Below are 60513 nucleotides of genomic sequence, written 5' to 3' on the forward strand. Positions count from 1 at the left end.
AACTTAAGGGGGCTGAATAATTTTGCACGCCCAATTTTTCAGTTTTTGATTTGTTAAAAAAGTTTGAAATATCCAATAAATGTCGTTCCACTTCATGATTGTGTCCCACTTGTTGATTCTTCACAAAAAAATACAGTTTTATATCTTTATGTTTGAAGCCTGAAATGTGGCAAAAGGTCGCAAAGTTCAAGGGGGCCGAATACTTTCGCAAGGCACTGTGTGTATATATATATATAAAACAAGAATCACATTGTCTGCACGGGGCAATTAAAGTCACAGTTGAATCAAATTCAGAATAATAGGCACTTAAATGATAGTGTTGCTGTGTAAATATCTGAGAAGGCAAGAGAATACATCTCAATTGGATTTATTTGTTTGCACCCATAAATCAGTTGGCCAGAGATAAACAGTGTACTGCTCAAAACAATAATGTCTAGAGCCAGCCAGGTTGAACTGCGTGCACGCATCCTCCTCCAACAGACTGACCTGGTTTCCAGCTCTCTTGTAAACAGCCCACTGTTCTCTTATGCAACTGACTGTGAGAAACTGAGTGTGAGAGAGCAGCCCATTAAGCATGACACAGTGAGCTCCTCTCATCAACACCATGGCAGTTACGTGTAACAATCGGAGTTCTTCAGCCGTGGCCAGTTGTGTCTCGGACAGAATACAGAGAGAACGGAGAAAACTACACTATAAGCTTTTAAAATCAGTCAATCCCCTCAACATATAATGGTAGTGATCTGGGCCTAGTTTTTCCAAAGTTATCAGATCGGACTAAATGCAAATAAAATAGAATGAATAGAACAGACAAATCATTGAGTTGAATATAAATGCAACATGTAAAGTGCTAGTCCCATGTTTCATGAACTGAAATAAAAGATCCCAGAAATGTTCCATATGCACAAAAAACCTCTCAAATGTTGTGCACAAATTTATTTATATCCCTGTTAGTGAACATTTTATCCATTGTCAAGATAATCCATCCACCTGACAGGTGTGGCATATCAAGAAGCTGATTAAACAGCATGAACATTACACAGGTGCACCTTGTCCCTGGGACAAGGCCACTTTAAAATGTGCAGTTTTGACACAACACTATGCCACAGATGTCTCAAGTTGAGGGAGCATGCAATTGGCATGCTGACTGCTGGAATGTCCACCGGAGCTTTTGCCAGATCATTTAATATTAATTTCTCTACCATAAGCCAACTCCAACATTGTTTTAGAGAATTTGGCAGTATGTCCAACCTGGCCTCACAACCACAGACTGTGTGTAACCACGCCAGCCCAGGACCTCCACATCCGGCATCGTCAGAAGGGGGAGGTGTATTTCAGTCTGTAATAAAACCCTTTTGTGGGAAAAAACTCATTCTGATTGGCTGGGCCTGGATCCCCAGAGGGTCAGCCTGGCCTCCAAATGGACGGGCCTATGCCCTCCTAGGCCCACCCATGGCTGCACCCCTGCCCAGTCATGTGAAATCCATAGATTAGGGACTAATTAATGCATTTCAATTGACTGATTTCCTTGTAAGAACTGTAACTCAGCAAAATCTTTGAAATTGTTGCATGCTGCGTTTATATTTTTGTTCAGTAGATTTCTTTGCATTTAATCCTATAGCTGAAATCCAGATAACTTGGAAAAACTGGGCCCTGGAGACTGAAACTGAATGGTTAAATGAATAAAGTAAATTATTGGTTTCAACACGCAGTATCAAATTGGTTTTAAGTTGCATGAAATGGCCATGCTACATTATCAAACTCACAGTTGTTTTGGTGAGATTAGACTGGTCTCCTCAGTGAATAGGAGGTCTCTTCCCTGGATGCACCGTACCATAATACACAGTGTAAACAGATCGGCCAAGGCACAGACATGCAGAGGACATGCCTTAAATCGAGAGGCAATGCATTTCAGGCGCCATTTCAACTGAAATAAAACAAGTATTTTTTAATTTAGCAGTTTGTTCAATTATGACATGCCAGATATGAGCCACAGGAAAATCTTTAAAAGTCTTGACCTTGTGGTAATTGAGAGCTGAGCTGAACCTCCCTATGAGCACAAGGTATCAGAAAGACATTTTTAGTTGAAAAAAAACTTAACCAATTTTGCTCACTGGGCTTGTCTAATGTACAGTACTGTGGTTGTAAGCACGGTAAATCATTTTACCCTTCTAATCAACAATAACCCATAACATTAAATTGTGTAGCACAGAGAGAGATTTAATTGTATCGAGTGGAAAGCTGATACTGTATACAGAGGAGAGAAGGAATATACAGCTGAAGTCAAAAGTTTACATACACCTTAGCAAATACATTTAAACTCAGTTTCTCACAATTCCTGAAATTTAGTCAGAGTACAAATTCCCTGTCTTAGGTCAGTTAGGATCACCACTTTATTTTAAGAATGTGAAATGTCAGAATAATAGTAGAGAATGATTTATTTCAGCTTTTATTTCTTTCATCACATTCCCAGTGGGTCAGAAGTTTACATGCTACCAAATACGAATTGAGTGTATTGCCTTTAAAATTGTTTAACTTGGGTCAAACATTTCGGGTAGCCTTCCACAAGCTTCTCACAAAAATTGGGTGAATTTTGGCCCATTCCTCCTGACAGAGCTGGAGTAACTGAGTCAGGTCTGTAGGCCTCCTTGCTCGCACACACTTTTTCAGTGCTGCCCACAAATGCTCTATAGGATTGAGGTCAGGGCTTTGTGATGGTCACTCCAATAGCTTGACTTTGTTGTCCATAAGCCATTTTGCCACAACTTTGGAAGTATGCTTGGGGTCATTGTCCATTTGGAAGACCCATTTGCGACCAAGCTTTAACTTGAGATGGTCTTGAGATGTTGCTTCAATATATCCACATAATTTTCCTTCCTCATGATGCCATCTATTTTGTGAAGTGCACCAGCCCCTCCTGCATCAAAGCACCCCTACAACATGATGCTGCCACCTCCATGCTTCACGGTTGGGATGGTGTTCTTCGGCTTGCAAGCCTCCCCCTTTTTCCTGCAAACACAACAATGGTCATTATGGCCAAACGGTTCTATTTTTGTTTCATTAGACCAGAGGACATTTCTCCAAAAAGTAAGATATTTGTCCCCATGTGCACTTGCAAACCGTAGTCTGGCTTTCTATGGCGGTTTTGGAGCAGTGGCTTCTTCCTTGCTGAGCGGCCTTTAAGGTTATGTCGATATAGGACTCGTTTTACTGTGGATATAGATACTTTTGTACCCGTTTCCTCCAGCATCTTCACAAGGTGCTTTTCTGTTGTTCTGGGATGGACTTGCACTTTTCGCACCAAAGTACGTTCATCTCTAGGAGACCGAACGTGTCTCCTCCCTGAGCGGTATGATGGCTGCATGGTCCTATGGTGTGTATACTTGTGTACTATTGTTTGAACAGATAAGACTTTAACAACAACAAAAGTTTATTAGCTATCACGCTTACATGCCCACTTCCCTGAGCTCACATATCAACGTTTTGCCAAAGTACGGTGGCCCTTCAGGATAACAATATGATGAGTCAAAGACCCACACAACAAACTCACAGGAGCTAAATAACAAACATAACATTTGGAAATATCTCCCAAGGATGAACCAGACTTGTGGAGGTCTACAATTTCTTTTCTGAGGTCTTGGCTGATTTCTTTTGATTTTCCCATGATGTCAAGCAAAGAGGCACTGGGTTTGAAGATAGGCTAGTTGACATAATTTGAGTCAATTGGAGGTGTACCTGTGGATGTATTTCAAGGCCTATCAGAAGCTTCTTAAGCCACAACATAATTTTCTGGAATATTCCAAGCTGTTTAAAAGGCACAGTCAACTGTGTATATGTAAACTTCTGACCAACTGGAATTGTGATACAGTGATTTGTAAGTGAAATAATCTGTCTAAAAAAATTGTTGGAAAAATGATTGTGTCATGTACAAAAGTAGAGGTCCTAACCGACTTGCAAAAACTAGTATAAGAAATTTGTGTAGTGGGACCAAACGACCACCCCTCATCACTGTCAAACGCTCCCTGAAACACTTCTGCGAGCAGGCCTTTCTAATCGACCTGGCCGGGGTATCCTGGAATGACATTGACCTCATCCCGTCAGTAGATGATGCCTGGCTATTCTTTAAAAGTGCCTTCCTCACCATCTTAAATAAGCATGCCCCTCTCAAAAAATGTTGAACTAGGAATAGATAAAGTCCTTGGTTCACTTCAGACCTGTCTGCCCTTGACCAGCACAAAAACATCCTGTGGCGTTCTGCATTAGCATCGAATAGCCCCTGTGATATGCAACTTTTCAGGGAAGTTAGGAACAAATATACACAGGCAGTTAGAAAAGCTAAGGCAAGCTTTTTCAAACAGAAATTTGCATCCTGTAGTACTAACTCAAAAAAGTTCTGGGACACTGTAAAGTCCATGGAGAATAAGAGCACCTCCTCCCAACTGCCCACTGCTCTGAGGCTAGGAAACACTCACCACCGATAAATCCACTATAATTGAGAATTTCAATAAGCATTTCTCTACGACTGGCCATGCTTTCCATATGGCTACCCCTACCCTGGTCATCTGCCCGGCATCCTCCACAGCAACCCGCCAAAGCCCCCACCATTTCTCCTTTACCCAAATCCAGATAGCTGATGTTCTAAAAGAGCTGCAAAATCTGGACACCTACAAATCAGGAAGGGCTAGACAATCTGGACCCTCTCTTTCTAAAATTTTCTGCCGAAATTTTTGCAACCCCTATTACTAGCCTGTTCAACCTCTTTCGTATCGTCTGAGATTCCCAAAGATTGGAAAGCTGCCGCGGTCATCCCCCTCTTCAAAGGGGGTGACACTGACAATTTCGAATCCCACCATACCTTCTCCGCTATGCAATCTGGTTTCAGAGCTGGTCATGGGTGCACCTCAGCCACGCTCAAGGTTCTAAACGACAGCATAACCGCCATCGATAAGAGACATTACTGTGCAGCCGTGTTCATCGACCTGGCCAAGGCTTTCGACTCTGTCAATCACAACATTCTTATTGGCAGACTCGACAGCCTTGGTTTCTCAAATGATTGCCTTGCCTGGTTCACCAACTGCTTCTCAGATAGAGTTCAGTGTGTCAAATCGGAGGGCCTGTTGTCCGGACCTCTGACAGGCTCTATGGGTGTGCCACTGGGTTCAATTCTCGGGCCGACTCTTTTCTGTATACATCAATGATGTTGCTCTTGCTGCTGGTGATTCTCTGATCTACCTCTATGCAACAAAGCATCCTTCACTCATGCTGCCAAACATACCCTCGTAAAACTGACCATCCTACCGATCCTCGACTTCAGTGATGTCATCTATAAAATAGCCTCCAACACTCTACTCAACAAACTGGATGCAGTCTATCACAGTGCCATCTGTTTTGTCACCAAAGCCCCATACACTACCCACCATTGCGACCTGCTGGTGATTCTCTGATCTACCTCTATGCAACAAAGCATCCTTCACTCATGCTGCCAAACATACCCTCGTAAAACTGACCATCCTACCGATCCTCGACTTCAGTGATGTCATCTATAAAATAGCCTCCAACACTCTACTCAACAAACTGGATGCAGTCTATCACAGTGCCATCTGTTTTGTCACCAAAGCCCCATACACTACCCACCATTGCGACCTGTACGCTCTCGTTGGTTGGCCCTCGCTTCATACTCGTCGTCAAACCCACTGGCTACAGGTTATCTACAAGTCTCTGCTAGGTAAAGCCCCGCCTTATCTCAGCTCAATGGTCACCATAGCAGCACCCACTCGTAGCACGCGCTCCAGCAGGTATATCTCACTGGTCACCCCCAAAGCCAATTCCTCCTTTGGTCGTCTTTCCTTCCAGTTCTCTGCTGCCCATGACTGGAACGAATTGCAAACATTTCTGAAGCTGGAGACTCACATCTCCCTCACTAGCTTTAAGCACCAGCTGTCAGAGCAGCTTACAGATCACTGCACCTGTACATAGCCCATCTGTAAACAGCCCATGTATTTACCTACCTCATCCCCATACTGGTATCTATTTATTTAGCTCCTTTGCACCCCAGTAGCCCTACCTGCACATTGATCTTCTGCCGATCTACCATTCCAGTGTTTAATTGCTATATTGTAATTACTTCGCACCATGGCCTATTTATTTCCTTAACTTACCTCATTTGCACTCACTGTATGTAGACTTTTTGTTTTCTTTAGTTCTACTGTATGTTTTGTTTAGTCCATATGTATGTAGACTTTTTGTTTTCTTTAGTTCTACTGTATGTTTTGTTTAGTCCATGTGTAACTCTGTTGTTGTATGATGTCGAATTGCTACGCTTTTATCTTGGCCAGATCGCAGTTGCAAATGAGAACTTGTTCTCAACTAGCCTACCTAGTTAAATAAAGGTGAACAAAAAATGTAATCTACTTTGGCATGTGTAAGCACTGGCAGACTTACCATTAGGCAGAACTGGAAATTATCTCAGGCCTTCCATCATCAAGGGACTTCATGAGCTGGGTCTCTATCTGCCACTATCGGCCTTCTGCACCTGCAGTGGAAGATGTCTGAGCTACAGCGGTTTTTGTCAGACCAGGAGGCATCCCGAAAATCGTTATTCTCACGAAAATGTTTGTAGCGTCAGAGTACACTAATATGACCCCTCTATGGAAATGAGACTCACGAACACAAGCGTCACAATACTCTTCTGAAGGTAACCCGGTACCGGCACCGGCTGAATGGGGCATTTCCATGTAAAAGATATACGGGGAATTCCACGCAATAAAAGAAAACCAGCCACACTAAAAACAGACACACTAAAAACAGACACTTCAAAACGTACTTCATTTTGATGACATTTTCTACTATCCGTTTTTCCATGTATGAATCATATGTTATTCAATGCATTTCTATGGGCTAATAGCAGTAAGGCCAAATATAATGTTTTATTTTTGTAACACAAGTGAAGAAATCCAAGGGGGGTGTAGACTATCTATAGGCACTGTATCTGATTCGGTCTGGCAAAAAATATTATGGCATGTCCTACGCTTTTTGTCCAGACAGCATCAGCTGCATATAGTAAGACAGAGGGGCACTGTTTCATTCGTTCGGCTGCTTTCCCAGGTGAGATAGTTTAAGACACTTGTGAATTGAAGGAAAGTTGGCGGGTACACTGTTCCGATGCTGGAATTATTTTTTGGATGAATGTGCGAAGGTATTCTGACATTGCTCATCCAAATATATTTATATTCTTCTTAATTCCATTTTTAGATTTGTGCATCTTTAGATATTACTGCAGTGTTGGAGCTAGGAACACAAGCATTTAGCTACGCCCGCAATAACGTCTGCTAAACATGTGTATGCGACTAATAACATTTGATTTGTGGTAACCTACTTCTTGAAGTGATTTGTTTGACAATCAGATGAAGACCATGAACCAGTCATGAGGTTATGTTCATGGCACATTAAAATAAAATGTTTAGCGAAATTACATATTTACTAGAAATCCCATTTACTTCTTAGCAGGGGGGGCTCAAACTGGCCTCTGCCTGACGCCTCCAAATCACTATGTCCGTTCCTGTGTAGAAGACTTACTGACTGATTTGGGTTAGACTATGAGTGAGGCTGTGCTTGGCCACTCGCTGGCAATGAGGATGTAGTGACAGACAGAACTTAATGTCAGCTCTAATAAGGATGGCACTGCATTTAGAGTGGTTAAAAAACATCATTAGCATCTGTCACTAGTAGCATTATTTAGTCACTGAATAAAGTCTTGCACGGTCTTCTGGTGCTCCAGATGTTCAGGATTGGCTTTAGCACAAGTACTGCATGGTACGGCTGGCTGCTGTTGTTGGAAATGCACCAAACTTAAAATCTCTGAAGTGTCTGTTTTCTGGGGACTGTGAAAGTTGAGGCTACCTACTGTATCCAACTTCATGGAGTGCCTTTTCGCCATCTAGTGGCCAAAAGCTGACAGAACTTCCACTGTAAATACACTTCCATGTAGCTAACAAAGGTCAGCTATCGCTTTTCCCATAAACCAAATTACAATGAACTCCGCTACATACACTGAGTGTACAAAACAACGCCTTCCTAATAGTGAGTTGCACCCCCTTTGCCCTCAGAACAGCATCAATTCATTGGGGCATGGACTCCACAAGGTGTCAAAAGTGTTGCACAGGAATGCTGGCCCATGTTGACTCCAATGCTTCCCACAGTTGTCTGGATGTCCTTTGAGTGGTGGACCATTCTTGATACACACGGGAAACTGAAAAACCAAGCAGCGTTGCACAAACCGGTGTGCCTGGCATCTACTACCATACCCCGTTCAAAGGCACTTAAAATCTTTGTCTTGCCAATTCACCCTCAATGGCACACATACACAATCAATGTCTCAATTGTCTCAAGGGTTAAAAATCCTTCTTTAACCTGTCTCCTCCCCTTCATCTACATTGAAGTGGATTTAACAAGTGACATCAATAAGGGATCATAGTTTTCACATGGTCAGTCTGAGTCATGGAAAGAGCAGGTGTTCATAATGTACATCTCATAAGACAAAAATATTTACAACTAAAAAAACATCAATAAATTATGAAAAAATGTCTGACCATGGCACAAAAGAAATCAGTCTTTGCTAAGAAATTTTAAACTGAACAGTGATACTTCCATTTAGATTTAATTTTAATAAAAATGAATTTCATACAATAAAATATCCAGTGGTAACATTTAAGAGACAATTTTTTAAAAGATAATTCAAATAAAATAAAAAAAAATCAGAACTAAGAATTATTATTAAATATATATATTTTTCTGAAAATACGTATTTATTTTCAATAAGAGTGAGGTGAATTAAGACTGGCACAATGTGTGATTATGATGTTTGGACTGTATGGACCGTATTGCCAGCAGAGAGGGTTCAAGTTCACAACTGACATCTGCGTGTAACCCAGACCAAAAACACCCGCTAGCCTCTACCACCTAGGCTTGTGTGTAGATCTAAAGGAAAATGTGTAGGTATTAGCAGTGCAGTGAAAATTCCTTTCAGATTTTGATTAAGTTCCTAGGAGGTAAGGGATAGGGGCTGTTTCTGGACTGTGCCAATGTGTGTACAGTATGTGTGTCAGGAGTGAGGGTGTAAGTACATGATAGCCCCCGAATCCTCTAGTTTTTTTAAGGCTTCTGCTTCATGGGTAAGGTCGTGGTAGGAATCCTGAAACAGAACGAAAGCAAAGCCTAAACATATCACTTATTTTGCCTGAATTTTTTTTTTAAACATACACACAAGTGCACAAAAAAATATACTACCATGGCGTAGAACACTTGAGAGTGTTCATCCCTGACATGGGAGTTGAGTAAAATCCCATGTACACTCACCTTCATGGATTTCATTGTGTCATATCCATAGTAGTGTATAGGATACTTCTGGTTTTTGGATGCTGGATATCCAAACCCAGCTATGTGCACCACGTCACAGTAGTTGAGTGCCACAAACACGGCTAGGATCCCTGTGGTGGGGTGTACTGGTTTCTGTAGGAGTGAGAACCAAAACCAATGACAACTATGGTATGGTAACAGACATGTAGTATCGTGTTTGACACTAGGGGGTAGCAGGGACCTGTAAAAACTCATGAGTCCTCTAGTTCTGCACTTCTACTACATTAGTTGGCATCACTGGTATATTACAGAGCAGTGTGCCCTTTCCTTAATGTGTACTGGGACAAAGGGAGATGGTATTATTACTTTTGTCTCCAGAACAATGTGAGGGGTGTCCCTGGTTTGATTCAGCTCTTGCTGACTTAAATGATTACTAATCTATTGTGTTATTAACTGTAAGTTTGTTTATTCCATGTGTAACTCTGTGTTTGTGTCGCACTGCTTTGCTTTATCTTGGCCAGGTCGCAGTTGTAAATGAGAACTTGTTCTCAACTGGCGTACCTGGTTAAATAAAAGGTGAAACATATATTTTTTAATTAAATTATTACTAATGTTCACAGGGGAATTGTTTCCACATGACAGCTGTGAGGGAGTATAAATTCCCCATTTCCAAATGGTGCACTCTGTTCACTTTCCAATAGCATTTCCTTATCTGTCCTTGGGGAGAGTGGGATAAATTGAGCCATTGTTTACACTCAGCATCACTCCCAACAAGGGAAACAGTACTCTTTCTAACAAAGATATTTACATATATTTCATATGTTGTGTATCCCTGGAACTAATCAGAATTCATGTAAACATTTGTTTTGAAAAAAGTGGGACAGGGTAAGTCACCTACACATTTCTGTACTGAATGTAATATTACCACTACCTTTTTAAACCATGTCCATCTTTATTTCCCAAACACAATTCAACACAATTGCTTTTTGTCTTTTAACACAGGCTTAACACCGAATAAAAACCTTGTACTTAAAAAAAACACTTTCAACATAGGCCAGACCCTTTTGTTACCTCATATCCCAACAATAATGCCTTGCATTACGCCTGGGAAGGAAACACTTCAATTTGCTCAACTTGCCATTAGAGCAACCATTTGCTAAACTTAACCAAAGGCAAATATTTTGACTATATTAGCCCACAAAGCTACAATAACACACTTTCATGCTAGGTTACGGAGCTCATATTGAAGCGTAGAGACCAACTCATGTATAAAACAGTCTTAAAAGTATCTAAAAGTGGTAAGTAGTTGGACCTAACTTTTACCATGTGGTTTCTTCCTTCAGACCTCTTCCTAAGTATTTGGTCAAATTATAAATTGTTTCCTAGAAACAAGGGTGGCTCAACCCCACTCTCCCATGTAATCATTACCCTTGGTTTACTCAACTACCCACCATTTCCAAGAAAGCTTCTTGTTCAGGTACATTACTCCACCCTACTGCTTTCCCAATTCCTTCCAATAGACCCCTACTGAGGGTCTGCAGTATAAAAGCCAAATAAAATGAAAATAAAACAAGACAAAACCTTCAAAATGGCAGACCGAGCCAATACTGGGTGCAGGACCCTTTCCAAAGTAAATGTCTGTGTAAGAGGCACTTTTTAAACATCAATATTGTGACACAGGAATAAAACTTCCATTCTGCTCCTCCTATCAGTAACATGCATTCGATCTCTTTCCCCTGTTCGAGGCGAGACACGTCAGTTTCCTGCGTGGAAAAAGGATGTATCTGTCAGAGCGAGGCTTTACGAGCATCCGGTCTGGGGTGGACATCCAACCCCAAGCCCTGAGGAGAGAGAAATTGGACAGGACCAGTCAAGTTCTCAAACCCCTACTTCTCTTCATCACACCGTTGGGGACATTCCTCCAAACCAAGTTCCTAATGAGCCTGGCTGGTCTGGGTGCATTAGCCTAATGTGGTCGGTCAACGAGCACTCCAACTTCTGTAGTGCGTCGCATAGTTTGGACGTGGGCCCATGGAGCCTTGGTGAGAGGGGGTGAATATTGTCACTGCTGTTCCCCAGCCAGACCAGAGTGGTGGGAGTGGGATCTTTGTTTTGGAAAGGGGTGGGAGAGGCGTTGGGGACTGTGACTGGCAGGGGCATTAGCTAGCCCTCTAGCCCTCAGCTCAGTCAGCCTCTATTGTAACCAGGGGGACTGCCTGCTGCTGCCTTCTCACAGGGCATGTGGATGACTGCCAACATGGCACCCACGGGGCGGGGTGAGAGAGGCATGGGGGCTGTGGGTCTGCGGTCAGGCCCTCTTAGCCTCCTGCTGGCTGACGGGGCACACACAGGCTCCTCTGACCCAGGAAAGAGACAAGACAGAGGAGAGAGTGGGGAAAGGGGTCAGGGCCGAGTGCTCGGAGTGGCCAATAGGGCCACGCAGATGGAAGGCTACTGTCGGACTGATCGCCTGCAGTACCCCTTCTTTACCACTGTTACCTTGGCTCAATGTTGTTTCAGCAGTCCAAAGGGTGCACAGCTTAGGGGCTCGCTGGGAGAACAAACTAAACCTGGCTTTGTTCCATCTCAAAGACATCTCCACCATGCACTGAACAGGCTCTCTTGGCAGATGGACCTCTTGGCCAATGAAAACATAATTCCACATTAGTTATAGTTCAAATCAATGTATCATGTATTTCAAAACCCAGAATTCCTCAGCCAAGCGGAGAATTGTGGTCCAATTTGTGAACAGAAAACAGCTCAATGGCTTACTATTAAAATGTAATCTGTCACAATATTCTATTCCACAATCATTTTTCTTGATTCCATTAGTTCTGTTGTTCCATTCTGCATATGTTCCACTGATATTTTCTGTTTTTCTTGCTCTTCCATTTCTGGGTAATCAGTAGAGCGTTTGAAACTGACCTTCTCCTTTCCAAACTGTAGCTGGTAGAAATGCTTACAGACAGCACAGAACACTGGCCCCTGTTCAACAACCAATTATTTTTAAGGATGTACTGAAAGGCCTAAAAAAACATCAACGCCTTATCTTTTAATGACGTTGATGAAATGTCAAGAGGAGCAAAATGTTCATTTGTGCACTTATGTGGTACAAACACCACTCTTGACCTCAAGTCAAAAAGCCTGTTAGCTAAATAATATTAACTTTTAAGTGCTGTATCTAATCAAATATTTCACCTTTGAGTACTGCAATCTTTCAAGATTTTTGATAGAGTTTAAGTCCACTTCACAGATTTATTTTCTGCCCATATCCTGGTTCCCAAAGTAGATAGGAATAAACGGAGCTGGTCCCTTACCTGTTTTCTCTTTGGGTGAAGGGGGATTTGTAGCAGACTGCTGGCCGTTCCATGCAGGAAGTGAGGGTCCAGCACCCGGATGCGACTGGTACTGCCAAGCCAGATCTGTGGAGGGGGCTTCCAGAAACCCTTCCTCACCTGGCACACACACACACGTTGATTAGCGAGTGCACACACACAGAGCCTATGTCTACACAATTGAGGCCCTGTTTTAGTCTCATTCTACTCAGTTTCTCAGGGCAACCTAGTCGATGTGTAAATGAGGGGATAATGACCCTATTCCTAATCATGCTAAGAGTGACCATAGCAGCCTGAGCTAAACCAGAGAGTGGGGGTGTTGGGGTTGCTGAGACCACAGTTGAAATGTTTCAAGTAGGTTTGGCAAGGCTGCCATCGATTCTGCATATTTTGTCACTGCATGGCTGGATGGCAAGTACCAGGGAAGCAGATAAAACAGAGGTGTGTGCACGCACACATCCAGTACCCTCTTCTCGTCGTACAGGATCTCCTTGAGCCAGCGGAGGTCCTGCTGTTTGAAAGGCACTAGGACCATGAGGGTGTCGGGGTCATTGTGCATGCTGGGGTTGTAGGAGGCCGACTCAGGGTAGAAGAGACGCATAGTGGTCTTGTTCCCCACGTCGTCCTCATAACCTCTGACGGGGGCGTCATTTAGCCTGCACAGGAATACAGAAAGAGAAACCTTAGCCATTCCTTTCTATAAAAATAGTCATTAAACAGAGTAGTAGTTTAAATAGCATTGCGTGTACTACATTTGAATAAAAAAAGCAATACGAAAAACACAAGGTTGCCATGTAACAGTGCAACTCTGGACAAAAATAAATTTACATAATAACTTTAAGTTTAGAGCTGTTCTACCCTCCCTCCAATGTAACAGAATTAACTCCACATTTCACCACCATGTATCAAAACAAGAATGGAGGTAGGAGAACGCTTTGTAGGAGAGCAGAACAACAAATGTCAATGAACTCGATTTCCTCGGCCTGTGAGATTAGCGTCTGAGGATGGGAGATGTGAGAACTGAGCAGAACAGAACAGAGCAGAGTGCATTGTGCCTGGATATGACCTAACGCTGGATATGACTTAACCCTAACCCTCAATATGACCCAGCAAAATTGTCTGGGCTGTTGGCAAGAAGCGTATACAAAACTCAAAATGCCTGTATTCAGTCAAAGGCTATAAATAAGATTTGGAGAGGGCACTGGGGTATTTTTCTGCCGGGTAGACCAAATCCCTCTTTTAAGAGACAGAGTTAACCCAACAGTATAGTGGTTACACAGAAAAGGGCATTAAAGCAAGGTCCCCAGTCTGAGCTGGCCATTATGATACAGCCACATTGACTGAATTACGCTTTTGCGGGCAATACGAATTAGATTATCCCTTGAGGACTACGCATCATAGAAAATCGGTTAGTTTTTTACTGGAATACGGGAATTGCTATGGAAAAGGCCATTGGGGAAATGGCTAAATACTATTGCAGCTACAGACTGTACTCGGAGCCATATTTCAATATCAAATTATATGGCTTGACTGTACGGCATTATATTGCACTCTATATAATGATATTGATTAGGAATAACACTAATTGGGCCGGAACATCAATGGGTCAATGAGGAAATAGTCCATCAAACGTAGTGCATCAGATAGATCTGATAAATTAAACAGAAGTGGTGAGTTGTAGCAACAGTTCAATAGAAGAGAGAGGGAGGATGGACTTAATGACAATCGTGTGGTAGAAAAAAGGATGGAACCATTAGGCTTTATACTTACCGGATCACCATGTCGTACTCGTTGATGATGCCGCCCAAGGAGCTGTTTTTAATGGCAAACCCATTTCCTATGACTGCACACGTTCTGCAGTCTAGACTGCGGACATAAAACAAAATACAATTATTACAATCCATTTACTTTAGTGTTGCCTTTTCCATCATTTTAAAGTTCAAGGACACTTTGAGGGGTGACTAACTGCACACTACAGTAGAACTACTGGACATTTTCCAGCACTGCCATTGTAATAGTGACTGGTCACTGCTTGGGTTGACATTTGGCATTCTTGCTTGAAATGAAGTCAATGAACTAAGGCAGCTTCCCTGTGGCACATTTGTCCACCCATTATAAACAAACACACACACACCACAGGGATGATTTGAGTCATTATGTTAGCACAGCATTTACACTACATTTAGGAGACACACCAACATATATTGCTCTCAGACACATATCAGCTATCGGTGGTTCTTTGTGACCGTAACAATTATTGTAAGAAATAAAGTGGTTGATACGGCACACCAGAGGTTAACAACCTTGTTAATATGGCTAAGAATCACTCATCACATTACCTATCAATGCTGGCCGGCATTTTGTAATTGGCAATAATGGCTAAAACCTTCAGCAGCAGCAACTCTGGAAAAGAGAGAGGGATTAAACAAGGTGTGATCACTTGGACTGACTGTAGATGCTGATAAATGTGTCATAAACTCAACGCACGTCACACACACGTTTTCTGGAAAGGGAGCATAAACCTAGTGGACATTGACTCCATAATGCTTCTCACAATCAAATTACTCTTAGTAAGCTAATAGCGTGTAGAGCAGGGGTGTCAAAGTCAAATGGACGGAGGGCCAAATAAAAAAATCAGCTACAAGACGAGGGCCGGACTGTTCGAATGTTCATTGAAAAATTTTTAAATGACGCATATAGTCTAGTGAACCTAATTGAACCTACTGAAAACCTAACAAATATATTACAATATGATCAGATAAATAAAGCAATATTTTCTTATGGCTCTGTCAGTAATCTTTAATTTTCAACAGACACAAAAGACAAATTTCCTTTATATAAATATCCCCATAACATGAACATTAAATGAAAGAAACCGGTATTCAAGGCACCATCAGTAGACTATATTTTCTATTTTAGCAAAAGTGGGCTAAATTTACTTCAAAGAAAAAACAATAATAGCAATTTTCTATCATCCACTCAACTGAAATATTTTTAAAATATAATTGGATTGAAATACAAAAAAATAAAGTGCAAAAATCTATTAATCAAAAACAACACTTTGTTTAAGGAGAAGTAACATGCAGTGAAAACAAATATTAAATTTTAACTTTTAAACTTGAACTGAGTAAAAACTCTAAATATGTGATTGCACAGTAATGTTCACTTGTTTGAGGTTGAGGGTAATACTTGGTGGTGTCCCATCTTTTCCACAAGTTCATCAATGTTCGGGGTAAGGCTCTGAGCTGAAGAAATCCTCAGAATTGAGTGGAGGTGTTCAGCAGTAAGTCGACTTCTGTGTGATGTTTTGTTCAGGTTCATCAAAGAAAACAGTTGTTCACACAGGTATGTGCTGCCAAACATAGACAACGTTTGAGCAGCCTGGATGCGCAGCTGGGGCATTGTGCCGGGGAGGAAACGGGCGAACTCCGCAGCACCCACTGCCGCATATTTTGCCCTCAGTGCATCATTGCATTGGAGGTCAATCAACTCCATTTGGAGGTTTGGTGGTGAGCTTTCCACGTCAACAGCAAATGGGTTACCGAGCAGTTCCAACCTGCTTTTTTGTGCTTCAAAGTCAGCAAATCGGCGTCGAAAGTCAGCGGCAAGCATACCTATTTTATCAGCCAACTGTGTGCTCGGGAACGCACTGGTAGAGAGCTTCTCTTTCATGGTCTGGCAGCTGGGAAAGTGGCTCAAATTTTCTTTCCGCATCTGCGTCTCCCACAGAGTCAGTTTGGTTTTAAATGCCTTCACTGTACTGTACATATCAGAGATGACACGATCCCGACCCTGCAGCTGCAAGTTTATTGCATTCAGATGACTCGTAATGTCACACAGAAAAGCCATTTCACACAGAAACATTTCGTCTCGGAGTTGTGTTGTGTCTTTCCCTTTGCTGTCCAAGAACAGACAAATCTCCTCACGAAGCTCGAAACATCTTTGAAGCACCTTTCCCTGGCTTAGCCATCGCACCTCTGTGTGATAAGGCAAATCACCATGCTCCGTTTCTAACTCCGTCAGAAATGCCTTGAACTGGCGGTGATTCAAACCTTTGGCTCTGATAAAGTTAACTGTGCGCGTGATGATGCTCATTACATGCTCCATTTTCAAGGCTTTACCGCACAACGCTTCCTGGTGTATGATACAATGATAAGCTGTCAGCTCACCTGTCGCGTTTTCCTCTTGCATCTTTTCCCGTATCTTCGCCACCAGTCCGCTCCTGTGTCCACACATCGCAGGTGCTCCGTCGGTTGTCAAACCCACGAGTTTTTCCCAAGGCAGCTCCATCTCATTTACACATCTTGACACCTCTTCATACAAATCATGCCCCGTAGTTGTGCCATGCATAGGACGTAAAGCCAAAAACTCCTCTGTCACGCTTAGGTTGGAGTCCACTCCGCGGATGAAAATTGACAACTGGGCAATGTCAGAAATGTCGGTGCTCTCATCCACAGCCAAGGAATATGCAATAAAATCTTTTCCCTTTTTCACAAGCTGCTCTTTTAGATTGATGGACAACTGGTCTACTCTCTCGGCAATGGTGTTTCTGCTCAGACTCACATTTAAAAAGAGTTGCCTTTTTTCTGGGCAAACTTCGTCACAAACTTTAATCATGCAGTTTTTGATGAAATCCCCCTCCGTAAATGGCCGGGCTGATTTAGCGATCTCTTCTGCCAAAATAAAACTGGCCTTGACAGCAGCCTGGCCTTGTGATTTGGCTTTTTTGAACAGAGCCTGTCGAGATTTGAGGCCTCGTTTTAATTCCTCTGCCTTTTGTAGCCTTTGTTCCATGTCCATATTCTTGTTTTTGTCCGCGTGTTTCGTTTCATAATGTCGTCTCAGATTATACTCTTTCAGTACCGCCACACTTTCTCCACACAGAAGACACACAGGTTTTCCAGCTACCTTCGTGAACATATACTCCGACTCCCACCTTGTTTGAAACCCCCGGTTCTCAGTATCCACCTTCCGTTTTGCCATTTTTGATGGGTATCTGAAAGTTAATTTTACTGTGATGCTGACGACTGCTGTGCCAATAAATATTGAAATGAAGCAGCCTACTGCTCGGTGCGTCACCTTTGCATTGTGGGAAATGTAGTATTGGTGCGTGTAAAAGATCTGCGGGCTGCCGGCTTGCTGCGGGCCGGTTCTAATAATAAATCAAGATCATCCCAGGGGCCGTAAAAAACCTTCTTGCGGGCCGGATGTGGCCCGCGGGCCTTGACTCTGACATATGTGGTGTAGAGCATTCATATTTTTTGCTTTTTATTTCGTTTTGCATGTAGAAAACAAAAATAAATGCATACAAAGAGGACCCCCCCTAGTCCCCATCCAACCTCTCGCATCCCTCCCACCCAGCAACTGAGGTTGCTTATCAGTCCCCCTCCCTCCTATCCATCCTCTGATTCCCCCTGTACCAACCCTTCCCCATGGGCCTGAAAGCATAGAAAGTAACAAAAGTCTAAATAAATACAGTATATAAATTGGTTTGAATGTGTGGGGATTTAGCAGAGCTTGTTCTTTACAGAGTCAAAGACTCAATTGTTCCTTGACTAGCACCATTCAGCCTATCTGTCAATAATTATAAAAGTAATAACTTCTAATAGTATAGAGAGTGAGGTGGTTGCCATCTTAGAGCCAACATTTTTTTTCACAGCAGTGCTGCCTGCCAGTAGTCATCTTCTCTGACTGATCAAGAGATTCATGGAGCTATCACTGTCACGTAACATAGATGCAAAGCATTGAATATTTAAATTCATGCACTTCGAAATAAATTGTGTAACTTCATCCCAGAAGCATTTAACTGCAGGGCACTCCCACATCATATGAAGGAATGGTTGTAGTTGGGAGTTGGGGGCAATTTCACCGTAAAACATTTCCTTGGTGTTAAATACATTCTGTGAACAAACTTAAACATTTATAAATTGATGGATTGGATTACGGGATGCCAAAGTCATATTTTTCTATATTCGGTTCCAGTGGTTCAAATTCAATTAGATCTGTGGACCATAGTTTAATGGCTAGCTCAGAATTAGATTTTCAAAAAATGTTTATATATTATACTGATCTGGGCTTCTGAAAGAACTGATAATTTAGGCCTCTCATCATTGGATGTTTCGATAGTTGGATTTCCCAAGGGACTACATTGAGCAGCTATAATGGCCTAAATTGTAAATTTAGAAAAAAGGAGTTACCTAGTAATGTGATCTTTCAAATCTTGGAATGTTCTCAAATCATTAGTGTCCATGATAACAGCAAGGGTACGGATTCCACATGTGGACCATTGGGGCGGATGAAAAAGGCCACCTCCAGATTGCAGGGCATTATTGTGAAATATTGGAGTATGGGCATGACATTTTGAATCCCAGTTACATTGTTTAAACATTTTGCAACAAATAGAAATTGTATGAGCATTAATATGACCAAAGCGTAGTTTACATTGTTTAAGTGATATAAATCAGTGAAGATTTATATCAGGGCCATAGGAGACACCATATTTTTCTCTACAGCCAGTAAAATAATAATGTCTAAACAAATTCAAGGTGGAGCAAAATGCTAGAGCTTGAAAATACAATTTAAAGTTTGGTACAAATAGTCCTCCTACCTCTTTCCCTCTTTGTAAATGTATTCATTTATCTGGGATTGTTTACATTTTGAAACAGGACTATGGATTTTTATCTAAATAGCCAGAAGGTGGAGCCACGGGAAGCATTGAACTACAGAAATTCAGCCTTGGCAATATATTCATTTTGACAATAGATTTGCTGCTGGTTAAAGCAACTGGGATATAATTCCACCTACTGAGGTCAGATTGAATACATCAGTAGATTTGACAGAAAGGTGTTATTTCCTTTGATTGACAAATTGCCTGGGAAAGAGGTTCCATGTATAATAAGAATAGCAGAGGTGAAATTGGATCACCTTGTCTGCTACTTCTAGTGATTCTGAACAGAACAGATATTGTCTGTTATAACTATGGCTGAGGGATTGGCATATAGTATTTCAATAATATGAATGAAAATGGAGCCAATTCCTATAAGTTCCAAAACAGGCCAGAGATTGACCATTTTGGTCAATCAAAAGCTTTTTCTGCATCAAGAGATAATACAGCCCATAGTCGGAGGCTATCCGAGGATAAACGCTTTGGTCTGTGTGGCTCAATTTGGGTAAGTCATGAGACAACATTGTTGGAAAAAAGTTTAATATCTGTGTTTATCAAAGATTGAGGGCGATAGAGAATACGATGGCATCCTTATTTTTACTTTTTGAAATAAAACCAAAATTAGAATGAAATGTAATTTCCTAAACATGTTCCATTAAAGGCTTTGTGGGAAAAATGAAAACAAAGCAATTACACAATGAAATGAGAGCACATACCACTGCCTTTAATACCGTAGGGTAATGCAAGAGTGGACTGATTATGTCGCCAGAAGAAATCATCCAGTTTGAAGAAGAGCTGTGTTTGTCTGCTAATGCTGTATTAGAAACAGGGGAGAATAGATTTCACATTACAAACACAGAAATACAAAGATATACTGTACAATTCCTCCTAAATATTCCACACTGCCAATGGCATGGAGATATACACTGTTGACCTGGCAGTTTAGTATGTCATTAAACTGAAATGACCTCAATGGCCGTAATTCCTTCTCATTGTTCAATGTAATCAACCCGCATGTCTATTACATGCTGACCACACCGCTTGCATCACATGCATTGCAAAAAAAAAGGTACACATACAGTTGATGTCGGAAGATGACATCCACCTTAGCCAAATACATTTAACTCAGTTTCACAATTTCTGACAGTTGATCCTAGTAAAAAAGTCCCTGTCTTAGGTCAGGTAGGATCACCACTTTATTTAAGAATGTGAAATTTCAGAATAATAATAGAGAGAATGTTTTATTTAATATTTTATTTTTCACCACATTCCCAGTGGGTCAGAAGTTTACATGCTACCAAATACTAATTGAGTGTATTGCCTTTTAATTTGGTCAAACATTTCGGGTAGTCTTCCACAAGCTTCCCACAATAAGTCGGGTGAATTTTGGCCCATTCCTCCTGACAGAGCTGGAGTAACTGAGTCAGGTCTGTAGGCCTCCTTGCTCGCACACGCTGTTTCAGTTCTGCCCACAAATATTCTATGGGATTGAGATTAGGGCTTGAATGTTGTCCTTAAGCCATTTTGCAACAACTTTGGAAGTATGCTTGGGGTCATTGTCCATTTGGAAGAAACATGTGACCAAGCTTTACCTTCCTGACTGATGTCTGGAGATGTTGCTTCAATATATATACCATTTTTCTTCCCTCTTGCAGTAAAGCACCCCCACATGATGCTGCCACCCCCATGCTTCACGGTTGGGACGGTGTTCTTTGGTTTGTAAGCCTCCGGCTTTTTCCTCCAAACACAACAATGGCAATTATGGTCAAACAGTTCTATTTTTGTTTCGTCAGACCAGAGGACATTTCTCCAAAAAGTACAATCTTTGTCAGTTGCAAACTGTAGTCCGGCTTTTTTATGGCGGTTTTGGAGCAGTGGCTTCTTCCTTGCTGAGCAGCCATTCAGGTTATGTCAATATAAGACTCGTTGTACTGTGGATATAGATACTTTTGTATCCGTTTCCTCCAGCATCTTCACAAGGTGCTTTTCTGTTGTTCTGTGCTTGATTTGCACTTTTGCACCAAAGTACGCTCATATCTAGGCGACAGAACGAGTCTCCTTCCTGAGCGGTATGACGGCTGCGTGGTCCCATGGTGTTTATACTTGAGTACTATTGTTTGTACAGATGAGCGTACGATCTTCAGGCGTTTGGAAATTTCTCCCAAGGATGACCCAGACTTGTGGAGGTCTACAATGTCCTTTCTGAGGTCTTGGCTGATTTCTTTTGATTTCCCATGATGTCAAGCAAAGAGGCACTGAGTTTGAAGGTAGGCCTTGAAATACATACACAGGTACACCTCCAATTGACTCAAATAATGTCAATTAGCCTATCAGAAGCTTCCTAAGCCATGACATTACTTCTGGAATTTTGCAAGCTGTATAAAGGCACAGTCAACTTAGTGTATGTAAACATATGACCCACTGGAATTGTGATACAGGGAATTATATGTGAAATAATCTGTCTGTAAACAATTGTTGGAAAAATGACTTGTATCATGCACAAAGTAGATGTCCTAACCAACTTGCCAAAACTATAGTTTGTTAACTGGTTGAAAAACAAGCTTTAATGACTCCAACCTATGTGTATGTAAACTTCTGACTTCAACTGTACATGTTACTCAAACATTACACCAACACTGCTTGCACGCCTCAGCGAGCATCTGTGTGGCCATGCGCTAAAATAGAAGCCATTTCTATTTGTGACGCTCAACGCAATGCAAGTCCGGCCTCTCCCATCTCCTTATTGGTTTTAGGAGCATATACCCATGTGGGTGATTGAAAGATGAACTGATGTCCACACTCCAGTTGGTTGTAGTAATGTACCGTAAAGTTGGTTGCCAACCTCCATATAAAGTCCAAAGTAGTAAAGAAATAGCCTGAAGGAGAAGAGATGACGAGAAAGGAATTTGGTTTACCGTTTTATCTGTGGATTAATTGTCTGAGTAGAGGACCTTGTGCATTTCAGGTTAACCTGTTAGATCTCTAGGGGCGCTATTTCATTTTTGGATAAAAAACGTTCCCGTTTTAAGCGTGATATTTTGTCACGAAAAGATGCTCGACTATGCATATTCTTGGCAGTTTTGGAAAGAAAACACTCTGAAGTTTCAGAATCTGCAAAGATTTTGTCTGTAAGTGCCCCAGAACTCATTCTACAGGCGAAACCAAGATGATGCATCAACCAGGAATTAGCAGAATTTCTGAAGCTCTGTTTTCCATTGTCTCCTTATATGGCTGTGATTGCGCAAGGAATGAGCCTACACTTTCTGTCGTTCGCCCAAGGTCTTAGCAGCATTGTGACGTATTTGTAGGCATATCATTGGAAGATTGACCATAAGAGACTACATTTTCCAAGTGTCCGCCTGGTGTCCTGCGTGGAATTCGGTGCCAGCTGCTAGTACTTTTCCATTTGATATAGGGGAGAAGCCATGTGTCCAAGAACGATGTATCAATGAAGAGATATGTGAAAAACACCTTGATGATTGATTCTAAACAACGTTTGCCGTGTTTTCAGTCGATATTATGGAGTTAATTTGGAAAAAAGTTCGCGTTTTGAGGACTGAATTTTCGGATTTTTTTTGGTAGCCAAATGTGATGTATAAAACGGAGCTATTTCTAATACACAAAGAATCTTTTTGGAAAAACTGAGCATCTGCTATCTAACTGAGAGTATCCTCATTGAAAACATCAGAAGTTCTTCAAAGGTAAATTATTTTATTTGAAGGCTTTTATGTTTTTGTTAATGTTGCGTGCTGGATGCTAACGCATATTTTGAAAATCTGAGATGACAGTGTTGTTTACAAAAGGCTAAGCTTGAGAGATGGCATATTTATTTCATTTCATTTGCGATTTTCATGAATAGTTAACGTTGTGTTATGCTAATGAGCTTGCTGATAGATTTACACAATCCTGGATACAGGGGTTTTTTCATAGCTAAACGTGACGCAGAAAACGGAGCAATTTGTCCTAAACAAATAATCTTTCAGGAAAAACTGAACATTTGCTATCTGAGAGTCTCCTCATTGAAAACATCTGAAGTTCTTCAAAGGTAAATGATTTTATTTTAATGCTTTTCTGTTTTTTTGTGTAAATGTTGCCAGCTGAATGCTAATGCTAAATGCTACGTTAGCCATCAATACTGTTACACAAATGCTTGTTTTGCAATGGTTGAGAAGCATATTTTGAAAATCTGAGATGACAGTGTTGTTAACAAAAGGCTAAGCTTGAGAGCTAGCATATTTATTTCATTTCATTTGCGATTTTCATGAATAGTTAACGTTGCGTTATGGTAATGAGCTTGAGTCTGTATTCACGATCCCGGATCCGGGATGGGGAGATCAGAAAGGTTAAATAACAACCTTATGTTTATATCCTATGACAAATTAGCTAGCAACGGCAAGCTATCTAGCTAAATTGACAAATGTTTAATGCTTTTCGACCCATCCCCAAATTAATATAATTGGTTCAGAGTTTGTTTAGATATTTCAACCTGCGTGTCCTGATTGTGTCTTGTGTGGGGCTACAAAATCATGCGCGCGATGGCGCCCGCATGCGTCTGGTTTGGTCAGCATGTTAGTCAGACAAAATCGTACTCATTATAAGCAAAGCTGATTTCAATACATTTTTCCCCTCAACATGTAATGTCTACATGATGTCATTCAGCAAGCATGACCCTCCATAAACCATCCTCTGCTAAAAGCTACTTTTGGGCTCCCGATTGGCGCAGCGGTATAAGGCACTACGTCTCAGTGCTAGAGGCTTTACTACAGACACCCTAGTTCAAATCCAGGCTATATCACAACCGGCCGTGATTGGGAGTCCCGTAGAGCGGCGCACAATTGCCCTCATCCGGGTTTGGCCGTCATTGTAAATAAGACATTTGTCCTGAACTGACTTGCCTAGTTAAATAAAGGTTAAAAATAAAAATGTATTTTTATTGCCAAGAAGAACAAAACAATGATATACAGTACTGAAACTCCAAGGAATGGGGTGAGACGAACATCATGCCCACAATAGTAATTAAATGTATGTGAAAACAGTCACGTCTGGCTTAGTCTCCTCATGTTAATTCTCTGGTTGGAATTTAACATGGAGGATTATGTTTTAGATGCCTGCTGTTTACGAGTAAGTAACTTTGACTGTTAGTTGTGGAGACATTTATTACCATGCTGTGCCAGTTGTAGTTGTCAGTGAAAGACTAGGGGACATCTTGGGGGCTTCCTATTAGGAGTGACCTCGTTATTGCCTGATTTGCATGTGTAAAATGACCTGACCATCACTGCCACGCACATGAATCACAATCATTGGCAAACAGTATTGACCATGAGAAAATGGGGGGTTGCTGGGACAGTAGGACACAGATGGGCCATATCACTGTTGCACCCTTGAGCAGGGCACACAAACAGAACAGCTCCAGTACATACCCAATTGAATAAACTGATAATAGCAGAGTAAAAAAAAGGGGGACCAGTCAAGTATCCTTGACAAAAGGTACTCAGCAAGCCAGAGGAATACATTTGTCCATTGTCCTCCTGAAAAACATAATTGTGTGAATTGAAAGCTCCTTTAAAAATAGACTTGCTCTTAGAGGTCTGTTTTCAATGATGAGCCATCAACAGTTTCAACTTAAACGATTGTTACAGAAAATGTACTTTAATCTTTGGGCTGAAAATTATTTCCTTTCATAATAAAATTGTTCCTACTTGCAAAAACAACAACATATTTTTACTGGTGACTGGGTGAAAACAGCCCCCAAATGGACAGAGAAGCTGGCACCTGGCATTCAAGTAAAAGCATTGGCATCATCCCCACCCTCCTTGTTTTAAAGATAGACACTCCATTACTCACTTAAAATTGAGGCTCTCCCACTTCTGCTTTAGCCAGCCACCACACAGTGACTTGCTCGGAGTTGGAGGAGCCTTGCTGGTGCCTCCATAGCTGAAACACAAGCACATGAATCACCACATTTGGAACAGAAACTGATTATTTTTTTTTTTTTAACTCAGCATGTCCAGTGACACTGGTTTAAAAAAGAAAAAAAATGGCAAGTGTGGGTATCTATTGAAGGCCTAAATTGACCGCCATTTACCCACAAAGCTGTGGGTAGATTAGATGCTAGTCGAATGGAATGGTTGTCAACGTGATGTGACAGTGGCCTTATTTCAAGGTTTCTCTTTCCTTCAGTAAAGCATAAATGAGTATCTGTGTGATTGGTCTACCTGCCACTCCACAGAGAGGGAGCTTCTAGGCGGTAGACCAGGGCTGAGGGCCGAGCAGCCTTACCTCTGGAGGAAGACATGGGAGCAGTAGTAGGAGACGAAGAACAGAACAATAGCGATCAGTCTAAAGCACCATGCTGGAGAGAGAACCACATGAATAGATTAGAAACCAACATCATGCTTTTCTTGTATAGCCTGTGGTCAAATCCTAGTTTATGACATTGCAAATTGCTGCTAATTATGGCATGAGATCCAATCTGCAGGCAGGCAGGACTGCAAGCAGATTCTAACTTCCTACAGTACAGTATTACTAACTTAACTGGAGTGGAACGGAGGAGTGCTATTAATTGAGCCTTAAAGAAAGAAAAAAAAAACAGCAGACCCAAGAACTTAGTTCCCATATCAAACAACTCTGCCGAACAAAAGTCCCCTCTACCTCCACATGAGAAACATCTCAGACCACAACCATTCTCTCGTCTGATAGGGCACTATCTGGGCTGGGGAGTGTATCTACATGTATAGGGGATTGGGAGGGAGGGCAGTCCTCCAACTCAAAGACATACTTCCCACACGTTTCTTACAGAAATACAAATGGCTGCTTACATGAAGGCAAACACGTAGTGCCAAACTAAACACGGTCTCCATCGAGCTGAATCTGCTTTCTGGGACTCCCATTAACTGAGCCAGAGAAACCTTGAAATGGCTTTTCATTTTCAGCACAGCAGCTATAGTCAAACCAAAATGAGCTGGTGTAAATTGCAAAAGCTAGTATCCGGCTCTGAGGGCAAGGCCAATGTGTTTTCTGTCAAAGGAGAATGAGAAGGCCATATCAAGGCAGCGCCAAGCTGTGTGTTTCTGTATGATGATCATAACACATCCAGGAACATCGGGATTATACATCACAGGCTTGGAATGTGTTTTACACATTAATTCAGCCATTGTACATACTGTAAGACAAAGCACAGTATGTGAGAGCTATAACACAAGGATGTTATTGTGCAACACTACATCCACCAAAATCTTGAGCGAATTGAAATGAAACTGTACTGGGCTAGAGTTGTACAAATACTGTATTCCTTTGCTAAAAAGAAAAGTAAAGAAAATCCAAGAAGACAAATGTAATGTACAACTGCCACAAATGAAGAGACAGGGGTTCAACGTGTGATAGAAGTATTTTATGTACAGGTCCATTAACCACCCACTGTAAGGAAGCAGCGGGGAGCTTACTTTTAGCAGTCTTTAGGGACATCTTCATATGCTCCGTCGCTCTCTCATCTCAGTCCTGCGCATGATGTTACCCTGAGGGAGGAGGAACAACATATTAGCACCAAAAACATCTGGCTCAAATCGGACAGCAGTGGCGCGAGCCAATTAAATTAACCAAGCGCCTTAAACGGCACCATAAATGACATCTTTCTCCTTCCGGATGATAAATGAGCAGCTGGAAGTGAGCTGAAACACCAAGGCAATACGTAGACTCTGTGCTCATTGTGAAAAAAGTGGAATTGTCTGCAACCAGTGTCCATCCACCAGAAAGCCGTGTCCAGTAACCAGACAGCGTGGCAGATTGATGTAGAGAGAGACACACATACAAACACACACACACAGAGCGAGCACGCACCAGACACACACAGAGCCCGACACACAGCGAGACAGAGCACCAGAGAGAGAGAGAGAGTCATGCTCAACATGAGTTCCTGATATATTTCATATTTTTTTGTTTTTAGAATGAGATAAACACTAATCAAAAAACAATTCCAGACAAGTGATGAACTCTATTCATTCAGAATAGAAAAAAGTAACTTTGCACCTCAAGTTTAGAAGTTGACTCTAGCTAGCTACACAACAAAGACCTAGCCAGCAGACTAACAAGCTAGCCAGAAGAAATGAGCTAGAACAAACGTAGCAAGGGGAGTTAATACAACTACATCAAAACGACCAAACTGAGTGAGTAAACCAAAAAGGAGCACGGACTAACTTTAAACATATCTTGTTTTTGTGTGTAAAGATGTCACTTTTTTCTGGTTTTTGAACTAAATTAGAGCTAGCTAGCAACAGCAGCAGACAAACAAATCGGTTGCTATGGCAACGGGGCAGCAGGACAAAGCAGTAGCAGAGGCCACAGGCACCATGTCCCCACTCACCCTCAGCGCTGAATCCATTCTCTATCCTCCAGAGGCCAAAAATTACAATAGCTTTTAAACAGAAACTTCTAAATGGGAGGCCAGAAACCATTTTTCGCAGATCTCTACAAAAACGGTGATGTGAGTAATCTCATCTTCCTCACTGACCGGGCAAATGCATGGTGCTCAGCAGTGTGCTCTCACTCCCCATCCATAAAGAAAGAGGGAATCTAATGGGTGGAAGCTGAAAATCAAAGAGACAGACAACCCTGACAGCACCATGATAACAATCAACCTCTACCAGACTGGGACTGTCATGGTGCAAGACTATTTCTACACTGAAACAATGTTTTTTATTCGCACTGTTTGTAAACAATAGCTTCTGCCCTCTTAGGGTCAACTTGACCCGCTTATTGATTAGAAAGTATGATTAGAAACCAAGGCAAACTATATTCAATCTGTGATTAGAAACGATAATAAGAAGCTATGACAAAACTATGATAATAAACTATAAAACAACTATGAAGACAGGGCAGTGTGTACGTGAATGATGACCTATTATTTAAGTGTGGAATATATTCTCTCTCTCTCTCTCTCTCTCAGGCTATGAAAAAGACAAAAGATAGGACATTGACTCCTGAGTGTTGAACTTATGCCCACTCTACAGCAACCCTGGTTGTTATATGACCCTGAGGGTCATCTATGAACATTGGAACATCCAACTATTGAAGATGCAAAAAGGGGTTTTCAGAAATACATTTGGTTTGCAGATATGTATTATTATAAAAATAATATAACATTATCATAATCTTTAGTATTATTATGTTACATGTGAGACATAACCAGAAATGTCAACGTAGACAATTTACAAGAATGTGTTTACCAGGCTGTGATGAAAACACTTTAAAGGAGCTCTAATTCAAACATGCAAGGATATATATTTGATACAATTACCCCCTTTAAAACCAACCATCTCAATAATGTTTCTCAGACTAACACACTGTTGAGGCTCCTATTTAGTAAAGAAACAACCACTAAGACAAAACACAACAAGTTGTAATATAATCTGTATACATGTCATTCTATAGGGAAAACAGGTACATTTTGAAAGATTATGATGTTGATGTGATTTTTAATGAATCTCTCAATTTAGGATAACACTGTTTATTTTATACTTTACTTCAATTGTATTATTTATCATGTCTCATACTCGGCTAATATAATGCCATGCAAACCGCTATGGAATTAACCCAGAACAGGTGTGTCTTTTTTTGGATCAATAATTGATCAAGAATTCCCAATAGGCTTGTGTCACGCCCTGACCATAGTTTGCTTTGAATGTTTATAGGTTTTGTTTGGTCAGGGTGTGATCTGAGTGGGCATTCTATGTCTAGTTTCTGTGTTTGGCCTGATATGGTTTTCAATCAGAGGCAGGTGTTAGTCGTTGTCTCTGATTGGGAACCATATTTAGGTAGCCTGTTTTGTCATTGTGGGTGATGTTAGTTGCTTGTGTCAGCACATTTGGTATACAGCGTCACGGTCGTTGTTCATTTATTGTTTTGTTCAGTTTACTTCGCGTTTTCGTCATCCATTAAAACGATGCATTCACACCACGCTGCACTTTGGTCCACTTCTTACGACGATCGTGACAGCTTGATCTGATCCTCAACCCTATTACGACAGCATATAATGCACAGTCATATACAAAACCATAAAACTCTGATAAGAAAACAATGAAAACCTTAACACGACTACACACATTGCCATTATTTTAGTTACCATTCACCAATGGTTGAATTTGGTACTTTTTCTTTGTACATGCACCAAGCCTCCAAGTGTCTGAAAACCGTATTCCTAATGAGAAATATAGTCTAATAAACAAATGTCTGCATAATGAAAGACAAACTGTATCCAACAATGTATTTCGATCTGTATAAAACGTTGATATTGTCAGTAAGGTCACTGAGACTAACAATAGTTATTGTGGGAGGTTTAGGGTTAAAATATATGGGAAGGATCAGGAATGTTAGAGATTTGGTCACTGTGGCGATTTTGAAAGAGGGAGATTAGAACCACAAAGTAATAGGGGGGTAAGAGATCCTAAAGGTAATTTCATATTTCGGTTTAGGGTGTAATAACTTTATGGAAAACAATATTCACACTATGTGGATTATAAACATGTACATACATAGATATTGATGTGTTGGCTCTCTAACAGGGATGAGTGGTGATTCATAGTACAACAGGAGTCTTCTGTAACTTGCAATACATGTTAAATATGTTTTACATACATCCATGACTGAATGGTTTCACAAACTCCCTTTAAAGGGTTTGTAAGAAAGTTGTAACAGGCCTCATTCAACAGTCTAGAGATGAACCTAGAGACACCAAAACATCAACGTTTTGAGCAGCTTGGAGATTATTACCCATGTAAGGGGGGGGGGGGCAAAGAGCTGATTTACCAAACTCTGTACAAACCCGACACTGGGTATGATAACTCTGACGCGTACGTCTAATGATTATTGTAGATGTTTACAACCAATGAGATGTATAAAGGCAAAGAGAGCAACAAATTGACCTAAGTGACCTCAAAGACCGACAGCCTACTTTATAATATAGAATGCAGGGATGTGTAATGAACATGTACCCATTCTAAAACAAAATGGTCTACAGTCAAATGCACCTATAGTTTTTAATGAAGTGGTCGCTGCATTCATTTAGATTATTTCAACATAGTCTAAAACCAGTAAGAACATAGATTGAATGATCTGCTTTTTGCTATTGAGCAAGAGGCCTAACTCATTTCTATGTAAGAAGCCACACTTTTTATATTCAGCTTCTTAATTAACTAACTCATAAATATGTTTTTTTTTAAAGTCAGCTTAACTTATATACTAGTACAACATACTAGGTATATACACACTTCAATCATTAGAATAATTTTCGTATGAAGAAATAGTCTTCATTTTAAAAAACATGCATGTAAATGCCTAGAATTAATACCTATTATTCTTAAATAATATATATCTATACACACACACACACACACACACACACATCACCTTGAAAATTCAACTCCCCTTCAAAAAAAGTTCCATGAGGAAGGAAGGATTCCCCCGATCATCGTTTTATCTGTCCTGGGACTGCTGCCTGGTTTGGAGTTAGGGTAAGGCCGTTAGTACAAAAACGTAGAATAGCATCTGTTTCATCTGCTCTTCCGAAGTCGTTCAGAGTGCACAATTTTCATTTTTAATATCTAAATATTCTTGGGTATGTGGTTATTTGGACTTACGCCGAAAAGTGTGTGATGGTGAAGGGCTACGTAAAGGACAGGGCGCAGTTTGCTTCTGAGAATCCCCGTCTAACAGTCGCTTCCCAATCACTTATGTCCAGTAGCCTTCAGAAATATCCATTAGGAGGGATTCACAGACTTTTTTTTTTTTTATCTGTCTTGGCCGCTAAATATTCTGGGGCTATTGGTCTGTGGGCTTGAAGCTAAAACTGTGCTAACATAGTGTTAAAGTATGCTCCACTAGACTCGCTCTGCGTTCGTGTCCCTAACTAGAGAAAGTACAGAATGAGTTTACAGGGGGGGCATTTTTTGGGGAGATATCATGTATGCAACACCCTGTATATTTGGTTTAGAGATCAAAGGCAGTGAATTCAAACAACAGGAGGGGATATCGAGACATTTTGTCTACAACCGGGGTGGGGGCACCGGGCGCTGATTAGAAATATCAATGTTTAACCCCGGGGGGTCGGCAGATATCTGGACATGCTGTATGCATGATAGTGCAAACCTTGGTTTCAAACGATCCCCTACAGAGAGAAAGTGCCTTGAGTGCAGATGCCTGGGCATTGAACACACACACCCTGGCCCGTCACACGCACACTCACGCACGCACCCTGATTTTCCGTGTCTTTTTTCTTCGCGACAGACCGGGGTGATGATGTAAAATACATTTTCCTATCGTTAAAGGGTGAGATACTGTTTTAAATTCCTTTTATTTAATTCCAAAATATTTAGTACAAACTTTAAGACATGGTAGAATTAATTACCAAATTGTCCTAATATTTAAACATGCATCACGAGTGTTTTATGTAAAAACATTGGAGGCCTCCAGTTGTACATCATTACAAACTTTAATAACCAGTAATGTTTATAACATACCATTGTAGGAAAGGCTATAAAATAATACATTGTTTTTTTTAAGACATTGCATTTCTCTGCGGCAGACCAGGGCATGAGAGAAAAGACAGTTTCCCCTTTCGTTAAAGGGTGAGACATTTTTAAAACCAATGATTTAATTCAAAATATTTAGTACATACATTTTAACACACATTGTAATTCAACATTTTTACTATTTCTTACAGATAAAGGGGCTGGTTAGCCCTGACCATTATCCGTTTCCAATTCACCATCGCAAAGACGCTTGCCCGCTCCATCAAAGCATTTTCCTATCGTTAAAGGGTGAGATAATGTTTTAAATTTCTTTTATTTTTTAAAAGTCAATAAACATGTGTAAAGTGTACACGTTTGTTTCACTGTAGATTTGTTTAAGCCCACCTAGAAACACCTGATTTATCACACAGCATTAATTCATAAGCTGGGTAGAAACTGTTTATCCATAAGTAAAGGCCTTTCATAAAGAGGCTGTCATGATTGACTGTGACACATATTTAACACGTATTGCTTGTTACCGAAGGCTCTCTATGTCTGTACATAGTGTGAAATGTGGTTTCCCTGAAGTTATTACACCCTAAACCTGAAATGACCTTTAGGATCTTTTCTTTGGGGTTCTAATCTCCCCGGTGTACATGCACCGAACATCCATAGGCTGGAGCCATCTGGAAGCTCTGTGCATGTACATATAAAGAGAACTAAATAGGAAACTCAACAGTGTGTTAGGCTGAGAAACATTATTGTAGGCTGTTTAATCACCCTCCCAGACATTCCTGCTTCATAGAGAGCAACCATGGACAATAAAAGGACAATAAAACTGGGGGTGTGGGGCCATACTCTTTCAAAAGTTCAAACACAGAACCTCCAGTTCAACCAGATCCATAGACATCAATCAGCATGACAACTTCAAAGGAATAGATGCAATATAGATATAAAATAACACACCTTCTAACACGTGACAACAGGAACAGGATGTCCTGGCCGGAGGCCCATATTTGGACATGTACGGGTCATCTGGACACAGGGCCATGAATCAATTTTTACCCGTGCCGTCTACTTTATTCTCTCTCCCATGTCCACTACTATTATGATGGCAGGCAGGCAGACAGACACAATGTAAGTAATAACGAACTTGCCATGTCAATAAAGTCAATTGAATTGAGAGAGTGCCAGAGAGACCGAGAGCGAGACAGAAATTGAGAAACCTGTCCAACCAAAAACAGAGACCCGGAAAACCTGAGTCTATGCCTTCACTATGGTGAATCACTAAAACAATACAGAAATCAGCTCAATGTAATTGAATAATCCATAGACTAATCACTTCTGGGAAAATTGGAAAACAAACACGAAGAATTATCTATCCAAAATGGAGATATGGGTAAACCACTTCTCCAATCTTTTTGGCTCTATAACAAAGAACAAAAACATATACATGATCAAATACAAATCTTAGAATCAACTATTAAAGACTACCAGAACCCACTGGATTCTCCAATTACCTTGAATCAGCTACAGGACAAAATAAAAACCCTCCAACCCAAAAAGGCATGTGGTGTTGATGGTATTCAATGAAATGATCAAATATACAGACAACAAATTCAAATTGGCTATACTAAAAAAACTATTTTCCATCATCCTTAGCTCTGGCATCTTCCCCAAAATTTGGAACCAAGGACTGATCACCCCAAGCCACAAAAGTGGAGACAAATTTGACCCCAATAACTGTGGGATAAGCCTCAACAGCAACCTTGGGAAAATCCTCTGCATTATCATTAACAGCAGACTTGTACATTTCCTCAGTGAAAACAATGTACTGAGCAAATGTCAAATTGGCTTTTTACCAAATTACAGTACAACAAACCATGTATTCACCCTGCACACCCTAATTGACAAACAAACCAAAACAAAGGCAAAGTCTTCTTATGCTTTGTTGATTTCAAAAAAGCCCTCTACTCAATTTGGTATGAGGGTCTGCTATACAAATTGATGGAAAGTGATGTTGGGGTAAAACATGCGACATTATAAAATCCATGTACACAAACAAGTGTGAGGTTAAAATAGGCAAAAACACATTTCTTCCCACAGGGCCGTGGGGTGAGACAGATGCAGCTAAAGTCGCACCCTCTTCAACATATATTAACGAATTGGCGCGGGCACTTGAAAAGTCTGCAGCACCCGGCCTCACCCTACTAGAATCTGAAGTCAAATGTCTTGTTTGCTGATGTCCTGGTTCTTCTGTCACCAACCAAGGAGGGCCTACAGCAGTACCTAGATATTCTGTACAGATTCTGCCAGACCTGGGCACCGACAGTAAATCTCAGTAAGATCAAATTAATGGTGTTCCAAAAAAGGTCCAGCCGCCAGGACCACAAATACAAATTCCATCTAGACACTGTTGCCCTAGAACACGCAAAAAAACGATACATACCTTGGCCTAAACATCAGCGCCACAGGTACCTTCCACAAAACTGTGAATGATCTGAGAAACAAGGCAAGAAGGGCATTCTATGCCATCAAAAGGAAGATAAAATTCAACATACCAATTAGGATCTGACAACAAAAAAAAAAACACTTGAATTAGTTAGAACCCATTGCCCTTTATGGTTATGAGGTCTGGGGTTCGCTCACCAACCAATAATTCACAAAATGGGACAAACACCAAATTGAGACTCTGCATGCAGAATTCTGCAAAAATAACCTCAGTGTACAACGTAGAACACCAAATAATGAATACAGAGCAGAATTAGGCCGATACCCGCTACAACCACCTAAAAGGAAGCGATCCCAAACTTCCATACCTTAAGGTAACATTTTGACATTCGCCATATGGAGAAAGTCCATATTGCAAATGTACGGTCCCTTACCAGACGTCCGAAAACGTTTGTAAAATTCGCGGACAGCGTCGGGCCGTGCGGCAGGGCCGGATCTACCGGGAAGTCATCAAACGAACTCTCTCGGACATTTGGTTTCTGTTTTATAAAATAATCAAATTTGTCATTTTTCCGCTGTCCCAGTAAATCCCACAAGAGGGCATAAGCAATCATATTGCAAATGTACAAAACGTCACGAATAACGAAACCTTATCTCCTAAACGGAAAATATTTCGAAGCCGAAACTTGGTGAGCATAAGTTTGGCATAATGGGCAGTTGGCCCCGAACAAGATGGCGTCTAGGCCTCAACGGTTTTTGAGTTATGGCTATTTTTCTGGGAAAAAAGGTCCAAAATGAAAATAGAGCAATCATTTTTCCGCTTCACGTCAAAGTCAAGGAATCTCCGGTGTCAATAAAAAACGAACCAGCCATTTATCTATCGTCATTTAAGAGAAATCGTACAATGTCAAATTGGTGATGTTTAAAAAAATATAACTATTTTTGAACAGTTATAGATCCAGTTGCAGGGTGTTCATACAAATATTTTTAAAGTGTGCTGCGGAGCTCTGTGAGATCTGTGATTTTCTATGATTTTCTGAAATAACAAACACTCACTAAACCCTCCGTAAATAACTCAGTTCTTAAGGCAAAGACTTAAAACTCAGGATTCTGTAAAGGCATACCCCAATCAGGATATGAGTTTATTTATAGCTTCCTGTGCCAACCGGAAATGCCTTAAATGGTGTCATAGTGGCTGTTTCCAAGGGTTGAAAAGGTCAGGTCTTTTCAAAACTTCATGTGTGATTAGGCAACCCCCATGAACTGTAAGTCAGTAATTTTTCCCATAAAATGTCAAAGAAACTAAATCACACACACACACACACAGCAAGGATGGAGTGACAAAGAAACCTGTTCTAGACCTCAGGTCGATAGTGCGTGGCGAGTTACTTGGCTCTAGAAGGTTCTCGGACCGAGAAACAGCCTCGTACATCTGCAATGACTTCAATTCATTTTGACCATTTCGAAAATGACGACATTTAGAAAAGTCTCCGAGACGCAAGACTAGGTGCACTGAAACCGGCTTGGCCCATAGAGACGGACCCCAATGTTTCTGTCCGATAGCTCATTCAAGGACCCCGTAGCAAGGCGGGGTGGATTTTCAGCACCAATTAGGGTCTTGCTCGGGCACCGAAGGACCTATTGAGCCGAAACTCGGGATTCGGGGTTGCCTCACATAGGCCTACACATAATGTCCGAACCCGCAGCTAGAACGTAACTATGTGTTTTACGTTTTTATTATGTTTTATACTGAAGGCGCTTTGAATTATGGGCCTGCTCTGAAATATGTGATGGTTGGATTCTAAATGAGTTGGAAAAAGTGGGTTTGGTGTCAATTGGTATCAGTTTGGTGTCAGAATGACATCTATTTGACTGATGGACACTGACTTGCTGGTTGACTTTTGTACATTTGCAATATGTTTAAACGGAGAGGGACCATCACCAAAATGGCATTCTGAAATCAACACAAAAAATGGCATCACCATAGTCTCCAGACTGTGCCGAGTTCAACGAGACGCCCCGCTTGACCGTAGCTCGCTCTGAGTGCAGCGACCTTGAAAAACAGAAGGCCCAAAATTAAGCCTGGCCCTAAATGTAATTTGCTTTTGGGTGACAGTGAGAGAACCGTTAGGGTGAGAAGCACAATTCGACCTCATGAGCTCATGAGGTCCTCCCGATCCGTGCAAGCCTAACCTTGAGCGTGTGGCATTAACCCTTAACAGTAAATCACCGTTTTTTGATCTCACAGATTACAATGACTTCTCTCCCCATAGGAATACATTGCCTGCACCCCTAAATTCAACCTGAAGCCTAGGTGGGTTATGAATGCCGTATGAACCTGTCTTCGATGACAGTCCATCAGGCCACTATGAGGTCTACCTGTGTTGATTCTAAGCTTCCTAGACCAACCGGAAGTGGTTAAAATCACCCTAAAAGTGTATATCCATACCCTACCTGCAGTTTGATAGAAAGAGTGCATTCAACCCTGTGTAAATCAGTCCGTTTTTATGGTAAAAACTCAGGATTCTGTAAAAGCATACCCCAATGAGGATGTGTGTTGACTTATAGCTTCCTGTGCCAACCGGAAGTGCCATAATTGGTGTCACAGGGGCTGTTTTGAAGGGTTAAAAAAGTCGGATCTTTCCAAAACTTCATCAGTAATTTTTCCCATAAAATGTAAAAGAAACTAAATCACACACACACACACACACACACACACACACACACACACACACACACACACACACACACACACACACACACACACACACACACACACACACACACACACACACACACACACACACACACAGCTTGGAAGGAGGGACACATTGGGGTGCGTAGAGACATACACTGCCTGCATTAGTTAACCTTGCTGGAACTTTTAAAGAACCATCAGACCTCGAGTTCCGAAACTTTAGAAACCTGTTCTAGACCTCAGGTCGATAGTGCGTGGTGAGTTACGTGGCTCTAGAAGGTTCTCGGACCGAGAAACAGCCTCGTACATTTGCAATAACTTCAATTAATTTTTGCATCACGAAAATGACGACATTTAGAAATGTCCCAGAGTCGCAAGACTAGGTGCATTGCGACCGCCTCGGCCCATATAGACGGACCCCAACGTTTCTGTCCGATTGCTCATTCAAGGACCCCGTAGCAAGGCATGGAAAAAAGTGGATTTTCAGCACCAGTTAGGGTCTTGCTCGGGCACCAAATGATCTATCAAGCCGAAACTTGGGATTCGGGGTCGCCTCAGCTAGGCCTACACATAACATCAGAACTGGACCCGCAGCTAGAACGTAACTACGTGTTTTACGTTTTTATTATGGTTTGAACAGAAGGCGCTGTGAATTTTTGGTCAGCTCTGAAGTATGTGATAGTTGGCTAATAAACGAGTTGGAAAAAGTGGGTTTGGTGTCAGTTTGGTGTCAGATTGATATCTAATTGACTGATGGACGGTGACTTGCTGGTGACTCTTGTCCATTTGCAATATGTTTAAACAGTGAGGTACCATCACCAAAGTGACATTCTGAAATCAACCCTAACGAGCGATGGAGAGGAACCAGAATCACTGCCCAGCCATCCTGTGTTCATGAGGCCAGTCAATTTTGCATTCCTGCAGGATTTTTGAGCACGACAAATTCGTGATGGTAAATGCCCATTGAAACATATTGCAAATGCACGTGCACTTGCAATATGATGATTCAACAGTGAAAAAACATCACCAAATGGACATGATGAAGTCAACATAACGAGCGATGGAAAGGAACAACTATCACTGCCCGGCCATCCTGTGTTCATCAGGCCAGTCAATTTTGCATTTCTGCAGTATTTTTGAACATGTCAAATTTCTTATGGCATTTGGCCCCAAAAATAGTGACTTTTGACTTCCTATGAAATCATATATCACATCAAAATATTGTATGTGAGTATAAAAGAACTGCCATTGCAGGCGAAACCCTGAGGAAAATCAAAATATTTTGAAAACTCCATGTTCCATAGCCTCCCATTGCTCCATTTAAAGGGATATCAAACAGATTCCTTTTCCTATCGCTTCCTCAGTCTTCAGACAGTTTCAGGCTTTTATTTTGAAAAATGAGCCAGAACGATAACATTGTGTCAAGTGGTCACATGAGTTTTGCTCGCGCAACAGAATTTGGACAGCTATTGTTTTTCCCTCTCCTACTGTGAAAGACATTTGCGGTTGATATATTGTCGATTATATACTTTAAATTGATTAGAAAAAAAACGTTTGACATGTTTGTGGACATTACGGATATTATTTGGAATTTTAGTCTGCGTTGGCGTGACCACTCTTTCCTGTGGATTTCTGAACATAATGCGCCAAACAAACAGAGGTATTTTGGATATAAAAAAATAATCTTTATGGAACAAAAGGAACATTTGTTGTGTAACTGGGAGTGTCGTGAGTGAAAACATCCGAAGAGCAAAGGTAAACGATTAATTTGATTGCTTTTCTGATTTTCGTGACCAAGCTACCTGATGCTAAGTGTACTTAATGTTTTGTCATGCGATCGATAAACTTACAAACGCTTGGATTGCTTTCGCTGTAAAACATAATTTCAAAATCTGACACGACAGGTGGATTAACAAAAGGCTAAACTGTGTTTTCCTATATTGCACTTGTGATTTCATGAATATAAATATTTTTTGTAATATTCATTGAATGTAGCGCTATACTATTCAGTGGTTGTTGATGACAATTATCCCGCTTAAGGGATGGGTAGTGCCTACTTTTTCCAAACATAAAAATAGTGCCCCCTAGCTTCAAGAGGTTAAGAAAACACCACAATGCCCTCGGGTTGCTGGATCTCTCAATGTTAATCTGAGAAAACAAAATCTATTGAAGTTAACATTAGTAATCTTATTATGCACTAACTATGCTACTCTTTATAACCAGTCATACCTCAATACTAGGACCAGTGGGCTGACCTACAATAAACTGAACACGCACTGTGTGTTGCTGTATAAGACTATAGGCATATACATTTCAGGTTTTTTTTTAATATCATGCTTAGGCCTAATCCAAGAATGCTGAGGACACTAAAGTCATTAATAGAAAACAAGACTGTCAGCACTTTTACAATCAAAGAAAGAAAAAATGTATAGCCTAACAGTTTTACATTTTCACTGTTGTGTGGAGCTTCAATAGTTTGTTATCTTTCAGAAAAAACAATGATTTAGCTGAATATAACACAATGGACATTGCATGTTGCTCAACATGCATGACAGTTTGCGGACAGTCATAACTGCCAAAGCCAACCTCATTGCACTTCATTTCATGGGCCAGATTTCATTTCAGAGGGCAACTCACAACATGTCCCTGCTGACAGAGCGACAGCATGTGGGGAATCAAACTAAATAGACGCTCTCGTGATTCTGTTTACAGACTGCTTAGGGAGACTATAGGGAAGTGAAAATGAAAGGAAAACATCTTCCACCATCCCGGACCCAATGTTACAACTTCCACAACCATTTTTCAAACTTTCCTAAAACAATTGTGAAGCCATCAAACTGCCATGATGCACTCGTTTTTCACTTTACATTTTTGTTAAGTTTTTCCAACGAAATATGGTTTTGTTCATCATTCATAAAAATGACCAAATTGAGTGTGCCCTGTTTCTGTCTCAATTAATGTGCTGTAACTTGGCAACCAAACAGCATAACATTTACAAATTGGTTATTAGCTACAAAGTATTAATCCTATGCTAAACAAATCGATTCGCAAACGGATGTCAAAGTAAGTTCAGAAAAGTATACATTGAGCATTTTGATTTAAGAACTGTTAAATTAAAATAGGTTTTAGTTGCCTCTATGCGATTGCATGGCATGCAACAACTATTTCCTGAATTATTAAAATTAGCCAGCTAAATCAGTATTTGGCAGCTGTGGTTGATAGAAGAAACACTTTAAAAAGCAAATGGGAATTCACTTACCAGTAATGTAGTTAACAAATGTGGCAATCCGAAGCAGAATAGCATAGGCATGTAAGCGAACGTTAGTAACGTTAAACTCTCTCTGAGATGCAAGAAATAGGCGTTTTAATGCGCCAAATGGGAGGCGCCGTGGTTTCCGTTTCAATGGTTATGGCTACACGACTTGAAAACATGGACACATACCACATTTAAGAAGCAAATACTTTTTCATATCAAATTCATAATATGTTGGCTGTAATCTAACGGGCTGCTAACTCCGCAGGCAGAGTGAACGATCCATTGGAATGTAGTCAGCACAACGCCTACCCTTTTTCAAAATGTTTATTTTTGGCACATGCGCAGCGCATGCAGTTCTTGAGCCACTTACAGAAAATGATTCATCAATTTATTGATTGAATGAATGCTGTCTGTATTTAAAGTAGTTCTGAAGTAAGTACAATTAAATGTGCTTTTTTCCTGTGAACTACAAACATTTTCACACATTCTCAAGTCATATTTTATAATAGCCTATTTATTTATATTTATTCAAAAATAAAAAATGTGTGATGAGAAAATGGCATCACCCACAGTTGACAATATTGGATTTGTTTTGTCTGATAGAGCTAGTGGGCAGCGTTTGTCCTTGAGCCTGAGTGAGAAGGCTGATGCCCAAAGGGAAGAAATATCCAGTACTCTCTCATTTGTTCATGAGATCCATGAGCAGGTTTAGCTCTTTTTTTTCTTTACTAGGCAAGTCAGTTAAGAACAAATTATTATTTTCAATGATGGCCTAGGAACAGTGGGTTAACTGCCTGTTCAGGGGCAGAACGCTCTAACCACTACCCTGAACAATATGCCAACATATTTGAGTGAAGCGAGAATATTGTAGCGCTAGGTCAGGTTGGTATTACCTGCTGTGTGCACACAGGATTTTTATTTGTAAGGGGAAAAGAGATACTCAAGAGGAATGTCTCTTTCATATGTAAATGTTGCTCAACTTCAGAATAAATGTATCATTACCTTCTCGTATTGTATTAAGTTGTAATTTTATGATACTGTAGATGTCTAATGTAACAAAATGGATCCACCCCTGTCCTAAATTTACTGGACTTTGAACTTCTAATTCCTGACATCAGACTGCAAACTTTGAAAGCCAATAACCAAATGGAGAGCAAATGTTTGCTTCTTCTTTGACCAAGGGCAGTGTCAGAGCCCTGTAAAAAACAGATAGGAGAACTGCCCATCTCTGCTTGGTTGTAACTGCGTGGGAGAAGTCCGTTTTCCATTTCAGTTTTCACATCACATTTGAAGTGCAAGTAATCTACATCTTGCAGTCTCTTCTGTGTGTGTCTTTGCACATATTCCTGACTAAGGTAATAGTAATTAGGTCATATCTACTGTGTGAAACTTTACAAACTTAAGGGTGTCTCCTTTTCCCTCACTGTGGTTTACAAAGGTGTTGCTATTGCACATTTCCCTAGTATGTACTTAGACCTTATCATAGAGAGAAAAGCCTAAGTTAGCAGGGAAATGGTGGCCTCTGTAGAAGGTGCATTTTCATATCTCATTTGCATTGTCATGAAGCATAATGCTTGATTCTGGCAACACAACCTTCTTAGAGTATATGTGCCTTTCAAAGATTAATCCTGGTTTTCATTTGTGCCACAAAGTTGGCTTGGCCCCCAAAAAACATTAAAGGGACCTTTGTGGAGGGCCTTTTACAGAGAGCTTAATTTCAAATGCCTTTTAATCTGCTTTAATCCGTAGCAGAGATCACATCATTAAAATAGATTTTGGAGGGGGAAAGTATTTGTATAACTTTGTATTCTGTCCACCTTGATTATTGATTTAACTAAATAAATTGACAGATTTGTTAGAAAAAGGCCCTGCCTTTCACACATACAGTATCACAGGTGCAATGGAAGTAATACAATAGATCATTTATATTATATAAAGATTATATAATCTAGCTAATTCAATAAAATTACTAAGCATGGAACAGCTTAATAACTTAATTTGAAAAATGAAAAACTATCCTGTTTGTCAGTGTGGTTATTACCAGAACACTGCCCTTGCCAAAGCCATGGCATCATCCTACCTAAAAGCCTGATCAAAAGGTAATTTGCAATGTCCAACTCCAATATAAGCTTAGCTAAAGCCACTTAATGTCAAAAATCATATGTCTCAGAACCCTAATTACAACACTGCAGGGAAGACAACAAAAAACAGATTTTTTTTTCTTCCCCTGGCCAAGGAAAATGTTGATGGTTCTTGGGAATAGAGATGAATATGTAAGGCTGCAATACAAATTGATCACGGATGATGCTTCATGTTATGTGCAGTGTCTGTGCTGATGCGTGGTGTGGTTAGTATTGTGACATTTCAATCTGCTGATTATATTTAGCAAAAAACAAGACTCATGAACATTAATTCATTGCATACCATTCTCCAGTGATAAAATGTGTCCGACATATGTCATCTAGTGGTAGATACTAACAACAAGCGTTTTTCTTTCCTTTCCATTTCAGGTTGTCATTAAAGGGCAACATGGCTGACCGGTGGCTTCAAACGCTCTCAATGGCCAATGGATACCATCAGCAATCCAGCATTTATATGTAATTCATCGTAACAAGGATGAATCATCAGCCTTCCTACCTTAAAGGGGAAATTCACACATTTTAACGTGGCATTATTTTTACTCTTTCTGTGCTTGTAGTTGATCCCCCTCCAAATATAAAAAAAAACAATGTTTTGTTAGAGAGAAAATTGGTTGTCACTTTGACTACAATGCAGTATGAAAACGTGTCTAAAGTATATTATAAAATGCTCAAAAACACTCCAAACCAACTCATATTACATCAGAATCTCATTCTGGATGTCGCTACACTCAATCTTTGTTTTTTCCCCCCACTGTTCAATAAATTCATGTTTGAATGATGCTATTTACAACAACAAAATTATGCAAATATGGATTTATGGGACAGTGGACATTTCTCTCAAATTGAGTGCAGAGACATTATACATAATAATATTCTGATTTAAAGCGTTTCATAACATGCTTCTTTCTACACATTTTCATAATGCATTGTAGTCTTTTAGCAAGTGATGAGAGCAAAATGTGAATTCCAATTTTCTCTCTAAGAAAACTAAATATATAAAAAACAGTTTGGGCGATCAACAGAAGCACAGAAAGAGTGAAGATAAGGCCACGTAAAAATGGGTGAACTTCCCCTTTAAGGTAGGAAAGCTGATTATTCATCCTTGTTATGACCAATGACTTATGTAAACCCTGGATTTCTATTTGGTATGCATTGGTATGCATTGTGGACTTCAGGAAACAGCAGAGGGAACACCCCCCTATCCACATCGATGGAACAGTAGTGGAGAGGGTAGCAAGTTTTAAGTTCCTCGGCATACACATCACAGACAAACTGAATTGGTCCACTCACACAGACAGCATCGTGAAGAAGGCGCAGCAGCACCTCTTCAACCTCAGGAGGCTGAAGAAATTCGGCTTGTCACCAAAAGCACTCACAAACTTCTACAGATGCACAATTGAGAGCATCCTGGCGGGCTGTATCACCGCCTGGTATGGCAACTGCACCGCCCTCAACCGTAAGGCTCTCCAGAGGGTAGTGAGGTCTGCACAACGCATCACCGGGGGCAAACTACCTGCCCTCCAGGACACCTACACCACCCGATGTCACAGGAAGGCCATAAAGATCATCAAGGACATCAACCACCCGAGCCACTGCCTGTTCACCCCGCTATCATCCAGAAGGCGAGGTCAGTACAGGTGCATCAAAGCTGGGACCGAGAGACTGAAAAACAGCTTCTATCTCAAGGCCATCAGACGGTTAAACAGCCACCACTAACACTGAGTGGCTGCTGCCAACACACTGACACTGAGTCAACTCCAGCCACTTTAATAATGGGAATTGATGGGAAATGATGTAAATATATCACTAGCCACTTTAAACAATGCTACCTTATATAATGTTACTTACCCTACATTATTCATCTCATATGCATACGTATATACTGTACTCTATATCATCGACTGTATCCTTATGTAATACATGTATCACTAGCCACTTTAAACTATATCACTTTGTTTACATACTCATCTCATTTGTACATACTGTACTCGATACCATCTACTGTATCTTGCCTATACTGCTCTGTACCATCACTCATTCATATATCCTTATGTACATATTCTTTATCCCCTTACACTGTGTACAAGACAGTAGTTTTGGAATTGTTAGTTAGATTACTTGTTATTACTGCATTGTCGGAACTAGAAGCACAAGCATTTCGCTACACTCGCATTAACATCTGCTAACCATGTGTATGTGACAAATAAAATTTGATTTGATTTGATTTGATTTGGCCATTGAGAGGTTTTGAAGCCACCGGTCGGCCATATTGGCACTCCCTAGTAGGAGCAGTCCTCCATAGAAATAAATGGAATTCTACAGTATTTCAACAAAATTGTATGTATTTGACAAAATTGTATATAAGTATTTTTGTGGATTTTTAAAATGTATTTTATTGAACATTTATTAATCTAGGCAAGTCAGTTAAGACCAAATTCTTATTTACAATGACAGCCTACCAAAAAGGCAAAAGGCCTCCTGCAGGGACGGGGGCAAAAAAATATAGGACAGAACACAAATCATGACAAGAGTGATGCTACAACCCTAGATAAAGAGAGACCTAAGACAACAACATAGAAAGGCAGCAAAACATGACAACACAGCAGGGTAGCAACACAGCATGACAGCAGCACAACATGGTAGCAGCAAAAAACATGGTACAAACATTATTGGTTAAAGACAACAGCACAAAGGGCAAGAAGGTAGAGACAACAATACATCACACAAAGCAGCCACAACTGTCAGTAAGAGTGTCCATGATTGAGTCTTTGAATGAAGAGATGGAGATAAAACTGTCCAGTTTGAGTGTTTGTTGCAGCTCGTTCAAGTCGCTAACTGCAGCGAACTGAAAAGATGAGCGACCCAGGGATGTATGTGCTTTGGGGACCTTTAACAGAATGTGACTGGCAGAACGGGTGTTGTATGTGGAGGATGAGGGCTGCAGTAGATATCTCAGATATGGGGGAGTGAGGCCTAAGAGGGTTTTATAAATAAGCATCAATCAGTGGGTCTTGCGACATGTGTACAGAGATGACCACTTTACAGAGGAGTATAGAGTGCAGTGATGTGTCCTATAAAGAGCATTGGTAGCAAATCTGATGTCTGAATGGTAAAGGATATCTAGCCACTCGAGACCACCCTTACCTGCCGATCTATAAAGTACATCTCTGTAATCTAGCATGGGTAGGATGGTTATCTGAATCAGGGTTAGTTTGGCAGCTGGGGTGAAAGAGGAGCAATTTACGATAGAGGAAACCACGTCTAGATTTAACTTTAGCCTGCAGCTTTGTTATGTGCTGAGAGAAGGACAGTGTACTGTCTAGCCATACTCCCAAGTACTTGTATTAAGTGACTACCTCAAACTCTAAACCCTCAGAGGTAGTAATCACACCTGTGGGGAGAGGGGCATTATTCTTACCAAACCAAATTACCTTTGTTTTGGAGGTGTTCAGAACAAGGTTAAGGGCAGAGAAAGCTTGTTGTACACTAAGAAAGCTTTGTTGTAGAGCGTTTATCACAAAATCCGGGGAGGGGCCAGCTGAGTATAAGACTGTAACATTTGCATATAAATGGATGAGCGAGAGCTTCCTTCTGCCTGAGCTATGTTGTTGATGTAATTTGAGAAGAGATTGGGGCCTAGGCTCGAGTCTTGGGGTACTCTCTTGCTGACAGGCAGTGGCTGAGACAGCAGATGTTCTGACTTTATACACTGCACTCACTTTGAGAGAGGTAGTTAGCAAACCAGACCAAAGACCCCTCAGAGACACCAATACTCCTTAGCCAGCCCACAAGAATGTCCACTGTATCAAAAGCTTTGGCCAAGTCAATAAAAATAGCAGCTCAACATTGCTTAGAATCAAGGGCAATGGTGACGTCATTGAGGACCTTTAAGGTTGCAGTGACACATTCATAACCTGAGCGGAAACCAGATTGCATACCAGAGAGAATATTATAGACATCAAGAAAGCCAGTCAGTTGATTGTTGACAAGTCTTTCCAACACTTTTGATAAACAGGGCAAAATAGAAATAGGCTTATAACAGTTAGGATCCGCTTGATCTCCCCTTTAAATAAAGTAGTGGGGACAGTAACATTAGTACTCTCTAAAAAAATACTTGAAGGAAAATATTTGCATATAGTTTTTAATTTTTATTTTTAGCTCACATAATGTAATTTTAAAGTATGCATTAAGGTGTCTGTAATAGAATAATCATATAAAAAACGAATGTAGACGTTAATAAATACATTTCTTATAGCTTCCAAAATATTTTTACGCTTGAGGAGAAGTGCCAATATGGTTGCCCGGTGGCTTCAATACAGCGCCCCCTGTTAGTCATCCAGGGTTAATACACATCATTGGTTATGACATATCAGAGCAACATCATTTGTACCAAAGGGATGTTCTGCTCTACTATCTTGCATCACTCTCCCATGTTGGATTACATATTATTCCACTGAAAACCCAGTCCAAGTAGGTTTCTATTGCACATAACTCTGGCTTTTGAGCACCGTGTGTGAATCAGTGTACATTGAGATCGCAAGTCTGCACACAACAAAATGGATTAGATGTATTAATATTTACATTTGTGATAAGAAACTCGATATAAAAAATAAGTTAATTGTGGTCATGTCAGATCAGTCAACCAGTGCAGTCCCACTGGTCAAAGACCTCAATTCAACGTCTATTATACGTTGGTTCAACATTATTTTATTTTATTTTATTGAAATTATGTAGAAACAGTGTTGATTCAACCAGTGTGTGCCCAGTTGATTATTTTTGTAAGGGGATTTCCCTAAGTCAGTCAGCCCCTTCTTTATTCTAGCTCTCATGTGATTTCACACGAGGTTGGTGGTACCTTAATTGGGGAGAACGAGCTTGTGGTAATGAATGGTATCAAATACATCAACCACATGGTTTCCAGGGGTTTGATGCCATTACATTTGCTCCATTCCATCCATTATTATGAGCTGTTCTCACCTCAGCAGCCTCCAGTGTGTGATGCACAATAGTCCTATGAATCTGCAGCCTCTGTCCTCTCAATCTCCTGAAGTGAAAGCAGAGGCTCAGAATTCTGATAGTTTGATGACAGTTTTGTCCTTGGAAAACAGGATGCCCCTTCCAATCTATTGCTAGTACTGTGCATGTTGCAATCAACTTTAGCAGCATCTTTTTCATCCATGTCCTCCAAGTCTACAAAGGAAAGCACAAAGAGGTTATTCAGCCATAGATTTGAACGTGTCTCTACTTGTTGTTGACAGATTACTCTTTGTCAACAACCACACAGACTCTTAATAATAGCTGAAGAATTGTACCAGACTTTTACTACTCACACTTCAGCACTGTCTTGTACACCTGTGTGTAGCCTCGCTCTGGGTTCTTGCTCAGGTCTTTGTAGTAGTAAAAGCGTAGCTCCTTTGGGTACTGAGAGTAAGACAGGTTGAGGACCAGGGGAATGATCCGGTTGGACATGGGCCCCTCAGACAGTGCCTGGTGCATCATGTACTGGCACCAGTCATCCAGCAGGAAGTTGGGGGTGATCAAAAGGGCCCAGCAATGGCTGCTCTGCACAGCCTGGCATAGCTCGGTGGGGATGGCACCCCCCACGCTGGCGTCACGTTGCCGCAGGAAACAGCGCAGGCCACATGCCGGTTTCTCCAGGTAAGTGGCCAGACGGATGGCTTCTTCGATGTCGACAGGGCTATGGCACACACACAAGTCGTAGGTCTGGCTCCAACGAATCATAGAGCTCAGAAAAGGTGGTGGTGGGTTAGGAGTGGAGGTGGGAACCAATGATGACGCACCATCGACAGAAGGGGATGGAGTCCTGACCTGTACATGTGGAGAGGAGCTGCTCTGTGGAGACTCTTTTTTCACTAAGAGTCGACGGAACCAACCTGAAACAAGAGAATTAAACATGGGTTCTTTCCAGTGGTGCAAACTACTTAAGTAAAAATACTTTAAAGGACTACATAAGTAGTTCTTTTGGGTATTTGTATTCTATTTAACTATTTATATTTTACTTTTACTTCACTACATTCCTAAAGAAAATAATGTAATTTTTACTCCATACATTTTCCCTGACAGCCAAAAGTACTTGCTACATTTTGAATGCTTAGCAGGACAGACAAATGGTCCAATTCACGCAGTTATCAAGAGAACATCCCTGATCATCCCAACTTCCTCTGATCTGACCAATGCACTAAACACACATGCTTCGTTTATAAATGATGTCTGAGTGTGCCTTGGCTATCCGTAAATAAAACAATAACAAGAAAATAGTTCCATCTGGTTTGCTTAATATAAGAAATTGAGTGATTTGTACTTTTACTTTCGCTTCGTAAGTAATTTTAGCAATTACATTTACTTTTTATAATTAAGTATATTTCAAACCAAATACTTTTACTTTTAGACTCAAATAGTATTTTACTGGGTGACTTTCACTTTTACCTGAAACATTTTCTATTAAGTATGACAATTGGGTACTTTTTCCACCACTGGTTCTTTCACATCATAACTGTATCAAAACAGGCAAGTTTATATCCAATTTGTGAATAGATGTTATTTTTGTTAAGTTGATCATCTACAAACAGTACATGTGGTTTAGGGAAAAAGTATTTCAACTTACCGTACATGCTCTTGACATCATTCTCCAGACTATTGCAATGTTGTACCTCCAATAAGAAAAACTGTACTGTAATATCCTTCGCATTTGATTTCTTTCTTTTAATAGATGTGCTGCTCTGTATACACACTAAGCACTTAACAGAGTTGATCACATAAAACATCAATTCTCATTATTGAAGCAAAAAAGAAAAGTTAAATACATTAACTACAAAAAATGTCATAAAACACACCAAAGGGTTCCCTGATACTCCCAGCAGAAAAAGAGGAAGCTGAATCTGTAGCAGCTGCAGCTCACTGTTTGTCTAAATGTCTTGATTCCCACAAGGCACAATGTCTCTCATTAAATTGCAATATAGATACGTTTTTCCATAGTGCAGGGCAGGAGAGGTCTAGCCTATACCTCCACAGACTAAAAATAATCCAACTGCAGCATGTTTTCTAACGTCGGCTACTTGATCGTCCATCCGTCCAACTGCAGAGTCATTATTCTTGTCTGGGTTAGAATCAAATCATTCAGTAGGTAATCAAATATTTTAGGGAACTATGTACGCAACAGGAAGGAAGTCATGCAGTTACCCTTTTAGCCACAACTTTCACAGACAAGCTGTGGCACAACGTGTGATGTATAGCTGTTTAATGGTCCGTCATGCATGTAGGCTACTGTATTTATTTCTTAACACCGCAAGCCATAGTGATAGTAGCCTATTATGTTATTTGAAGGAAGTATGAATACAGACCAAAACCTCTCATCAGCAAAAGTGTGTCCTTTTAGTGGTTAAGAACATCCGTCTTTCAACCAAATGTCAGTCTTTCAAGGACATTGACACACCACTAAGTGCATAATATGACACAACCTACTTTTGAAAAGTGAGAAAATTACAAAATAATGTACGTTTCCATGTGTGATTGGTAAAATAACTCTAAAATGGCCTAAGCCTTTAATAAATGACAGACACTTAATCAGAAAGATGGATTTAGCACCTTGTCCAAGAGGACAAACATACTGTAAACTTTAATTTTGGAGCAAAGAAAAGGGGAGAGGAGGAACTTTCTTTGGCTAGGGATAGGCCTACATGTCAGTATTGTATGTGAGTTGATCCCATAGCAGTAATTCTAGTACCATAGAACCATCTGATCTGCAACAAGATTTGTGTTTTGCATTGCACATAGCTCATTTACAGATGGAAGAGGAAGCGAAACACCCCACTCGCGGGTGGGGGGTGGGGGGGTTTTGGCCAGAGGGATGGTATTTTCTTGCTCTCCATGTCATCACAAAACTAATAGTGTGTATTCGGGGGGGGAATGTGCATGGTGGAGACCTGGTTTGGACTTTCCACTGTAGTGGCACCTAAGGAAACACCTACACACCTCCCTGAGCACTGACGGGACAATCCCTTGAAAGAACTCTGTTGCCACGAAATAGTGGGGTCATGCAAAGCCAACCAGGGAATCCCCAACATAAAAGGGAACGCAGGAGAGTCAATTAGGAAGAGACTAATTTGCTCCCTATGACTCGCCGACGTTATCATAGTGAGCGGAGCTGTGACCTCCCTAATTAGCCCCGACCCCAAAGGATGACTGTCTAAGGCATGTACAGTGGCTTGCGAAAGTATTCGGCCCCCTTGAACTTTGCGACCTTTTGCCACATTTCAGGCTTCAAACATAAAGATATAAAACTGTATTTTTTTGTGAAGAATCAACAACAAGTGGGACACAATCATGAAATGGAACGACATTTATTGGATATTTCAAACTTTTTTAACAAATCAAAAACTGAAAAATTGGGCGTGCAAAATTATTCAGCCCCCTTAAGTTAATACTTTGTAGCGCCACCTTTTGCTTGCAAAACAGCTCGAGCTCAGTGAGGTTGGATGGAGAGCATTTGTGAACAGCAGTTTTCAGTTCTTTCCACAGATTCTCGATTGGATTCAGGTCTGGACTTTGACTTGGCCATTCTAACACCTGGATATGTTTATTTTTGAACCATTCCATTGTAGATTTTGCTTTATGTTTTGGATCATTGTCTTGTTGGAAGACAAATCTCCGTCCCAGTCTCAGGTCTTTTGCAGACTCCATCAGGTTTTCTTCCAGAATGGTCCTGTATTTGGCTCCATCCATCTGCCCATCAATTTTAACCATCTTCCCTGTCCCTGCTGAAGAAAAGCAGGCCCAAACCATGATGCTGCCACCACCATGTTTGACAGTGGGGATGGTGTGTTCAGGGTGATGAGCTGTGTTGCTTTTACGCCAAACATAACGTTTTGCATTGTTGCCAAAAAGTTCAATTTTGGTTTCATCTGACCAGAGCACCTTCTTTCACGTGTTTGGTGTGTCTCCCAGGTGGCTTGTGGCAAACTTTAAACAACACTTTTTATGGATATCTTTAAGAAATGTCTTTCTTCTTGCCACTCTTCCATAAAGGCCAGATTTGTGCAATATACGACTGATTGTTGTCCTATGGACAGAGTCTCCCCACCTCAGCTGTAGATCTCTGCAGTTCATCCAGAGTGATCATGGGCCTCTTGGCTGCATCTCTGATCAGTCTTCTCCTTGTATGAGCTGAAAGTTTAGAGGGACGGCCAGGTCTTGGTAGATTTGCAGTGGTCTGATACTCCTTCCATTTCAATATTATCGCTTGCACAGTGCTCCTTGGGATGTTTAAAGCTTGGGAAATATTTTTGTATCCAAATCCGGCTTTAAACTTCTTCACAACAGTATCTCGGACCTGCCTGGTGTGTTCCTTGTTCTTCATGATGCTCTCTGCGCTTTTAACGGACCTCTGAGACTATCACAGTGCAGGTGCATTTATACGGAGACTTGATTACACACAGGTGGATTGTATTTATCATCATTAGTCATTTAGGTCAACATTGGATCATTCAGAGATCCTCACTGAACTTCTGGAGAGAGTTTGCTGCACTGAAAGTAAAGGGGCTGAATAATTTTGCACGCCCAATTTTTCAGTTTTTGATTTGTTAAAAAAGTTTGAAATATCCAATAAATGTCGTTCCACTTCATGATTGTGTCCCACTTGTTGTTGATTCTTCACAAAAAAATACAGTTTTATATCTTTATGTTTGAAGCCTGAAATGTGGCAAAAGGTCGCAAAGTTCAAGGGGGCCGAATACTTTCGCAAGGCACTGTTTAGGGAAGGGAACATCAACAGACACAATAGGGATCCCTAATCTCATAGCAAAGGAATGGTCGATAAAGTTCACAACTGTGCCTGAATCTACTAGCGCCTTATGCTGGGAACGTGGGGAAAACTCTGAAATTCTAGCGACAGCCACGTGTGCAACAGGGAGCTCTGGGTGAGTGGTGTGCCTACTCACCAACACTCCGCCTGATACCTCTACCTCCTGGGGATGGATCAGGAGCGATGGGGGATGGAACTGACGGACCCCGATCAGGAAGTCCGCGGGAGGCCAACAGGTTATCCAACCGGATCGATAGGTCCACCAGCTGGTCCAGTGTAAGGGTGGTGTTCCTGCAGGCTAGCTCCCGACGAACGTCCTCTCGTAAGCTACACCTGTAGTGATCGATCAGGGCCCGCTCATTCCATCCCTCGCCGGCCGCCAGAGTTCTAAAGTCCACCGCAAAATCTTGAGCGCTCCTCATCCCCTGACGTAGATGAAATAGGCGTTCCCCTGCCGCTCTCCCCCCAGGTGATGATCGAATACCGCCCGGAAACGGCGGGCGAACTCCTCATAATCATCCAACGTCTGACCTTCCCTGCCCCAGATGGCGTTGGCCCATTCCAGGGCTTTACTGTTCAGACAGGAGATGAGGGCACTCACTCTCTCGCGTCCCGAAGGGGCTGGCTGGACAGATGCCAGGTAGAGCTCCAGCTGGAGTAGGAACTCCTGACACTCGACAGCTGTCCCGTCATACGCCCTCGGAAGCGAGAGCTGAATCTCACCGGATCCTGATGATGGAGGGGTGGACATCACGGTAGGTAATGGTGGAACCTGAGGAGATGACACAGGGTGCACGGGTAAACCCCCTCTCTCCCATCGGTCCATGTTTGCAGCACGCAATCCATGGCTGTACCCAGACTCTGCAGCATGGTCGAGTGCTGCTGAATGCGCTCCTCCATTTGAAGCGGAGGGCTGGCTGCACCTGCTGACTCCATGTTTATGGTGCGTGATTCTGTCAGAGTCTATCTAAAAGACAGCGAAGGAGTCAGGCGCAGGACACAGATGAGAGTAACAATCACTGATTTACTCAATCCAAAACGTAACAAAATCCCATTCCAAACAAGAACAAAACAGGACTCAAAATACAACACACCGGAATACACAAAAGACAATCGCGCACAAAACAGAAAGGGAAACCAGAGGGTGAAATAAGGAACATCATTATGAGATGGGAACCAGGTGTGTAAACAGACGAAACAAAAGGAAAAATGGAACATGGATCGGTGGCGGCTAAACGCCGCCCGAACAAGGAGAGGGAACAACTTTGGTGGAAGTCGAGACAGTACCCCCCCGGGCATGCGGCTCCAGCAGCGCGCCGACACCAGCCTCGGGGATGTCCCGGGGGACGAGACGCAGGGCGATCCGGATGGAGTCAGTGAAATTCCTGGAGTAACGAAGGGTCCAGGATGTCCCCCACCGGTACCCAGCATCTCTCCTCTGGGCTGTACCCCTCCCACTCCACGAGGTACTGAAGGCCTCTCGCCCGACGCCTTGAGTCCATTATGGCTCGCACTGTATACGACGGGGCCCCCTCGATGTCCAGAGGGGGCGGAGGAACCTCCCGCACCTCAGACTGCTGGAGCGGACCAGCCACCACCGGCCTGAGGAGAGACACATGGAACGAGGGGTTTATATGGTAATCAGGTGGGAGCTGTAACCTACAGCAAACCTCGTTCATTCTCCTAAGGACTTTGAATGGCCCCACAAACCGCGGACCCAGCTTCCGGCAGGGCAGGTGAAGGGGCAGGTTTCGCGTCGAGAGCCAGATTCGATCCCCCGGTGCATACACCGGGGCCTCACTGCGGTGGCGGTCGGCACTCATCTTCTGCCGCTGATGGCCCTTTGCAGACGCACATGGGCAGCGTCCCATGTCTCCTACGAGTGCCGAAACCATTCATCCACCGCAGGTGTCATGTATTGTCATGTTGTGTCTTGTTTCTGTCCTTTCTCTTCACCCTGTCTCCCTCTGCTGGTCGTTTTAGGTTACCTTTTCTCCCCCTCTTTCCCCCAGCTGTTCCTTGTCTCCTCCTAACTACCTCGTCACCCCTTTTCCCACCTGTTCCCTTTTTCCCTCTGATTAGTCCTCTATATCTCTCTCTGTTTTTGTTTCTGTCTTTGTCGGATTCTTGTTTGTGTTATTCATGCCTGAACCAGACTATCGTCATGTTTGCTGCAACCTTGTCCTGTCCTGTCGGAATCTGCCGGTCCATCTGAGCCTACCTATGTTTTGTTATTAAAGAAGCTCTGTTTACGTTAATTCGCTTTTGGGTCCTCATTCACGCACCGTAACAGAAGAATCCGACCAAGAATGGACCCAGCGACTTCGGATCCTCTCCACTCAGCCGTCGAGATCCAGGGAGCGATGCTAGGCAGACACGAGCAGGAATTGTCTGCTGCTCGACATGCCGTTGAGACCTTGGCCACCCAAGTCTCCAACCTCACAGAACAGGTTCACCATCTCCGCCTCGATCCACCGACCACTTCCAGGGCTTTCGAATCTCCGGAGCCCAGAATCAATAACCCGCCGTGTTACTCTGGGGAGCCCACTGAATGCCGCTCGTTCCTCACCCAGTGTGATATTGTGTTTTCTCTCCAGCCCAACACTTACTCCAGGAGCACTGCTCGTATCGCCTACGTCATATCTCTCCTTACTGGACGGGCTCGTGAGTGGGGCACGGCAATCTGGGAGGCAAGGGCTGAGTGTACTAACCAGTATCAGGACTTTAAGGAGGAGATGATACGGGTTTTTGATCGATCTGTTTTTGGGGAGGAGGCTTCCAGGGTCCTGTCTTCCCTATGTCAAGGTAATCGATCCATAACAGACTACTCTATTGAGTTTCGCACTCTTGCTGCCTCCAGTGGCTGGAACGAGCCGGCTTTGCTCGCTCGTTTTCTGGAGGGTCTCCGCGCAGAGGTAAAGGATGAGATTCTCTCCCGGGAGGTTCCTTCCAGCGTGGATTCCTTGATTGAACTCGCTATTCGCATTGAGCGACGGGTTGATCTTCGTCACCGAGCTCGTGGAAAGGAGCTTGCGTTCTCCGTTGCCCCCCTCTCCGCATCACTACCATCTTCCTCTACCGGCTCGGGTGCTGAGCCTATGCAGCTGGGAGGTATCCGCATCTTGACTAAGGAGAGGGAACGGAGAATCACCAACCGCCTCTGTCTCTATTGCGGTTCTGCTGGTCATTTTGTCACTTCATGTCCAGTAAAAGCCAGAGCTCATCAGTAAGCGGAGGGCTACTGGTGAGCGCTACTACTCCTGTCTCTCCTTCAAGATCCTGCACTACCTTGTCGGTCCATCTACGCTGGACCGGTTCGTCAGCTTCCTGCAGTGCCTTAATAGACTCTGGGGCGGAGGGCTGTTTTATGGACGAGACCTGGGCTCGGGAACATGACATTCCTCTCAGACAGTTAAGGGAGTCCACGGCCTTGTTCGCCCTGGATGGTAGTCCTCTCCCCAGGATTCAGCGTGAGACGCTACCTTTAACCCTCACTGTTTCTGGTAATCATAGCGAAACCATTTCTTTTTTAATTTTTCGTTCACCTTTTACACCTGTTGTTTTGGGCCATCCCTGGCTAGTTTGTCATAATCCTTCCATTAATTGGTCTAGTAATTCTATCCTCTCCTGGAACGTCTCTTGTCATGTGAAATGTTTAATGTCTGCTATCCCTCCTGTTTCCTCTGTCTCTTCTTCACAGGAGGAGCCTGGTGATTTGACAGGGGTGCCGGAGGAATATCACGATCTGCGCACGGTGTTCAGTCGGTCCAGGGCCACCTCTCTTCCTCCACACCGGTCGTATGATTGTAGTATTGATCTCCTTCCGGGAACCACTCCCCCCCGGGGTAGACTATACTCTCTGTCGGCTCCCGAACGTAAGGCTCTCGAAGATTATTTGTCTGTAGCTCTTGCCGCCGGTACCATAGTCCCCTCCTCCTCTCCCGCCGGAGAGGGGTTTTTTTTTGTTAAGAAGAAGGACGGGTCCCTGCGCCCCTGCATAGATTATCGAGGGCTGAATGACATAACAGTGAAGAATCGTTATCCGCTTCCTCTTATGTCTTCAGCCTTCGAGATCCTGCAGGGAGCCAGGTTTTTCACTAAGTTGGACCTTCGTAACGCTTACCATCTCGTGCGCATCAGGGAGGGGGACGAGTGGAAGACGGCGTTTAACACTCCGTTAGGGCACTTTGAATACCGTGTTCTTCCTTTCGGCCTCGCTAACGCTCCAGCTGTCTTTCAGGCATTAGTCAATGATGTCCTGAGAGACATGCTGAACATCTTTGTTTTCGTTTACCTTGACGATATCCTGATTTTTTCACCGTCACTCCAGATTCATGTTCAGCACGTTCGACGTGTCCTCCAGCGCCTTTTAGAGAATTGTCTTTTTGTGAAGGCTGAGAAGTGCTCTTTTCACGCCTCCTCCGTCACATTTCTCGGTTCTGTTATTTCCGCTGAAGGCATTAAGATGGATCCCGCTAAGGTCCAAGCTGTCATTGATTGGCCCGTCCCTAAGTCACGCGTCGAGCTGCAGCGCTTTCTCGGCTTCGCGAACTTCTATTGTCGTTTCATCCGTAATTTCGGTCAGGTGGCAGCTCCTCTCACAGCCCTTACTTCTGTCAAGACGTGCTTTAAGTGGTCCGTTTCCGCCCAGGGAGCTTTTGATCTCCTCAAGAATCGTTTTACATCCGCACCTATCCTTGTTACACCTGACGTCACTAGACAGTTCGTTGTCGAGGTTGACGCGTCAGAGGTGGGCGTGGGAGCCATTCTTTCTCAGCGCTCCCTCTCTGACGACAAGGTCCACCCTTGCGCGTATTTTTCTCATCGCCTGTCGCCGTCGGAACGTAACTATGATGTGGGAAACCGCGAACTGCTCGCCATCCGCTTAGCCCTAGGCGAATGGCGACAGTGGTTGGAGGGGGCGAACGTTCCTTTTGTCGTTTGGACTGACCATAGGAACCTTGAGTACATCCGTTCTGCCAAACGACTTAATGCGCGTCAGGCGCGCTGGGCGCTGTTTTTCGCTCGTTTCGAGTTTGTGATTTCTTATCGTCCGGGCTCTAAGAACACCAAGCCTGATGCTTTATCTCGTCTCTTCAGTTCTTCAGTAGCCTCCACTGACCCCGAGGGGATTCTCCCTGAGGGGCGTGTTGTCGGGTTGACTGTCTGGGGAATTGAGAGGCAGGTAAAGCAAGCACTCACTCAAACTCCGTCGCCGCGCGCTTGTCCTAGGAACCTTCTTTTCGTTCCCGTTCCTACTCGTCTGGCCGTTCTTCAGTGGGCTCACTCTGCCAAGTTAGCCGGCCACCCTGGCGTTCGGGGTACGCTTGCTTCCATTCGCCAGCGTTTTTGGTGGCCCACCCGGGAGCATGACACGCGTCGCTTCGTGGCTGCTTGTTCGGTCTGCGCGCAGACTAAGTCCGGTAACTCCCCTCCTGCCGGCCGTCTCAGGCCGCTTCCCATTCCCTCTCGACCGTGGTCTCACATCGCCTTAGATTTTGTCACCGGACTGCCTTCGTCAGCGGGGAAGACTGTTATTCTTACGGTTGTCGACAGGTTCTCTAAGGCGGCTCATTTTATTCCCCTTGCTAAGCTTCCTTCTGCTAAAGAGACGGCACAAATCATCATCGAGAATGTTTTCAGAATTCATGGCCTTCCGTCAGACGTCGTTTCGGACAGAGGTCCGCAATTCACGTCTCAATTTTGGAGGGAGTTTTGCCGTTTGATTGGGGCTTCCGTCAGTCTCTCTTCCGGCTTTCACCCCCAGTCTAACGGTCAAGCAGAACGGGCCAATCAGACTATTGGTCGCATCTTACGCAGTCTTTCTTTTCGCAACCCTGCGTCTTGGTCAGAACAGCTCCCCTGGGCAGAATACGCCCACAACTCGCTTCCTTCGTCTGCGACCGGGCTATCTCCTTTTCAGAGTAGCCTCGGGTACCAGCCTCCGCTGTTCTCATCTCAGTTCGCCGAGTCCAGCGTCCCCTCCGCTCAGGCTTTTGTCCAACGTTGCGAGCGCACCTGGAAGAAGGTCAGGTCTGCACTTTGCCGTTATAGGGCGCAGACTGTGAGAGCTGCTAATAAGCGTAGAACTAAGAGTCCTAGATATTGTCGCGGTCAGAGAGTTTGGCTCTCCACTCAGAACCTTCCCCTCAAGACCGCTTCTCGCAAGTTGACCCCGCGGTTCATTGGTCCTTTCCGTATTTCTCAGATCATTAATCCTGTCGCAGTGCGACTTCTTCTTCCGCGATATCTTCGTCGCGTCCACCCGGTCTTCCATGTCTCCTGTGTCAAGCCCGTTCTTCGCGCCCCCGCTCGTCTTCCCCCCCCCCCCCCTCCCATCCTTGTCGAGGGCGCACCCATCTACAGGGTCCGTAGGATTTTGGACATGCGTCCTCGGGGCCGTGGTCATCAGTACCTAGTAGATTGGGAGGGGTACGGTCCTGAGGAGAGGAGTTGGGTTCCCTCTCGGGACGTGCTAGACCGTGCGCTGATCGATGATTTCCTCCGTTGCCGCCAGGTTTCCTCCTCGAGTGCGCCAGGAGGCGCTCGGTGAGTGGGGGGGTACTGTCATGTATTGTCATGTTGTGTCTTGTTTCTGTCCTTTCTCTTCACCCTGTCTCCCTCTGCTGGTCGTTTTAGGTTACCTTTTCTCCCCCTCTTTCCCCCAGCTGTTCCTTGTCTCCTCCTAACTACCTCGTCACCCCTTTTCCCACCTGTTCCCTTTTTCCCTCTGATTAGTCCTCTATATCTCTCTCTGTTTTTGTTTCTGTCTTTGTCGGATTCTTGTTTGTGTTATTCATGCCTGAACCAGACTATCGTCATGTTTGCTGCAACCTTGTCCTGTCCTGTCGGAATCTGCCGGTCCATCTGAGCCTACCTATGTTTTGTTATTAAAGAAGCTCTGTTTACGTTAATTCGCTTTTGGGTCCTCATTCACGCACCGTAAGCAGGAGCCTCGATCTGGCTCTGATGCCATGGTGCCAGGACCGGCTGGTAACCTAGCACACACTGAAAAGGTGACAGGTTAGTGGAAGAGTGGCGGAGGGAGAATTGAGCCATTTCTGCCCAGGGGAGAAACACCGCCCACTCCCCCGGCCGGTCATGGCAATAGGACTGCAGAAACCTACCCACCTCCTGGTTGACTCTTTCCACCTGCCCGTTGCTCTCAGGGTGAAAACCTGAGGTAAGACTGACCGAGACCCGCAGGCGCTCCATAAACGCCCTCCAGACTTTAGACGTGAATTGGGGACCCCGATCAGAAACGATATCCTCAGGCACCCACGCAGTCTGTAGAGCCGTAGGGAGCCCGGGCAAAGGAAGGAGATGGCAGGACTTAGAAAACCGATCCACAACAACTAGGATCGTAGTGTTACCCTGCGAGGGTGGAAGCTCCGTCAGGAAATCCACCGAGAGGTGTCACCATGTTCGCTGTGGAATGGGAAGGGGTTGTAATTTCCCTCTGGGTAGGTGTCTAGGTGCCTTGCACTGTGTGCACACCGAACAGGAGGACACATAAACCCTCACGTCCTTGGCTAACGTGGGCTACCAGTACTTCCCAGCAAGACAGCGCACTGTCCGAGCGATGCCAGGATGACCAGAGGAGGGTGAAGTGTGGGCCCAACAGATCAAACGATCGCTGACATCGAACGGAACATACTTACGCCCAACCGGACACTGGGTAGGAGTGGGCTCTGAACGTGATGCCGTTCGATGTCCGCATCCACCTCCCACACCACTGGTGCCACCAGGCAAGAAGCTGGAATAATGGGAGCGGGATCTGCGGACCACTCCTGTGTCATACATCCGGGACAGTGCATCTGCCTTAACGTTCTGGGAACCTGGTCTGTAGGAGAGGGTGAAAGAAAAGCGGGTGAAAAACATGGCCCACCTTGCCTGGCGAGGGTTCAGTCTCCTCGCTGCTCAAATGTACTCCAGATTTCAGTGGTCAGTCCAAATGAGAAAAGGGTGTCTGGCCCCCTCAAGCCAATGTCTCCACTCTTTCAGAGCCTTGACAACAGCCAACAACTCCCGGTCCCCCACATCATAGTTTCGCTCTGTCGGGCTGAGCTTCTTCGAAAAGAATTCACAGGGACAGAGCTTTAGTGGCGTACCTGAGCGCTGAGACAGCACAGCCCCTATCCCTGCCTCGGACTCGTCCACTTCAATTATGAACGCTAAGGAGGGATCAGGATGAGCCAGCACGGGAGCTGAGGTAAACAGAGCCTTCAGGTGACCAAAGCCCTGTCCGCCCCAGCTGACCACTGCAGTCGCACTGGTCCCCCCTTCAGCAGTGAGTT

The 60513-nt window shown here is 42.6% G+C and overlaps 2 protein-coding genes across 7 annotated transcripts; both read right to left on the reverse strand.

Moving 5' to 3' along the window:
* Positions 1-8640: 8640 nt before the first annotated feature.
* Positions 8641-40600, reverse strand: LOC110507861 (CMP-N-acetylneuraminate-beta-galactosamide-alpha-2,3-sialyltransferase 4). Of its 6 annotated transcripts, XM_090223765.1 has the most exons (12): positions 40259-40598; positions 34300-34350; positions 26793-26864; positions 25630-25702; positions 25195-25284; positions 20067-20164; positions 15026-15089; positions 14457-14552; positions 13153-13342; positions 12669-12806; positions 9352-9504; positions 8641-9187 (listed from the first exon to the last, which is right to left on the reverse strand). In XM_090223765.1, exons 3-12 carry the CDS (start codon positions 26818-26820, stop codon positions 9098-9100), a joined length of 1020 nt encoding a protein of 339 aa, XP_090079891.1. In that variant the 5' UTR covers positions 26821-26864; positions 34300-34350; positions 40259-40598; the 3' UTR covers positions 8641-9097. The 6 variants fall into 6 exon arrangements, with proteins under 6 accessions (XP_090079891.1, XP_021443910.1, XP_036820797.1 ...); XM_021588235.3 differs by lacking the exon at positions 34300-34350 and having other exon boundaries at positions 40259-40600; XM_036964902.2 differs by lacking the exon at positions 34300-34350 and having other exon boundaries at positions 8641-9210; positions 40259-40596.
* A 5923-nt stretch (positions 40601-46523) lies between these two features.
* Positions 46524-49546, reverse strand: tirap (toll-interleukin 1 receptor (TIR) domain containing adaptor protein). Its single transcript, XM_021588236.3, has 3 exons — positions 49022-49546; positions 47727-48290; positions 46524-47586 (listed from the first exon to the last, which is right to left on the reverse strand). Exons 1-3 carry the CDS (start codon positions 49179-49181, stop codon positions 47408-47410), a joined length of 903 nt encoding a protein of 300 aa, XP_021443911.3. The 5' UTR covers positions 49182-49546; the 3' UTR covers positions 46524-47407.
* Between the last annotated feature and the right edge of the window lie 10967 nt (positions 49547-60513).

Source organism: Oncorhynchus mykiss, chromosome 27 (genome assembly GCF_057628025.1).
Source record: "Oncorhynchus mykiss isolate SJ-2025 chromosome 27, ASM5762802v1, whole genome shotgun sequence".
Lineage (NCBI taxonomy): Eukaryota > Metazoa > Chordata > Actinopteri > Salmoniformes > Salmonidae > Oncorhynchus > Oncorhynchus mykiss.

Coding starts and splice junctions, on each gene's coding strand:
- tirap (XM_021588236.3), bottom strand. CDS start 49,181: ATGTTTTATGTGATCAACTCTGTTAAGTGCTTAGTGTGTATACAGAGC. Junction 48,291..49,021: donor TGATGTCAAGAGCATGTACG/GTAAGTTGAAAT, acceptor CTCTTGTTTCAG/GTTGGTTCCGTCGACTCTTA. Junction 47,587..47,726: donor GTACAAGACAGTGCTGAAGT/GTGAGTAGTAAA, acceptor TTTCCTTTGTAG/ACTTGGAGGACATGGATGAA.
- LOC110507861 (XM_021588235.3), bottom strand. CDS start 26,820: ATGAAGATGTCCCTAAAGACTGCTAAAA. Junction 14,553..15,025: donor ATGCCGGCCAGCATTGATAG/GTAATGTGATGA, acceptor TTATGTCCGCAG/TCTAGACTGCAGAACGTGTG. Junction 12,807..13,152: donor TCCTGTACGACGAGAAGAGG/GTACTGGATGTG, acceptor TGTGTGTGCCAG/GTGAGGAAGGGTTTCTGGAA.